Below are 72,089 nucleotides of genomic sequence, written 5' to 3' on the forward strand. Positions count from 1 at the left end.
ATACAGGACGCTTCACTTAAACACACGTGATTATCTTTGCCGGAACACACATGATTGTAACGAGACGATCACAGCAGTGCGCCAATCTCCCCTCGCGAGTCGACCCTTAAAAACAAACACTTCTCATCGCTTTCCCCACCACGAGAGAGGTCGCGTGATTCTACCTGGAAACTCACTCACGACAGGTAGGATAACTTCTTTTTCCATTGACATTTACATCGATTATAATGGTCGTGTTTTATTAAGCTTATGTGAACTCTAAGCTAACATTCTAACTTTGCGTTTTGGTGTTCTCCTTTGGCAGTGAAACGGAGTATACAGTAATTTCTATTCTATCAATGGTGGCTTAAGTATAATAACATGTTCTCACTTTTATTTATTTTCCCCCTTCTGTCATTATTAACAAGAAGTATGCTTATCAGTAGCTTCCTTAATCATATGCTAATTCGATAATGACATGTTCTTACTTTTATTTGCTTCTTCCATAACACTAGCAAGAATATCAAGGAATACGATTATCATTCGTCATGTATTAACTCGATACTAACTTGGTCTCCTTATTCCCCACTTTCACCTTACCTCTTGCTTCACCCTTTCAAACAATTCATCATATGTTAACACGTATTTTTTTCCATAATATTAGCAAGGAATACGATTATCATTCACTATATATTAATTCGATACTAACTTGGTCTCCTTTCCATATACTTTACCTCAAGCTTCACCCTTTCAAACACTGTAAGGAATGGATCTGTTGCTCATATCAAAACACTATATAAACAAACAGGTCAGAAATACGTATTCAGAGCGATTGTGTCAACCAAACGCTCACCGCACCGCTTCAAACACGTAGGAATGTATCTAATGCCTATATCAAAACCTTGTATCAACAAACAGATAATAAATCCAAGATCCAGCGCAACCGAGTGTCTAAAAACGTCTACAAATTAATTCTGAAAATGGCAAAATTAAACTGTTTAAGAGTAGCCTGATATCATTCCCTTTCCTCCACTGACCAAGCCGTAGACAGTGTTTAGAGGCGCTCGTCAAGACTCTATTCACGTTTTATGTTACGGCAACCTACTAAAAAACAAAGTAACGTAATCGAAGTCTATTTACCTTGCAGCGATAGAGGATCACGCCACTTCATTTTTCCTCTTTCTTGTTTTCTCTTTCTTATTTCTGATCCGTTATGGCGTTCTATATGTCCTCTCGTTTCACTTATTTCTCTTTTCTTTCTATTCTTTCTCCTTCTCGTAGTCCGGGATAACAACACACAACCGTTTTCTTCCTCCTTATTTCTTCCCCTGATCCGATATGGTGCTCTATAATTATGTCCTCCTGTCTCACTTGTTTTTCTCTATTTCTTCTTGTCCTCCATTTCCGGGGTAGCAACACACAAGTCCTCTCTCCTCACTTCCTCCCCATACTGACCCAAGCCTCGCCCGCCTAACAAGAGTCGCGGTTTCACTTGCGCTTCGTGAAACACACTCGAACGATACAGTCATGCACAGTGTTGCTCAGAACAGTAACCTCCCTCATTCGACTTCTTTTTGTCGTGGTTTGCTTAGTTATCTCCGTTCGGAAGCGTCAGTTTCCCCCTAATAGACTTAAGCCTCTAATTTGATATGCTAGGAACCTTAACACTTAACTACCTTACGAGAAAAAAAAAGAACAAGGTCATTAATCCTCACAAATCAGATTCCCCCATCGAGGCGCCGGGGCCGTCTCGTCTGCATCTCGCTTCACGTAGCAGATTAAACTTAACGAACCTCGGAGTCGATTCCAAAGCCTCTCTAATCCCGTCTTGTATTTGCTCGGCGTGTTTGGAGTGGATGATGAGTTCCCTCGCCCATACATAGTTAGAATCCAATCGGGTACATCACTTTAGGCGGGGAGAGAGACGGAGAGGCTTCGGAACCAAGAGTGAAGCGGCGAGTCTCCCCCGACACCCCGCGTCATGTTTGTCAGGATTAACGAGGGTTTATCTTTTAGTAATATCACAAGTAATGAGTTGTGGTGTTGGTGGTGGTGATCCGTAGTAGTAGTAGTAGTACGAGCGGTAGTGGTAGTGGTGGTAGTAATGATGACTTAGCGATTATCCGGATGACGAAGAGCAGTGAGGTGGTGATGAGTGAAGTGGTGCTGGTGATGGTGTTAGTGTTCATTCGAGGTGGTGTTTGGTATTACGCCAATATGTTGAGAGACAATTAATGATGTCTTGTGAGTGAGTGTCCTCTGGTCGCCGCGAACCCGACGCTCCTGTTCTGCCGTGCCCTGCCTAGCGCAGCCTTAACCTTAACACAGACAGCGGCGCCTCGGCGGCGGCGTGCCCTCGACGGGCCGTGCGGTGCGGTGACTACGATGCTCTGACGCTGCCTCTACGAACACCCTGCTTCGCCTTCCTTACTGTAGACTCTTCTTAAATATTAAACATACAAAAGTACTTTTAAAAACATAGACTTTCTTCGTCATTTAGTTCCCTCTGCATCACAATATATGTTATAGGATTGTAACATTATTAGGTACTCTGTTACTGTAAACTTACTACTACAGGAAATCAAGCGACACCTTGTCAAAATATGACAGCTATTGATAACGTGGGAGCAAAAGAAAGACAAAGATACATACTATTTCATGTAATCTAACTTTGCTGGTCCGTTTCTTCCCTCACCCCCGACCCCTGCGGTGCAGCGAGACCCTGGCCGGCGGAACGCCTGTCCTCCGTGGGTCCTGTCGCTCCCGCCACTAATATCACAAGGCGGCCCCCACCCCCCTGGCTCTCTACCTCGGTGCTGGGCATGGGGCGCGGCGGTCGTAGCTAACCACTACTGTGACGCGGAGGCGTGGGCATCACGGGGCTGCCACGCCGGCGGCCCGCGACCCCACGCCCGCTGGTGCCCACACGCATGAGTAGTTGCAGAGATCATGACTTAGAAGTTTGCCCGTCGGCCCTGCTGGCGAGGGGCGTGGCGTGGCCCTTACATCTTTCCGTCGTTTTGGAAGATGGACGAGCTGCTCCTGTTCCGCCGGGCGCCGGGCAGAATCTTGCCCTGGAAGATCTGAAGCAACATGTTCTTCGAGAATTTCCTGTCGGCGGGGGCGTGAATCATAATGGGCAGGCTGTTGCTCCGGCCCTTGGTCCTCCAACCCACGGCGGCGGCGGCCGCAGACGAGTTGTTAGCCGTCCTGCTGAGACTCTCCGCCTCCACGTGTGAGTGTGTGTGCGCGTCGTTTTCAATCATGAACGGCGTCTGGGAGGTGGTCCACACGTGGGCAGGAGGCTGCGTGCACAGGCTGACTCGTTCAAGACCGGCGCTAAAGGAACAGCTGCGAGAGAAGCGTGGCTTGGGCAGAGGGGCGGTGGGCAGCTCAATCAGCGCCCTCGTCCGCAGCTCCAATTGAAAGTCGTCCTGGCGGCGAGACTTTTGCGCCGCCTCCAGCTTTTCGTCGAACCTTGCCGTCCTCGAGACGCTCCTGAAGCTGTAGGTGGAGAGGCTCTTCCGGGGGTAGATTTCCGTTGATATGGGCGACGCCAGGCTCTTGCTCCCCGGGGAGCTGGCGGGGTCCCTGCGGCGGGTGCGGTCCAGGGTGGGGTTGCTGGTGCAGGACGTGTTGCGCTGCAGCAGCGGCCCCAGCGACGAGGACGACGGGTCGTAGTTGCCCCACGCCTGCACGGGAAACGGAAGCATGTTACGAAATTGTCATTTGCTGCCGGCAATGCTGCTGAACATTCTTATCAACAAAGAGGCGACCAATGAATGCTACGTGAGTTAATGCTCATCAAAGAGACAAGTGTGGCGGCCAGACAAGTCACGACAGCATATCAATGGTACATTACTCCTGGACTCTCCAATCTTAAGATATGAAAAGAATTCGCAAGCTTTCCTCCATAACAACAAAAAACAACAAGACCTATAATGCATAACTCCCCCCCCCCCCCCTCTCTCTCTCTCTCTCTCTCTCTCTCTCTCTCTCTCTCTCTCTCTAAGCCTCACACGGACCAACAAAGGGTGCAGCATGGACAACACTCGGCCAGCAGCAAGGTGTTGGGGACTGAGTGATCGCCGAGCCACCCCGAGCCTCACCTGCACGTCGGACAGCTCCCGCTCCTCGCGCATCTCGCTGAAGGTGCTCGCGGAGAAGCCTTGCGTCATGCCGTTCCTCACGCCCCCCATCAGGTGACGTCGGCGCCACATCAGCCTTTTGTTCAGCTCCGCCTGTGGAAGGGAGAAACAGAGTGTGGGTGTTGCTGTTGTTGTTGTTTACCGCACAGCCACCTACGCAGGCGGAGCCGCTGAGACGCGTCCTTGAAAAATAGAAGAAATAAGAGAGACACGACAATAACACAGAACAAGGTGGAACAAAATATGAAGGAGAGAGAGAGAGAGAGAGAGAGAGAGAGAGGAGTATTTGAACAGAAACAACTGTATTACACTCTTCTGAAGGAATTTAGAGATAAAATATATAAAAGAAGATAAACTTAAGTATTTATATCCTTGGGAACGAGTTAGAGTGAGCAAGAAAGTAGTATTAGAACAAAGATAGCTGTATCACACTGTTTTAATGGAATTTAGAAAGAGAAAATTAGTAAAATATATATAAGGCGTGGGAAGCTAATGTATTTTCATCCTTGTGATTTAGTTAGAAAGAAATGGTCAGAGTTTTACCTGACTTCCATTAGATTAACAGCTGGAAAAATTTACCTGGCATTCACTTAATCAACAACACCTGCCCGTTCCACTACGTATGATTCCCAGGTCGAATTAAGAACAATCCTCGCTAACTGTCATTCTTGCATTCAATTTCTGTATATTTCAGCAAAAACTAACAATAAAAAACATTAATTACTATCATTGTTTTTACATACATGAACACGTCACTTTCATAAGACACGTGGACAATTTCTTTTATATATATCATCAAAACTCTCGCAGTAAAACATAAATCATTACTATTTTATTCACACACACACACAAAAGAGAGAGAGAGAAAAAAAAAAAGTCATATTTTCATACACCTGGACACTTGTAATGACCTTGAATCGCGGGTGGGAGAGAGCGTAGATGAAGGGGTCGAGACACGCCGCAGTCTTACAGAAGAAGGCGGGGACCATGGAGACGAGGGGCGTGATGAGGGCCCGCTGCCTGAAGATGCCGAGCAGGGACACCACCGCGTAGGGCGTCCAGGCCACCACCCAGATGGCAATGATCCCCGACGCTACCTTAGTCAACTTGAGCTGCGGAAGGGAAGAAAAACAGTGGGTGGCGAGGGTTGCTTGAAGGGGAGGCTTACGGCAGGGGAGGAAAGGGACGTAAAGGTGAAGGTTAAGGAAGAAAACAAAAAGAACGAAGGAAAGAGGAAGGGGAAGGGAGGAAAGTGAAGACAAAAGTGGGAGAAAACGTAAGGGAAGGGGGAAGAAACAGAGAAGAAAGGGGAGGAGTGAGGTAAGGATGAAGGAAAAGGGAGTACCTGATAAATGGACAGAGGAAGGGAAGGAACGAGGAATGGAAAGAACATAAAAAGATAAGGAGCTTGCAAGAGGCCGTTAGGTTTAGACAAGGCAGCTCCAGTGAACCTAACCTCACTTAATATCACTATCCATGCATTTGTCTAATATTCCTTTGATATAAGTCTATCGTATTGGATCTCACTACATAACTGCCAAGCCTTTTTCAGAGTGTTGTTGTGTAATGTAATGTTTGTTGTGTTAACCGAAGAGTTTTTGTGCTAGTTAAGTTACAAAAAGGGGAGAAGGAGGAGGAGGAGGAGAAGGGGGAGTTGGAGGGGGAAAAGAAGGAGGAAGAGGACAATTGAGTTAAGGAGGAAGGAGGAGGAGGAGGAGGAGGAGGAGGAAGGAGGAGGAGGAGGAGGAGGAGGAGGAGGAGGAGGAGGAGGGTTAACGAGTCACAGAGGGGCGTAACCCAATTAGGAGAAGGTTAAAGAGTACATTGCCGTCTATTAGCGTGTCTGTCTTCCTTGGTGATTGACGGGCCTGTAGTAACTGACACACACACACACACACACACACACACACACACACACACACACACACACACACACACACTAAAAGAAAAAATTGTCAAAGGGAAACTACACTATTTTTCAAGCTCCTCGTCTTCCTCCTCTCCTCCTCCTCTTCCTTCCCCTTCTCCTCCTCCTTCTCTGCCTTGCCCTCCACGTCTTCCTTCTCCTACTCCACTTCCATTCATCCTATTCGTTCTCATTACCCCTTCCTCCTCCTCCTCCTCCTCCTCCTCCTTATCCACCACTTCTACACACTAAACTCACGAGGTACGATGCTAACACCTCTTCAGTCTTTAATTAACTTCGTAAAGGCATCATAGCAAATTAAAATGCTCCCCTCAGTCACCTTTCACGCCAGGAGGCCACGTGAGTCACACCTGCCGCAGCGACGTGGACCAGAATGACGTAGTACAAAGTGGGTTAAGTTCAGTAGTAAACTATGAAGTGAAAGGATGTTTAGTTATATATAGAGAGGGAAATAAATGCCACTCTGTTACTCCTGAATAAGATATGGGAATGAAGATCAGCCACATTACTTGATTCAGCGTTACGCAAAGATAAGTTAAAAAGATTCATACCGACAGATCGTGCGTCACTTGTATCCTAATGAACTACAGTTGGGTCCATTTGACTTCTTTGGTAGAGGTTCAATAATTGCTTGACTTCGTTTAACTTGTTCTATTTAGGTGTTCGTGAGTCAGCTTCTTTCTTAATATCTTCCAGAAATGTACCCTACAAATTGGATCATCACGTAGTTAATCATATTTTTGGAGATCTATTTAATCAGTAAAAAGGAAGCGACATTAAGCAGCATTAAAACGGGAAACTTAAAGGATTAAACTACGAGAAAGTCACGCAGAGGCCAAGCAAAATATAAAAATAAAAAAAAACGAAAATGCAGATTACCTAAGAGAGAGAGATATATACTAAACGCAGAGAGCAATTATCTAATGGGAGGAAATAAAAAAAAAAAACCAGCTTCTTTGTGGGTTTGTGGATAAAAAAAACGAGTACTACAGTCAAAAGTTAAATTTCTATGCTGCGAGTGTGTAATAATAATAATAATAATAATAATAATAATAATAATAATAATAATAATAATAATAATAATAATAATAATAATAATAATAATAATAATAATAATAATAATAATAATAATAATAATAATAATAATAATAATAATAATGATAATAATCTGTTTATTGAGTGATTGTAGCTCTTAAGCTGAAAATATACATATTAAAATACAATGTTAAAAAAGTACAAAGGAAGAGGGGTATAGGGGGTCAGTGGTTTATATTGTGGGAGAGTTTTTATGAAATAGAAGAGAGCGGGGGGGAGTAGGGGTGAGGTGGTGGAAAGCAGTGCTTTGGTGCGAGGCAGTGTCAGCTTTCGGGTGGCGGGTCAGGTGTAAAGCCCCAGGTTAACCCCAGGTGTGTGTGTGTGTGTGTGTGTGTGTGTGTGTGTGTGTGTGTGTGTGTGTGTGTGTGTGTGTGTGTGTGTGTGTGTGTGTGTGTGTGTGTGTGCTAACGTTCATTTCTGGTCTTATTTTTTTCTTTCTGCTTCAAGCCTTCACACTATTTCTTTTATTAATTATTGAGGAACATTGATCGTACCTGTTTTATCTTGGTTATCAATGCTCTCTCTCTCTCTCTCTCTCTCTCTACTACTACTACTACTACTACTACTACTACTACTACTACTACTACTACTACTACTACTACTACTACTACTACTACTACTACTACTACTACATAAATTATACCTCCACCCATGTTTATTTTCCCGACACATAATCATGGAGGGCTCCATTGCTTTGAGGTCATTAGCCCCAACTCTGTTCGCTAATGACTGTGGCATCCAACCATATCACTAATACTACCTAGTACCTAATACGTCCAGATCCCCCTTTCCTTCCCTACTCAATTCACTCCCGACCCACCCTAATGTCACTCTCCACCACTGTGGCTTCATAGTCCATATTGGAGATGTTGGTGGCTTTTGGGCCAGAGTGTCTGGTGCCCCTGAGACATAGGATGGCCGACCTGAGCAGGGAGAACGAGAGGCGACACCTCATCCAGGCGACAACGTGGCTCCTTGGCTGATGCTTCTTTTCTGAGATTAGTTCCGCGAGGCGTGTGTAGAAGCATTGGGCCCTGGGACCCATCCCGCCGGATGTGGTGAAGACGAGGGGGGTGAAGCTGCCCTGATCCACATGTTGGATTCTTTCACCGTATGCCCTTGTCTTCTCCTGCTCGTTCCTGTGGTGGGCGGCTTGCAGGGGCAGCTCACGGTGACAGGCAGCCATCGGGTCGAATATGCGGATGTCCATTAACGCCCGCTGTCCGCGCACCCAGAATCCGCGGGCACTTACATCAACCCGTGCCTCGTGTGAGGTATTGGCCGTCCTGTACCGAAGGTATTCGCCGTCCAGGGGAAGCTACTACTACTACAACTACCACTACTACAACCGCAAGGTGCCTAGGGTACAAGTTATCGTCCTTGTCTGAGTGAACGCCGCCTTACGTTCAATACCAGACTCTGTGGAGAGGAAAAGTAACTTGCATAAGATGATGTGAGTACCCGTTCACCTGGCACGAAGGAGGCAGGTACACACACACACACACACACACACACACACACACACACACACACACAGCCCTACACACCTTCACACTCAATGATTCTACCTCATTTCAACTTTTTTTGTTTTTTTGTCTAGTCTCTCCACTAATGATGAAGAGGAGGTGAGAGGATGGTACCCTCCACCTCCTCCCTCCACCTTCTCCTCCTCCTTCTCCCCTCCTCCTCCTCCTCATTGTTCTTCCCTTCCTCCTTCTCCCATTCTCCTCTTATCGTTGACGCGTGTGTTTCTTAGCCACACGTCCAGGGGGAAAATTATTACCTGTGTTTCTGCCTCATTTCGGTGAGTGGAAAACAAGTCATATTTTTCCAGGTGAGGAGTGAAGTGAAAGCATTTTTTTTTCCCCTTTTTGTTTTTACGGTAGAGGGGTTTACAATGCTTTAGTGGTTTCATTAGTAAAATAAAAAAATGTAGTAATAATAATAATAATAATAATAATAATAATAGTAATAATAATAATAATAATAATAATAATAATAATAATAATAATAATAATAATAATAATAATAATAATAATAATAATAATAATAATAATAATAATAATAATAATAATAATAATAAGAAGAAGAAGAAGAAGGAGAGTAATTTCAGATGAGTGGATAAAAAACAGTAGATTGATAAGTATTTAGAATATTTGTCTATGTATTAAAAGGTTTGTGTTTATGTGTGTGTGTGTGTGTGTGTGTGTGTGTGTGTGTGTGTGTGTGTATTATGCAAGACTACACACGCACACAACTTATACAAGGGAGTGTCGCTAAGTCTCCTTTATCACGCCACATGCATTCTCCTCCTCCTTCTCCTTCCTTTAATATTTTCTTTCTTTTTCTCTCTCTTCCACCACCTCCACTTTTTTTTTTCTTCCACTTTCTGACCCCAATATATCTTCCATCATATTCCTCCCCTTCCTGTTTATCAGACCACTTGCTTTCTTCTCCTCTTCCTCTTTCCTTCCTTCCTTTCTTTATGTTTTCTCTCTCCTCCTCCTCCTTTTTTTCTTCCTTTCACATTCTGACTCCAATATATCTTCCCTCATCTTTCTCCTCACTTGTATTCCCCTCCTTTTCATTCCTTCCTTTCTTTATTCTTTTTCCTTCTCTCCTCCTCCTCATCTTTCTCTTCCTTCCACGTTCTGACTCCAATATGTCTTCCTTCATCTTCCTCCTCCTCATATTTTCAGTTAAAATCTTACGTTCCTCTTCACCTCACTTCCATATCCTTCATCCTTTGATCTCCTTTTTACTATCTCTCTCTCGCCTCCTAGTCAGCATATGACGTTTGACTCCTTCTGTCCTATCTTTTTATCTTCTTCTCTCCTTTTTCTCTTTGCTATTTCTCTTTCTCTGCACTCTATCGCCTTTCTTTCCTTTTGTTCTTCGTCTTATTCCTTCATATTCAGTCTTTCATCTTCCCTCATTTCCCTTGTCCATTTCTTGCTTATTCTCTTCTCCCATCCATTGATTAACTCTGTACCTTTCTTTCTCCTCCTTTGTGTTCCCTTGTGTTCCCTTCCCTCATTTTCCCACTCCATGTCTAGTTCTCTCTTATTCCCCTGTATATTTCTTTTCTACTCCTTGCTACCGCCTCACCTCCCTCCTCTCCATCTCTAACTAACTCTGTACTTTTCTTTCATCATTATACCACGTCATCTCCCTTCTTTTTCCTTCCCACTCTTCATTGTCTAACTCTCTTATTCCCTTGTATATTTCTTTTCTCCTTGCTACCGTCTCAACTTTCTTCCCTCCCTCTCTTTTCTCATCCGTCGCTCCTTCACCTTATTTTATCGCATCAAAAACACACTCGGGGAACAGTAAACCCACCAGGAACGTCTCAAGGTCGGGACTGTCTCATCTCCCTACCGCAACGCCTTTTCTCTTGGCTCCTCTTACTCCTTCCGTTTGTTTACGCTGAACATTATTAGCCCCACCCTTGACAGCGCCCGGACTAGTATAAGGCGCATGCTGTGTCTGGGATTTAGCGGCGTATAAGACACTGTTATTGAGGAAGGGCAAGGAGGAGAGGATAGAGAGTTCAAAGAGAGTGATGCAGTTGAGGTGTTCAACAGATCCCTTCCTTGATAGTGTCCAAGTAGAGTTAAAAGGATTATGTTGTTACTGTGGCCTATAACTGAGTATAAGACGACACTGAAGAAGGGCAAGGAGGACGGGATAAAGAGTTCAAAGAAAGCGACGCAGTTGAGGTAACATCATCAGATCCCTTCCTCGATAGTGTTCAAGTATAGCTAAACGGATTATGTTTTTTCTGTGGCTTATAAAAGATCATTATTTAGCGAGTATAAAAAGATAAACTGTTCTAAGTAAGCGACGGGTTAACAAGACACAACTGGGCTCAGAAACAATGGATTAGTGTTTTGTTCAAGGGATTATGTTGTTTATGTGGCTAGTAAAACGTCAATACTTAAAGAATATATAGGATGAGAGAGAGACGAGCTATTCTAGGAAAGTTAAAGGTTAGACAAGACAAAGGTGAACTCAGAAACAAAAGATCCGTGTATTGTTTAAGGATTATAAAGTCTGCGTGGCTTATACAACACTAGAGAGATACAAAGTGATGAGGTGTTCTGGGAAAGCGACAGGTTACCCAAGACTCATGTGGGTTCAGAAACAAAGGAATAAGAAGGAAAGAAAGACAGGAACGATTCTCGGGTGGCTACAGGTAAGAGGAATACACAAGATAGAGCTCGGAAAAAAAGGTGTTCTTGTGTTGTGTGTGTTGGAAAGCTAATGTGTTGCAGGTTAATTCTTAGTAGTGCTCCAGTGTTTTTTTGCAGACTCTCTTATTTCTTCAAACTTATTTTCTTCTTCTCTTTTTGTTTTCTCTTTTCCTCTTTATGGCGGTATGTAAAAAGGGTCGAGTCTGGCATTTTACTCTTCCTCTCCTTCTATCCCTGAAGTTTTCCATTTTTTTGGTTATTTTGCATTTTCTTTTATTTCGTCTCCATTATTATGTTCTCTTTTTGTTTTCCTCTTTTCTTCTTTATGGCGGTACGTAAAAAGGGTCGTGTCTGGCAGTTTCCTCTTCCTTCCCTCTTTTATCCTTGACGTTTTCGTGTATTTTTTCTATTCTTGTCTTTTCTCGAGCGTCTCAACTTGGCGTTAAAACAATGGCCGGCGTGTTTCTATGGCGCTGATGTAAGGGCGTAGCAGTTTGTTCTACTTTCCTCCTTTCTCTGATGCGTTTTACTTTATTTGCTACCGCTAATTCGCCTCCTCTTTCTCCTCTTCCTCCTTCTCTTCCTTCTCCTACGACAACTCTCACTACTACTACTACTACTACTACTACTGCTACTGCTACTACTACTTCTACTACTACTACTGAAAGAGCAACTCAACCCTAACTAACTCATCAATCACTACGAACATTACAAACTCTTCCTTCTCTTCCTCCTCTTCTTTCTCTATCTCTTCCTCCTCCTTCTCCTCCTCTTACTTGTCCTACTACTACTACTGCTACCACTACTACCACTACTACTATAAAAAACACTCAACATCACACACTACAACAACAACCCAGCCCAACCTTAACCAACCTTAACCATGACTACAAACAACACCACACTCACTCACCTCGACTCCCTTCTTCCTCTTGAGCCTCTGGTGCTTGAAGGAGGTGGAGAAGGTGCCTGGACACGTGTGGCAGTACCGCTCCTGCTTGGACACGGTGGTCACTATCGACAGGTAGCTGAAGACGATGATGTTGAGGGGCACGACCCACGCCGCCACGAAGAAGGAGAAGATGTAGATGCGGTTGTTGGTGGACTCGGAGAGGTAGTCGAAGCTGGAGAGAGAAGGAAAGTGGTGAGGGAGGTTAGGCTAGGTTAGGTTAGGTTAGGTTAGGTGACGTTAGGTTAGTTAAGGTAAGGTATAGTGAGGTAAGGTTAGGTAAGGTGAGTAAGTAATGGAAGATAAAGGTAACTGAGTAATAGGAAAGGAAAGAAACAGATTTAGGGTGGAAGGGAGAGAGGAAATGAGAACGTAGGGATGGAAACGAAGGAAGAAAGAAAGGAAAGGAAGGAAGGAATGTAAGTAGAGCGAAAGGTAAAAAAATAATTATCTACAGAAAGAGGGAAAGGGAACGATGAGTAAAGGATGGAGACAAAAGGTAGATAGAAGAAGGAAGGAAGAAAGGGAATAAGAAAGTAGGGATGGAAAAAAAATAAAGGAAGTAAGAAACGAAGGGAGATGGGGAGGGGAAAAAGTGGCGCACTAATGAGAAACGGAAGGTGTTAATGACATAAAAAATACTAGAAAGGGACGGGAAAGAGAGCAAAAAATTATAGGAAGAAAAAAGACAGGAGGGAAGAAAATAACGAGGGTAGAAGGGAATGAAGGGACGGTAGATGAAAACAGATGATAGATGATGATGATAAGAGGAGGGGAAAGAAGGAAGCGAAGAAGAAATTAACAAACAGGAGGAAAGCGAAGAAATTAACATAAAGCGTGAATGAAGGGAGGAAGGGAAGGGAGGCAGACGGATATAGAAATGGGTCAGGTAAAATTGCTTGAGGCTGGCAAGTGGAAGTTAGGCACAGAGGAAGGGGAGAACACAATGAAGGAAAGTTAAATTGAGGAGGTTGATAAATGGTGTGGAAAGAGAGAATGAATGGGAAGGGAAGTTGATAATAGAGGAAACTTTAACGATGAAAATACAATAGATAGATAGATAGATAGATAGATAGATAGATAATTATTGTTATTAATGAGTGTGCAAGTAGTGAGGTGTGTTTAGTGTGTTTCTGACAGTGACTGAGTGTTGGGATGATGTCGTTATAAAGGAGAGAAGGAAAGGAAAAAATAAAGAAAGAAAAAAGGAAGAAAGAAAGAAAGTTAGCCCCCTATTATTGACAGTTCCCCATAGGATCTAGAGGGTTGCTGATGGCTCTTGAAATCAGCTAATATTTCTTTCATTGCTTCATTCACTTTACTCACTCTAGCATGTAGCCCTGATGATCAAGCTTAGCATTCTTTCAACTTGTATGGCCGTCACTCGTCCCAACAACAGCGGCGCGTAAACTAATACTAACGCTCAGTGATTTCGCTCTTAATCCCCTCTCAGGCCGTGACGTCATCCCACTAAGCCGTTTAAGATTCCCCTTCGCCGGACACGCGTCACTACAAGAGGAAGGGACGGGACGGCAAAGGGGGCGAGAAGGGAGAGGAGCGATGAAAGTGAAGGCTCCGAACGTGACAAGTGACAGTGACATGCGTGGGCGGAAAAAGAGGAGGAGGAGGAGGAGGATGATCACGATGCTGAGGAGGAAAAAGACGGGACAGAGGAGGAGGACGGAAAAGAGGAAGAGGAGGAGAAGCGAGGTAGGTTATCATAAGGTTGGTGGGAAGTACAGTCGTTCCTTAACATTCGCTGGAGTTGGATGAGAATGAAATGGAAAGACTAAAAGAACGAAGGAAAAGAAGGAGAGACCAAAGGAAGAAAAAGGAGAAAGGGAAAGGAAAGAAAGGGTAAAGGATGGAGACGAAGGAAACGGAATAGGGAATGAGAAGGAACAGAGAAGTAGGAAGGGTAGAATGGAAAAAGATAAATGGAAGGAAAGGAAAGAAAAGAAGAAAGGAAAAAGGAAGAAAAGGAAAGGAAAGGAAAAAAGGGAAAAGGAAGGGAAAAGGAAGTAGAAACGGAAAAGAAAGCCGCGGGAAATGGGAAAAAAATACTGCTTCCTTACATAAGAATAATCGATCCCACTGTCTTCCTTTAATTTTACGAGTAGATAGATAAGGAGGAAATAGTAGCAGGGAGGAACCTAACTGCTACCTGAATGGCTACTGGCAGACCCATTACCTGGCCCGAGGCTGTTAATTGCGTTCCAGGTGTGCTGTCCCCGTGTTGCTCCCGTGGTGGATATGGAGAGATAGCTAGATAACTAGATAGCACCGTTGCCAGATTATCGTACTCAGAGTATAGTATTTACCGGTTTCTGGAGCATAGCTATGGCCGAAAAATATCAGGAATCAACTATTTTAACGATGACTGTAGGTGAATCTCGTTGCTGGGGCCAAGGAGACAGTTTTTCGGTCGAAAGTCGGGAATTATAAGAGGCTGAGTACGACAATCTGGCAATGATGATAGATAGAGAGATAGACGGATGCAGAAAGACAGAGATAAGGAGAAAAATATTGATAAGACACAGATAGGAAAACAAGAATAGATAGAGAGATGGAGAGAGGCAGACATACATATAGACAGACGGACAGACAAACAAATAGGAAGAAAGAAAGATATATAAACAAATAAATATATGCAAAAAAAGATGCAAAGACAGAGATAAGTAAACAGAGTAAAGTTCCAAGCATATATAAATACAAAAAAAAAAGAGATAAACAACAGAAGAGCCTCAGACCTCAACAGAAGAACAAACAGACAAACAGATAAACAGAAAACATATTGAAAAAGAAACAAAGAAAAACAGAGATAGGAAAACAAAACAAACAAAGGAAAACCCCAAGCATACGTATACACACAAAAACAAAAGAAATAAACAACAGAAAACCTCACAAAAGACAGAGATAGAGAGAGAAAGAGACTCCTACAGCATAAAATTAAAACTCTCTCATTAGTCTCGTTATTACCCACTCTTAAAACCCGAATAACAAAAAGGGAACTACAAGGCTCTTAAAGTCGATACTCCATACTCTCCCTCATACTCCCCTGACCCTTATGGCACCCTGGAATGACACTATACTGCCGTGACCCAGGTAAGAGTGAGGTTAATTACGGCTGCCAGCTCCGGGAACTTCAACCAGAGCGTGTCATCCATTCCCCAGGTAAATCTCAGGTGAAGGAGCTATACCTGGGGCTGAGGATGCAGGTGTCCCCCGTTGTTACCTGATGCAGACGTGACTAAGAGGCTGATGGAAGGGTGAATGAGGTGTGAGGTGTGCAGTCCATCCTTCCCCTCCCCGTTCTGATGTTCCCCTTGTTACCTTATGAAGATGTGCCTAAGAGGGTGATGGAAGTGTTCTGGAGGAAAATTGTGTCAGGTATGAGGTAGGTCCATCCTTCCCTTCCCCGTTATGATGTTCCCCTTGTTACCTTATGAAGATGTGCCTAAGAGGGTGATGGAAGGGTGATATGGGGGTGTAGTGAGAGGTGTGAGGTAGGTGTATAGTCCCTTTCCCTCCCTTCACCTCCTCCTCTTGTTTCTAAATCTTTCCACTTTCTCACATCTTTCACATCAATTTCTTTTTCATCACTTTCGTATCCGTCTCCATCTCTGTTACATTTTCTTCCTCCTCCTCCTCATTTCACCTCCTCCCCTCCTCCTCTTGTTACTAAATCTTTCCACTTTCTTACCAGTTTCTTTTCACCACTTTCGTATCCGTCTCCTTCTCTGTTACATTTTCCTCTTTCTCCTTTTCCTTCTTCACCTCCTCCCCTCCTCCTCTTCCTACAAAATCCTTCCACTTTCTCACCAATTTCTTTTCACCACTTTCGTATCCGTCTCCTTCTCTGTTACTTTTTCTTCTTCCTATTTCCCCTTCTCTAAATGCTTCTAAATATTCACAGCTAAAAAAAGTTATCATAAAAGTTTAGATCCCTTATGAGAGAGTACAGTTTATCCAACACTTTCCTCACCTACAACCTTCTCTATCCCTTCTTCCTCTTCCTCCTCTTTCTCCTCATACTCTCAATGCTCTTGCTTTCAAATCTCCACGAGTTAAAAGTCACCATGAGATAAAACATTAGCCAACACTTTCCTAACGTAACAGTCCTGCGTGTTCCTCCTCCTCCTCCTCCTCCTTCTCCTCTAACTTCTTATACTGTTCTGTGAGACAATAAAAGTGAGTTCGAGTACCATATGAACGATTTTAGGCGTTGGTGCTGCAGAACGAAGCTGGTGAGGCCCATACGTTCAGATATTTCAGGACCCACAAATGATAAGGCTTACGTAGAGGTCGTGTGGGAATATTCTGAGATAGTTTTATGAGCCTTTTGATAAGTTTGACGAGGCTTCTGTACCATGAATGTGAAAAAACACGCATGAGATCCTGATTTATCCCCTCTAGAGTCTTGGGAGATACGTAGTAATTGCGAGAGCTGAAAGCGCTTGAGAATATAAGGTGGATTTCGAGAGCTTCGAGTCGGCACGTGGCAATAGGACAGAGTAGCAATCAGCGAGAGTCCAAGTACTACCAGGTAGGTACGATTGATCATCCTTCGTTGAGTCTTGCAGGAAATAGAAGAGAGGGAGTTTGTCTGCAATAGTTCGGGCACGTGTCCTCCTTCTTTCCTACTTCTTCTTGTTCTTGTTTTCATTGTCATCGTGGGTACAAAAGTCACATAGCTAATTTCTTTCTGTCTTTCTCATGCGGATTCTTCTTTGTATCTTTCATTACTGTTATTCGTATTCATATTCTTATTCTTATTATAGTCACACCAGGGTACATTATTTCTTTCCATCCTTAAAATCAAGATAGTTAAAGATAGAAGATGGATAAATAAATAGAAAGATAGACAGAGAGATAGAGAAAGAAAGAACGAAAAAAAGAATGAATGAAATAAAAAAGAAAGAGAGAAAAATGAGAGAGAGAGAAACACAAACAAGAGCACCAGACATTCATCTCGCCAGTAATCAGGTTCTGGAAAGAGAAACAAAACCCAGACAAAGAAATAAGACAAGGAAGCAATCGATGCGGCGCACAAAGACCTTTTTCAGAGCCAAGTACGTAGAGGTCTCTCTCTCTCTCTCTCTCTCTCTCTCTCTCTCTCTCTCTCTCTCTCTCTCTCTCTCTCTCTCTCTCTCTCTCTCTCTCTCTCTCTCTCTCTCTCTCTCTCTCTCTCTCTCTCTCTCTCTCTCTAAATTAAAGGATTAATGTAGCTTTATTAGTGAGAAAAAATAGACGTGAAAATATTAATGAGAGTAATATCGACATTGTGTCCCGACATAATTAGGTTTTGCATGCGAGCGAGTGTATGAGTTCATGCGTGTGTGTGTGTGTGTGTGTGTGTGTGTATGTGTGTGTGTGTGTGGGGGGGGGGGGGGGTGCATCCTACTCTCTCTCTCTCTCTCTCTCTCTCTCTCTCTCTCTCTCTCTCTCTCTCTCTCTCTCTCTCTCTCTCTCTCTCTCTCTCTCTCTCTCTCTCTCTCTCTCTCTCTCTCTCTCCTTATCTATCTATCTACCTTCCTCCCCTTTCCCTTGCCTCCAATTTTTGTCAGAGTCTCAGTTCAACACACACGATATCTAAGCATGTCTTCCTCCCTCGTTACCGCCTCTTTCTCACTCCCTCTCTGTCTCTCCTCTCCTGTCTCCTTATCTATCCATCTACCTACTTCCCCTTTCCCCTTGCCTCCCATCCTTTTCAGTCTCAGTTCAACACACACGGCATCTGAGCGCGTCTTCCTCCCTCGCTACCACCTCCTTCTCACTCCCTCTCTTTCCCCTTCCCTCTCTACTTCTTCATCCATCTACCTTCCCCCCTTTCCCCCTGCCTCCAATCCTTTTCAGATTCTCAGTTCAACACACACGATATCTATGCTCGTCTTCCTCCCTCGCTACCGCCTGTCCTCCTGTCGTTAATTAGTGGCAGGTAAACAGAGGGGAAACAGTCCTTGAGAGACAGGTGGGCACTCAGGCTTAGTCCTCGGAATCCTTCAGTGGGCCATACCCTTACACACGCCCCATACAAGCCTGAATAATAGAGCTGCATTTTCTTATGGTACTCTATCTCTCTCTCTCTCTCTCTCTCTCTCTCTCTCTCTCTCTCTCTCTCTCTCTCTCTCTCTCTCTCTCTCTCTCTCTCTCTCTCTCTCTCTCTCTCTCTCTCTCTCTCTCTCTCTCTCTCTCTCTCTCTCTCTCCTTGCCCTCCCCCCCAACTTATCTTCTAAGCTACTTTCCCCATCTATCTATCTCGTCTAATTCCTCTGTTCAAAAAAAAAAAAAAAAAAATCATTATCCAGTGTCAATTATAATTAATCGTATGTTTTTTGTAGACTTTTTTCTATGTTGTGTTACTCCTGCCGTTGGGCGAAATAATACGAGTGGAATTATCATTATTATCTAAGATTATTTATCATTCCTGAGATTATTCATTACTATTTAACCGTTAATATCTTCATTCTTTTCCTCTGTTTCACTATAGCGATACAACGAGTGGAATCATCATTAATATCTAAGGTTATTTATCATTCCTAAGATTATTCATTATTATTTAACCATTGCTATCTCCATTCTTTTCATCTGTTTCCATATAGCGATACAACGAACATGGGTTCAATTTTTACTATTTTTTTTCACAGAGCCAAACTATTTTTTTCACAGAGCCAAACTATTTTTCACAGAGCCAAACTATTTTTTTCACAGAGCCAAACTATTTTTTTTCACAGAGCCAAACTATTTTTTTCACAGAGCCAAACTATTTTTCAGAGCTAAACTATTTTTTTTCACAGAGCCAAACTATTTTTTTTCACAGAGCCAAACTATTTTTTTCACAGAGCCAAACTATTTTTTTCACAGAGCCAAACTATTTTTTTCACAGAGCCAAACTATTTTTTTCACAGAGCCAAACTATTTTTTTTCACAGAGCCAAACTATTTTTCACAGAGCCAAACTATTTTTCAGAGCTAAACTATTTTTCACAGAGCCAAACTATTTTTTTCACAGAGCCAAACTATTTTTCAGAGCTAAACTATTTTTTTTCACAGAGCCAAACTATTTTTTTCACAGAGCCAAACTATTTTTTTCACAGAGCCAAACTATTTTTTTCACAGAGCCAAACTATTTTTCAGAGCTAAACTATTTTTTTTCACAGAGCCAAACTATTTTTTGCACAGAGCCAAACTATTTTTTTCACAGAGCCAAACTATTTTTCAGAGCTAAACTATTTTTTTCACAGAGCCAAACTTTTTTTTTCACAGAGCCAAACTATTTTTTTCACAGAGCCAAACTATTTTTTTCACAGAGCCAAACTATTTTTTTCACAGAGCCAAACTATTTTTTTCACAGAGCCAAACTATTTTTTTCACAGAGCCAAACCAAGCGCCCAACCAGACAGTCAAACAGCCGTGCCGAACAACCAGAGTTACATAAGCGAAGATGAAAGGACGGAAAAGAAAACGTAATCCTCTTCAAATGGGATCAGGCCACAAGTACCACCGTTTTCATAGCATTTTCCTTCCCTACTCGGTATCTTAAAGGAAGCCGAAAGACGGAGGACCTAGAGAAAGAGAGAAGACCTGAGGAGATTTAAGCTCTGTGATTAAGAGGAGGAGGAAGAAGAGGAAGAGGATGCGGATTAGGATGAGGAGAAGGAAAAGAGGGTTGAATGGAAGGATGAGGAGGAAGAGGAGGAATATATGGGGTAAGGGAAAGGATGAAGAGGAGGAAGAGAAGGAAATGGGTTGGGGGGAAGGAATAGGAAGAGGATGATGATGATGATGATGAGGAGGAGGAGGAGGAGGAGGAGGAGGAGGAGGAGGAGGAGGAGAAGGAGGAGGAGGAGGAGGAAGAAAGAATGAATTAAAGGGAAGAGGAGAAAGAGGAGAAACAGATAGGTTGAGGGTAAGGAGGAGGAACAAACGGGTTGGGGGAAGGAGGGAGATGAGAGTGAGGAGGAGGAAGAGGAGGAGGAGGAGAGGAGGAGGAGGAGGAGGAGGAGGAGGAGGAGGAGGAGGAGGAGGAACAAAAAGGTTAAAAGGTAAGGCAGATCAGGATAATGGCACTCTTCACTTACCTACAGGTGGTGAGAAGACCCTCCGGGGAATAGTTTAGTCCTGCGAAGCCCACGAGAGGCATGACGGAGAAGGTGAAGGCGTAGAGCCAGGTGGCGGAGATAATAGCCAACACCTGTGGAAGGGAAGAGAATCGATGCTGTAAGGCCAGGTAAGGTAGATAGGGGGACCACAGGCAAGGGTATGGAATTAACTTGTATTAGACGTGAAGAAAGTAGAAATAGGCAGGTAAGGTTAAGATCAAGCCATGTTGAAGTGGAAGAATCGATGCTGTAATAAGGCCAGGTAAGGTAGAGCGGGGGGCCACAGGCAAGGGTATAGAATTAACTTGTATTAGACGTGAAGAAAGTAGAAACAGGCAGGTAAGGTTACGATGGAGACCTGTGGAAGGGAAGAGAATCGATGCTGTGAGGCCAGGTAAAGAAAACATGTATAAGTAAACAAGAGAACCACAGGCAAAGGTATGGAATTAACTTATATTAGACGTGAGGAAAGTAAAATTAGCCAGGTGGAAGGGTGGGAATCGATGTTATAGTAAGGCAAGGTAAGGCAGGTATAGGTAGATAAAAAAAAAAACACAGTCAAAGATATGGAATTAACTTATATTAGCTTCCCTTTCTTCCCTCTCACCCTCACTCCACCTCTTCACCTTTTTCTACGTACCTGGCGGTTTGAGAGTTTCTTGAAGGGGTCGAGCGGGTAGGAGATGACGAGGTACCGATCGAAGGATATGGCAGCGAGGGTCATGATCGAGGTGGTTCCCGTGAGGCCGCCCATGAACCCGTAGAGATCACAACCTGGCGGGGACACGGACAGGGCTGGGTTAGTGGTCTTGTGAAGGGAAAGGAAGGAGAGTATAATGTTTTGAGGGAGGATATGAGACTTTGTATAGAGATTGCCCTTGGTATAGAGATTCCCTTGGTAAAGAGGTGAGGTTACGTAGGTGATATATTCATTAGCAGGAAGCAAAGGGAGCAAAGGAAGATAAAATAGACATATAGAAGGATAAATAGATAGACAAATAGGTAGAGATATAGATATAGATAGATAGATAGATAGATAGACGGCATATATATGTGGTTAGGTATTATTTACAGATCAAGAAACATAGGGGAATAAGGAAGATTATATATAAATAGACACATGGATAGGGATAATTTCTAAAAGTCAGGTTGGTAGGTAAGCAAGTGGGCAGACAGACTGACACATAGCCAAGTAGACTCACAGAGTAGCAGACAGACAGACAGACAGACAGACATAAAGACAAGCATAAAGACAGAACGAGGTAAGTCACACAGAAAACAGATTAAAACAAACGATAAAGAGGAAAGGAATGAGATGGAAAATGGAACAATGGAACCAAGGGAGGGAGAGAAGACTAATAAAGAAGATGGACGAAGGAAGGAGAAGTGAAGAAAGAGAAGACATGGACTGGAATATATGAAGTAATGAAGGTTCAGTCTATTAGTGGATGAGAACAGAGTAAAATAAGGTGTTCTGGAGACGTAGATTTTCGCTAAGGATTGAATATAATTGGTGTTTCCTTTCCACGAAGTTTCATTAGAGATAAATCAATAGACGCTTCTGTGTCATCCAAACAGCACCGAAAATATGACCTTCGTCGCTGGCGAAGGTAAAAACAACACGATAAGAAGGTTTGAAAATGATGTACGATAAAAAAGGAAGAATAAATTAGATGGAAAAATAAAATAACTCGGGGTAAGAAAAATACAAGTAATAAAAAGTCGAGTTAAGAAAAAGGACCAAAAATATAATAAAAACGAATTAGCAAAATCAATTAAAATCCCAAGAGAGGAAAATAAAAATAAATAGTATGATTAAAGACATACAGATGGATAATTAAAATGTGGATAATTTCTCTCTCTCTCTCTCTCTCTCTCTCTCTCTCTCTCTCTCTCTCTCTCTCTCTCTCTCTCTCTCTCTCTCTCTCTCTCTCTCTCTCTCTCTCTCTCTCTCTCTCTCTCTCTCTCTCTGACAAAGCCAAAAACTTTTCCTTTCTCCTTCCCTCGTTCCATTTCCCTCTCTACGGTCTTTCCCAACCTATCCAAGCATGTGCCTCTGAATAGAACCTGACGTCGATATGTAACCATGCGGGAAATCGGCGCCAGAAACACAATACGTAGAGCACACGAACACTCTGCCGGCATTATTTTTCTTCCCTTTCATGTCCTGCAGTTGCCATTGTCCGTGTTTGTACTTCCCAGGACGAGGTGAGAGGAGGTTAGGTGAGACATGAAGAGCTATGCATCTGAGCGCTGGTTTTTTGAGATTTTACGATGGTAGCGATTTTTGGATTTTACTTCGAGAGGTAAAGAATATGCATGGGAGTACGTCAAGGAATATATTGTGTGTGGTCTTGTTTTATCTTTGTTTCTGTTTATTTATCTACCTGTCTATTAAAATGAATGTGTTTTCCGGCTCTTTTTTCTATTTATTTACACATTAGACTATCTATAATCTATTTCTGTGGTATTATTATTATATTTACTATTATTTATCTTTCCTCGTCTTCTTTTTCTTCTTTTCTTTCTTCATTAGCATCCTCCTCCTCCTCCTCCTCCTCCTAATCCCCTTCGTTCTCTTCCTCACTCTCGTCTTTCCTTTCTTCATCTTTATTATTTATTATTATTATCCTTCTTTACTCGTCTTCTTTCCCATATCTTTTTTTCATCCGTATCTTTATCATCTTCATATTCCTACCTCTCTTCCTTCTCCTCTTCCTTATCTTCCTTTCTTTCATCACTATCATTACCATTAATAGTTTCTCTTCTTTTCTCCCTTTTTTCATCATCTTCATCCTCCTCCCTCTTTTCTTCTCCTCCTACCCCCCGTTCATCTTCCCCTCCTCTCATTCTTCCTCCCCTTAATCTTCATCCTTCTCCTCCTCCTACTTCCCCTTTATCCTCCCCTCCTCTTCCTCTTCCTCCTCTTCATCATCATTATCATATATCAGAGGAATGCAAGGGTAAAAAATCTACCAAACTTTTCTCATCATCTTTGTTGTTCGTCTTTCCCAGCTCACCCTTGCACTGGTACACTCTTTTTTACTCCGTTGCGTTGTCAGCGATATTTTTTGGGGGTAGTTACTTTCCCGTTATTTTCACTCCTACATATATTTTTTTTGTGTGTATGTGAAACGGGATATATTTTTTTACCTTAGTTTTTATTCCCTATCCTTCATCACTCCTTTCTAATTTACTTTCCCTTCCTTTTTTTCCATTCCTATTCCTTCTTTCCTTATTTCCTTTCTTGTCTATTCCTTTCCTCTTACTGTTCACTATGACCTGCTAGTATATGGAATAGGTTCACATCTCAGTTTTTCCGTAATTTAAGCTAAGTTATCGCATCCAGGTGGACCTATAATGTTTACTTGATGTTTGCAGAATAAATTAAAATCTTTCCTTCTTAATCTTCTTTTCAATTGCTTTTTTGCTTTTTTTTTTGCCCTTGAGCTTCTTCCACCACTGTGAAAAGATATCTGTGTTTTTTTCACATTTCTTTGGTTGGCTTTTTTATACCTTCTCCTTTAAGTTACGGTAGAACTAATATTAACAAACTCATTTTTCGTCTCTTGATTTAGCTTTTGGTGCGTGCAATGTTTCTGTGACATTTTCCTTTCTCTGTCCCCGCGCTCCTAACAATGACTGTGAGTGTAAAAATGATTAATCACTGCTTTTCATCTCTTTAGCATTATTAGTTTTCCTCGTATGCATCCTGAATTACAACGTTAAAATAATTTTTTACATTTTCGTAACTACCTCATTTGCTAATATGAGTCTCTTTGTGTCTGTCTGTCTCTCTCCCTCACACACCCCCAGACACACCCACCCACCCCACCCCACACACAGATCCCCTCCCTCCATACACACACACACAACAGACTCCCAACAGTACGTCTCCCTGTTATAATCCTTCGTTCTAAAGACCTAATATGATTCTCTATTTTTATCAGTAACTCTTCTCCTCTCTCTCGTCCGCTACCCCTAACACACACAACACATGCCTCCCCCCCCACACACACACAAATATAGCCCACACACATTATACTCCCAACAACGTGTCTTCCTCTTCTCACCCTTCGTTATAAAGACCAACGCTGCCTTCCTCACCTCACCTAATCCTCCGGCGGGCATAAATCATCCCTTGTCGTCGCCTCGAGCACGGAGGAAAGCGACTCTCCCTTGCTTCACTTCATCCTTTGGTGGTAGGCAACAAAGACTGACTTGCGGGAAAATGGGGAGAGAGACAACACGCTCTACGTTGAATATTCATACCTAGTTGTGTCTTCCTACCCACCAATGCAACGGAGATGAGCACCGAGGCCACGCGCAGCTATAACATAGAAAGTAGTAGTGGGAATAGTAAAAAGAAGAAAAGGAGTTGCTAAAAAGGAGGTTGAGGATAAGGAGAATGAGGAGGAGTAGGTACAGTTCTGGAAGCCTGTCAGTCAGTGTTAGTTCCGTTTCGATTTCTACTGAGATTTCTTATACTATTGCTACTCTTACTATTATTCTACTATTTTCTACTGTTTCTACTTTTCCCAAACTATTTCTCTAAGATGCCGTACCCTTACCTTTCAAATCTTGTCAATCAACCTTTCCCTTAATTAATATACCATATTATTGACTTCCCTTGCAATTTAACCACGTATCAAACAATGCAAAATAACAATACCGGCTGGCAGTCCTTGGAAATCGTATTGTTGTGTTCGGTAGACTAGACAACAAGGTGTGAATGAAGGGGGGAGGTGGGGAAGAGGGTGGCTGTGTGGTGTGGTGGTGGTGTGTGTGTGTGTGTGTGTGTGTGTGTGTGTGTGTGTGTGTGTGTGTGGAGTGGGGTGATGAGTGGGTAAGGGGTGAGGTTGTTGGGTGCGTCAAGAGCCCTTCATCATCACAAATCCGCCCTGATAAAACGTGTCCATCAAACGAATTACCGAGGTGACGGAGCGTTTGGTGTCGTCTGTCATTGGTCGGCGTCGCCTTAAGTAGAGGTAACCTGACACGACGCTGTGAATAGACGCGCGAGTGGCACCGTATGTGTGTGTGAGATTAAATATTGTTGATCTGTCGTTTGTAACCACGGAGAGAGAGAGATAGAGAGATAGATAGATAGAATGATAGAAAGAGAGATAAAGAGATAGAAAGACAGACAGATAGGTAGATAGATAGATAGACAGATAGATAAATAAAAGGAAAGAAAGAAAGAAAAACAAGAGAGGAAAAGAAAGAGAAAAGCTAGACTGATATGATAAAAAATAGACATATAAATAGATAGACGGATAGATAGATAGATAGATATAGATATAGATAGATTAACAGATTTCTTCCTGTTATTACTATCATCATTACCATTATCATTACTAACATATTTATCATAACTATTATTATTATCATTATTACTCATTATTATCTGTCTTCGTCTTCTTTATTCCTTACACATACTTTAACATCAAGCTCAGTATTCATATGTATAAATATATAAAACAGGAAACTGCTAAGGGAAAACAAAGAAAATTTTAAGTTCCCAGAAGACTCGAAGACTTGCCGTGATTCGAAGATCGTCAATTCCCACACAACGGCGACGCAGAAGAAGGGAAGGGAAAGTTAGTGCTCGCGGAGACTTTGGGTTTGCACATAAGAAAGAGAAAAAAATGTTAGGAAATGTAAGGAAATGGAAAAAAAAAATCCTTCGTTTGATGTTCACGGAGACGGTAATAGTGAATACGAAATCTCTCTCTCTCTCTCTCTCTCTCTCTCTCTCTCTCTCTCTCTCTCTCTCTCTCTCTCTCTCTCTCTCTCTCTCTCTCTCTCTCTCTCTCTCTCTCTCTCTCTCTCTCTCTCTCTCTCTCTCTCTATCTCTCTCTCTCTATCGCTCTCTCTCTCTCTCTCTCTCTCTCTCTCTCTCTCTCTCTCTCTCTCTCTCTCTCTCTCTCTCTCTCTCTCTCTCTCTCTCTCTCTCTCTCTCTCTCTCTCTCTCTCTCTCTCTCTCTCTCTTTCTCTCTCTCACCCTTTCCTTCCCTCCTTCCTTCGTTCTTTCATTCATTCATTCATTCTTTTTCTCTCTTTTCATTTTTCTTTCTCTCTTTCTCTTCATCTTTCTTTTTTCCTTTCATCCTTTCTCTCTTTCTCTTTCTCTATCCCTATCTATCTATCAATCTCTTTCTCTTCATCTTTCTTTTTTCCTTTCATCCTTTCTCTCTTTCTCTTTCTCTATCTCTATCTATCTATCAATCTCTTTCTCTTCATCTTTCTTTTTTTCTTTCATCCTTTCTCTCTTTCTCTCTATTTATATCTACCTATCTATCTATCTATCTATCTATCTATCTGTCTGTCTATCTGTCCCCCCCTGCCTTTTTCTCTCTCTCCCTCTCTCTGACAACCCCTCTTCCCCCCCCCCCCCTTCCCCACACATAAATTATTCATTAACGGCCAATGGAAGCAGTGTGTAATGATTTTCAAGGGAGGCGTTTGTCCTGAAATGGGGAATACATCAACAGCAAAAGCCGCTTACGTTCGAAGGCAAAGAATTAAATAGTTTAGTGATCAAAGCAGAACCGAGTGACTTTGGACCGGAGACGAAAAAGAGGTAACATTATTTTAGTGAAAGCATACTGGTGCATTGCGACAGGTGAACAAGCGGAGTTATTACGATAAATAAGAATGCAATACCGAAGCTAGCGTAACGTTCTTCTTAACTTAGCGTCGTCCTGTGAATACCATGCCCCTAAATTTACCTCTTCTGTCATTGCTGTCATTATTAGTTGTTTAATTAATGGGCAAATGTGAACTAGATAAAAGGAAAATCCGTAAAAAGAAAGAACTGTAGTTTATATAGTGAATTTTCTAGATAATATTTGAAAATCTATACGTAAAACAAAATACAGCAATCCAAATTAAACTATCTATTTGCGTCCTCCATTATATTTCAGTCTTCTCTAAAGCACTCTTAGACTCAACTATTTATCCGCTTTCTCTATTGCATTTCAGTCTTTTCTATAGCACTCCAGACTTAACCATCTCTTCGCGTTCTCCATTAAATTCAAGTCTTTTCTACAGCAATCCATTATCAACTATTTATCCGCTTTCTCTATTACATTTCAGCCTTTTCTATAGCACTCCAGACTTAACCATCTCTTCGCGTTCTCCATTACCTTTTAGACTTTTCCAAGGAGATTCTGAGGCGGAGGCTTGGCTGGTCCTCGACACTTTACCTCTTGAGTCAGGCGAGCCAGGCATTCCGGTAACATCTTCATGACTTCCGGACCTCTCTTGCCTCCCCTCCCTGGCCCTTCCCTCCCTTACCTCTCTGATCCCTCCTCCGTTTCCTTCATACCTTTTGGAGCGGGCTTGCGCGGTTCTCTTCCTTCTCCTGATCATGTCGACATTTATAATTTCCCCTTTTATCGTCTTTTTTTTATTTCTGTTTCTATTTTTACTGATATTTCTCATACTATAATTACTTCTGCTCTTCTTCTACAACCTTCTATCATTTCACCTTTTTCTAAACTCTTTCTCTACGACATTTCTCTTCCTTCGTCTTTTTCTAGGTCTATTTCGATTTCTGCTGCTATTTCTTATACTATTACTACTTTTACTATTTTTCTACTATCTTCTACTGTTTCTACATTTCCCAAACTATTTTTCTACCACATTTTTCGTCGTTAATCCTAAGACATTAGAATTTTACGTTGATTTACTAAACTACTTCTCAACTTTCATTCGTAAGAGTTTTTTTTGTCTTCAATCCGTTGCTACACACAACTATTTATCTACCTACAACATTAAATCATTCCTTTACTTTAATTCACAAGCAAAAATATTCCTCTCCAATCCAAAGACTTGATTATACTAAACACACTAAACATTAATTATTTCTCTTCGTACATTCACAAGCGACATTTATCGTTCCAAATCCCAAGAGTTTTGAATTTCCGCGGAAACATTAAACTATATTTCTCTATTCTCCACTACATTCATAAGCGGCTTTCGGTGGTGTTGTATTCTTCATTTCACAGCAAAGTCTTACTTTGAAAATGTATATACACCTGTCATCTTCAACTGTAAATAAATAACGTGTGTGTGTGTGTGTGTGTGTGTGTGTGTGTGTTCGCATGAGTGTTCTTTAAGGTTCGTGGTTCAGAAGAAGGTTCTAACTACCACCAAGGAAATCAAACTACCTCTGTAAATGCCCGAAACTCCTGCGAAAACCGTGTCAAATATGTGTGCTTGGGCGCCGAAACGTTGAAGTATATGCCCACTGATTAGCCACGAAGCAAAAGTCTCGGCGGTGGTTCGCTGAGACGCCACTTCGGGTTTGGTCTTATCTCGCGAAGTATTGATCGAGTTTGAGGCTTTTGTGCTCGGCTTTTTTAATTGGGCGAAAAATGTCTCCCTTTCATTGTCTATTTTATAAACCTTTTATTTCATTTTTCTTCCATCTCTTTTCCCCTTTCTTCTTTTTCGTCTTCCTCTTCCATGTCTTTCTCTTGTTATTATTACCAATGTCTTATGTTTACGTTTTCTTATGTTCAGCAATATCACAATATCAGCAACAATAACAACAAAAACAACAACAACAACAATCATATCCTTACCTTTATATACGAACAATAACAATAAATAAATAAATAAGAAAAAAAGCTGAACCACGAAAATGAATATAAATAAAAAGAAGAAAATACACTAATAGTAATAAGAAAAAAAAACATCTACATCACTTACCCCCCCCCCCCCCCTACACACACACACACACAAACACACGTCTGCTCACCCACTCGGCCCATCGCAGGACCTTCCAGCAGCGAGTTGTGCACCACCATAGCCATCATCGCCACCAGCAGGAAGTCACTCGCCGCCAAGTTGAGAATGAAGAGGTTGGAGGGAGTCCGAAGCGCCCGCGAGCTGAGGGGAAAAAAGTGGGCGGGGCTTAGTGATGGCTGGAGGCTGAACGGGGAATGTGTGTTGGGTGTGTGAGATAGTGGTGGTGGTGGAGTGGGTGGTAGAGAGAATTGTTTGATGGTGTGTGTTTGTGTGTCGGTGTGTGTGTGTGTGTGTGTGAAAGAGAGATGTGTAGGGTGTGTGTGGGTGTGATGTGCATGGTAGAGAGGTGACGATTTGAGTGTGTGTGTGTTTGTTTCCTATGTCATTGAGGATAGACAAGTTGCACACTCACTCACTAAGTCCCTCTGGTTATAGTTCCCCCTTGAAACCACGTAAAAATGAGTAAGAAAAAATAATAACACACATTGCAAATCCACATCATGACGCTCAGAAGACTCATCAGTAAGTGCGGCTTAATCTACATCGATACAAAATTTACCTTTTTTTTAATATATTTTTTCGAGGGGAGGAATATTTCAGAGCACCAAGTGGCGATGTAATTACAGGATTTATACTTTTTATGTACAGGTAGAAAACCAATCATAGTCGGTGGTGTTGTCTCAGGGCCATTCTTACAGTCGTCTCCGAATGTTCGGAAGACGGTATCTAACACGTTCGAGTGGCTTTTACAGTAGTAGTAGTAGTAGTAGTAGTACTACTACTACTACTACTACTACTACTACTACTACTACTACTACTACTACTACTATACTACTACTACTGTAGAAGCCACCCGAACGTGTTAGGGACCGTCTTCCGAACATTCGGAAACGACTGTAAGAATGGCCCTCAGTCTCTCGTGCTGCCAATTGTCCACCCACGCAGGATTGACGGATTAAAGTGCCTGAGTATTATTATGCAAAGTTATGCATTTTAGACGAGGAAAGTTTTACGACTGGCGTTAAAACTGCAGCATCAGCTTATTCATGGTTTCTTTCCGCCTCGCATGTATTATATATTCAAGAGAGGCGTGGGTGTGCTGGCGGCGGAAGAAATACGTGTTAAAGTGTTGCCTCCACGTATAGCAAAGAAGGGAAAAATAAATAGCCAGCTTCTCTTTCTTCTTTAGATGGATAGATACATAGATACATAGATCGATATGTGGACATATACATACATACACACCACCATTTTCCTCTCTCGTTTCTCTCTAGATAGATAAATAAAAAGATAGGTAGACAGATAGCTTGATATACACACGCCATCTCTCTCTTTTCTCTCTACATAAATAGATAGATAGATAGATAAATACATATAAACAGACAGATAGACAGACAGGGGAACAGACAGAGATGGAGAGACAGACGAACAGAAAGCACGACAGACAGAGGTACAAACAGGGTGACAGACAGCCGGAGAGAGAAAGACAGACATATAGACAGACCGCCTCCCCCTTCCCTCTCAACCCCCACACACGACTGTCAGGTCCGCACCCTCGTCCGTCTCCTTCAAGCTGATGAGTCTTCACTAATGAATAACATTCCCTGGCAGACCAATATCGGCGCGCGGAGCCTCATATCCGACCCTCCAAATATAAGAAAATAATCCCCCGATAATGCACCGAGGAAGAGGAAGGAAGGAAGATTGAGGTTTGTACATAACAGTAAACCTTCATAACGAAACCTGACGTGGAGTTTCCGAAGACCTTAAAATCAGAGTAGATTTAGGTCAATCAACTATACCTGGATTTCCTTACGAGTCTAATTATCCGATACGAGAAATATAAGAAAAGTAAATGTTATTATTATGGAATGTGAACAACCTGCAGTATGCAGATGACACCGAGTTAATAGCAGACTCTGAGGAGAAATTACAAAGATTGGTTGACAAGCTTGTGGAATCGTGTGAAAGAAAAGGATTGAGGATAAACATCAATAAGACAGAGGTCATGGGAATAACTAAAAGACAAGAGAGACTGGTTGTTAATATCAAATTCAAGGGAGAGGTATCCATCAAGTGAGAGAATTTAAATATCTAGGAAACATTATATCTGAAAAAGTTGACTGTGAGAAGGATATAAAAACAAGAATTACCATTGCCAAAACAACTTTTGCTAAAATGAAGAAAATTCTGACAAATGTATCTATGAATATGAAACTAAGATTGAGAATGTTAAAATGCTATGTATGGTCAACATTGCCTTATGGATGTGAAGCATGGACACGTAAGAAAAATATGTCAAAAAGACTGGAGGCAGTAGAGATGTGGTTCCTGCGAAGAATGATGAGAATCCCGTGGACGGCGAGAGTTACAAATGAGGAAGTTTTGAGAAGGGCCGGTACAGAGAGATGTCTATTGGGGAATGTGAGGAGGAGGCAGCTGGGATTCGTGGGACACATCCTGAGGGGAGACAACTTTGAGAAGCACTGTCTATTGGGAAGAATAGAGGGGAGACGAGCGAGAGGGAGACAACGACTCAAATTTATGGACACGATTCTGCAACACCTTGGTGGTGGACGAGGGACCGTTGACCTGATCAGACTGGCTGACGACAGGGGGAGATGGAGATCCATGGTCGCCGACGTCACTTGACTGGCACTCCGGATGGATGGATTATACACCTGAAAGTGATTAGAACGAGACACCTTCATCCACACACGCACAAGACCTTAAAATTAGAGCAGGTAAAGGTCACGCATATACCTGAATTTCCTTACGAGTCTAATTACCCGATGCGAGAAATTGAAAAAAAGGTAAATGTTCTTATTCACCTGATATTGCTTAGAACACCTGTACCCACACCCACAGGTAGAATCAATTACTACTTTCGTCTACAGGTAAAATACGAGGAAGCTTCTGACCGTATAGGAATTTCCAGGTGTATCTCCTCTCCCTTATTTTATTAAGACGAAAGACCTTCTCCCACACCCACACACACAGGTAAATAGAGAGTAAGTTATTATCATCTCTACGAGGAAGCTTCTGACCGTATAGGAATTTCCAGGTGTATTTCCAGCCCACCTGAGCCAGTAAATCAATATGGCAAGAATGTTTGCAATCTTCTTTCATTAGTTCTCTTATGAGGAGGAAAAAAAGTAGGAGAAGGAGAAGGAGATGGAGGAGATGGAACGTCCCTCTCCTCCTCCTCCTCCAACTCCTCCTCTTCTTCTTCCTCCTCCTCCTCTTCCTCTTCCTCCCTAACTTTTTCCTGTAAACGAGCATTCACTGGCTTCTTTGTTCTCATCTTTACTTAATATTTTCGTATAAAGTTGGAAAGAACGTCGCATCCCAAGACTTTCAACGCCGATGAGGTTTATAAAGATGATGAAGGTAAGATGACAATGATGATTAATGAAAACGATGATAATAATGATAATATTGAGATTTGAGGAGTATAACAAAAAGAAAAAAAAGCTGAACACGACATCAGGAAAGGGGAAGGGAAGGAAACAGAGAGGCAAGAGAGAAGTAGCAAAGGAGGAAAAAAACACGGAGGCAGACAAACAAAGGAATAAAATAAAATAAAATAGGAGAGTAAAAGAAGGAGAAAAAAATAGGAAAAAAGGGAAGGAAAAATATAAGGGAACGAAACAGAAGGAAAAAGTGGAGGCAAGAGAGATAAAAAACAAAGGAATAGGAAACGAAACGAAGAATTAACAAAAGGAAAGGAAGAGGAGAAGGAAGAGGAAAAGGAATACAAGGAATAGAAAGGAAGGAGAAACAGTGTCGTGTGAGTCAGCGAGAATGTAATTTATTGACATTATTAGTGTGGTTAACTAATGCTACCGCCACCACCACCACCACTACCACCTCCACCACCACCACCACCACCTCCACCACTACCACCACCACCTCAACCACTACCACCACCACTACCACCAATAAACAGTCACCAAACTCACACCATCATCACCACCAGAGAAGATTAATGGTGTGTTATTTTCTAGTTGTTTGTGAGTATAATGTGTGTTTCTCTCTCTCTCTCTCTCTCTCTCTCTCTCTCTCTCTCTCTCTCTCTCTCTCTCTCTCTCTCTCTCTCTCTCTCTCTCTCTCTCTCTCTCTCTCTCTCTCTCTCTCTCTCTCTCTCTCTCTCTTTAAAAATTCTTCCTCCTCTATCATTTTTTCCTCCACTCCCTCTTCGTTCTTCCCGAGGCCACGCGCAACTGTATCGTATGTCTCCCAACTTTAGTAACGAACGCTGACTGCTTCTTCAGATGGTATACTAACGCCGTGGATGGATGGAAGAAGGTAAAGTCATGTGGTTAATACAATACCAAGGCGGATAAGGTAACTCAATTCAGGTATCGCTATTATATGGATGGAATTTTATTTTCGGCCCCAGCAACTGCGAAATAAAGGCGAGAGGAAGCCTGTCTGCGAAGCACCACCAGACATTGTTCGCCTGTCTGGGCCGCGCCTCGAGTGCAACGCTTGTTTTTTGTTTTGCCCGACTCAACGCCGCCTCAGGACTTCCACCACCATCACCACTGCCCACACCAAAACCACCACCACCACCACCACCACTGCCCACACCAAAACCACCACCACCACCACCACCACCATCACCACTGCCCACACCAAAACCACCATCACCACCACCAAAACCACCACCACCAACACCACTGCCCACACCACTACCACCACGTCAAACCACCGTCACCACCATTACCCTCAACACCGCGGCCAACACCACACCGACCACCATCATGACCACGTTTCACGCTACTATTACTACTACTACTATCATTACTATTACTACTACTACCTCCACTACCACCACCACTGCAATCAACACCTTCACAACCACCACCTCGTTCCCTGTGTCCCCTCCTCCCCTCTCCCGCCCCTCTCCCTATAAATAAGACAACTTCCACCCCGCACAAACTTTCTTGGGGTTGACTAAACTTTCAAATCTTTCTCATCACTGCTCTCTACCTTACATGGCTTATCGCGGAAGGTAGGAAGACGATGGAAATGTGAATAAAGGAACGTAGGAAGTCAGAAGAAAGGGTTGGAAGAGGGAATGAAATTTGGGGAGGCGATGAAAATGTGAATATAGAAAGAAGGAATGATGGAGAGGAAGGGAGGTAAGAAAAACGACAAGAAATACTGGAGCAGAGAGAATAGATGGAAAGACGTAGCAGACGAAAGAGAAGGAAAAAATACAAGAATAAGGACGAAACCAGAAAACGAATCCAATATACAGGAATCAAATATACAAGAATCAAATATACATGAATCAAATATACATGAATCAAATATACATGAATCAAATATACAAGAATCAAATATACATGAATCAAATATACATGAATCAAATATACATGAATCAAATATACAAGAATCAAATATACATGAATCCTATAAACATGAATCCAATATACATGAATCCAATATACATGAATCCAATATACATGAATCCAATATACAGGAATCAAATATACATGAATCCAATATACAGGAATCAAATATACAGGAATCAAATATACCGGAACAGAAATAATATAAGGAAAGACGTAGCCGACGAAAGCGAAGGAAATATAAACTATGAACAAGGACGAAATAGCGACAAAGAATCAAATAAAAGGACACAAAGAAATACACGAAAAATAAGATAAAGCAATAGAGAGAAATAAATAAGAAAGAAAAGCAGAGAAAAAGGAACAAAGACATGAATGAAAGATAAATACAAGGACATATTCACAAACAAGAAGAATAAAAACGAGAGAGAAGGTAAAGCAATACAGGAGAAGAATAAAGAAAGGAAAGGAAGAAGAGGAAAAGAAGAAGAAGGAAGGAGAAGAATAAAACAAACGAACAAACAAAAACAAAAAGCAGCAGATGGAGAAGGAGACAAAGCAATCAATAAAGAAGAAAAACAGAGAAGGAAGAAAAAAGTAGAAGAAGAAGGAAAAGAATAAAACAAACGAACAAACAAAAACAAAAAGAAGGAGATGGAGAAAGAGACAAAGCGATCAATAAAGGAGAAAAAATAAAGAATAAAGAAAAACCAAGGCCATTCCAGTTAACTTAAAAAAGAAAAGAAAGAAAAAGAAAAAAAAAACACCGCCATACCATCTCAAAAGCTTCGATGAAAACATTGAGAACAACGCCGAAGAAGACCACAAACACACTCTCTCTCTCTCTCTCTCTCGCCCGGAGTCACTTGAAGGAGCTCCTGTTTTGACGATAAATTTATCCTTCTCCTCTTCCTCCTCCTCCTCGTATTGTTCCGGTTATTGTCTTGTGTTAGCCTACTACTACTACTACTACTACTACTACTACCACTACTACTATCACTACCTGCCAATTTCACTAATGCTAACACTTAAGGCCGCAAATCATAAGTGGAGGTAGTGTCAGTTTTCTCTCTCTCTCTCTCTCTCTCTCTCTCTCTCTCTCTCTCTCTCTCTCTCTCTCTCTATCTCTTACGTATCCTTCTATGCGGAACTCCTAGTCGGTTCGTTTTATAATTTCAGGGTCACCTTCCGCCGCTTACACAAGGCGTGAACGTGAGGGGAGTGGAGGGAAGGGAGGAGGAGGGGGAGGAGGCGGAAGGGAAGGAGAGGCTGAGTGGAGGGGAGGGAGAGGTATGGGAGGAAGAGGAGGAAAGGGAAGGGATGGGAGGGAGCGGCTAGGAGGAATGGGTGGAAGGGAGTGAATGGCATGGGAGGAGGAGGAGGAATGGGACGGGAGAGGAGGGAGAGGGTGAGAAGGAAGGATGAGGTTTTGAGTGATGAGAAAGGCAATAGGGAGACAGGAAAGTGAGGGGAAGGGAATGGGGCTTAGGTACGATAGTCTGTGATATTGTAATTTTCTATTGGTTTTGCGTTCTAGAAGTCTTGTATAACTATTCCCTATAATATCATGGCGTTGATTTTTTTTACTGTGTTTGGTTTTAATATTCATCATCCTGTTGTATTATTTGGGTTTTTGCTGTTGTGTGTTGTGATATTAAGTTTAGCTGTGTGTTGTGTGGGTGTGGGTGTGTGTTGCCCTCTCTCTAAGGCCTCTCGCTATCTAAGCCCATTAAGCAGTAGAGTACATACAACCCGTGCAATACAACGATCGTAAACAGTACATACGAGAGCGTCAGAAGTTATGTAACTTTTTCGCATCTAAAGAAAGTCTCAGTCGGGGACTTTTAAACACTAGACTACATATAACCTAAGTCACAAAAATTCGTTAATGGAAGATACGAAAGCGTCGGAAATGATGTAACTGTCACCTCCAGGAAGTCTACGGAAGTCTCAGGTGTATATGTGTTGTTCTTCTAACTAAATACTTTCGTTATCTAAGGCAGTTAAGCAGTAGACTACATACAACCAGATCGTTAATTAATACAAGATACGAAAGCGTCGGAAATTATGTAACTGTCACCTCCAGGAAGTCTATGGAAGTCTCAGGCGTATATGTGTTGCCCTTCTAACTAAATACTTTCGTTATCTAAGGCAGTTAAGCAGTAGACTACATACAACCAGATCGTTAATTAATACAAGATACGAAAGCGTCGGATATGATGTAACTATCTCTCACCGCCAAGAAATCTCAATCGGTGTCAGGTGTATGTGTGTTGCCCTTCTAACTAAATACTTTCGTTATCTAAGGCAGTTAAGCAGTAGACTACATACAACTAGATCGTTAATAGCAGATAGGAAAGCTTCGGAAATTATGTAACTGTCTCTCACCTCCAGGAAGTCTCAGTCTGGGTCAAGAGGGCCGTCGACGGTTTAATTAAAATACCTGGGATAGCAACGCACTGATAACAACAACCAGCGACCCGAGAAACGCCGTAAAAAACTGTGAAGTCGAGTAGAGAATCTTGAGTCTGACCTTGGTGTGATCCTCCTCCTCCTCTTCCACCTCCTCCTCCTCCTCCTCCTCCTCCTCTAGTACTTTCCTTTATCTTCTACCTTCTCTCTTTCCTTCTTCCTTCTCCTCCTCCTCCTCCGTCTTCTCCTCCCCCTCCATCTTCTTCTCATCCTCCTCCTCTAGTACTTTTCCTTATCTCCCCTCTTCTCTTTCTCCTTCCCTCCTCCTCCTCCTCCTCCTCCTCCTCTTCCTCCTCTAGTACTCTCCCTATCTTCCTCCTTCTCTCCTTCCTCCCTCCTCCTCCGCCACGGTTCGCTGCCCTTCCCTTCCCTTCTCTCACGGCATCCTTACAACGCTAATTGAGTTTCACGTTTAATGAACCAAACACAACAACTTTAGCAGACTTCATAATGGCGCAGAAAGAGTCTACGGATGTTACTGACACGCGCGCCATTGAAAGCTGTTATTGGTGGAGCGAACCTGCGGGTGCTGCTTGTGGCGAGGGTAACGCAAGCAAATGATTGGAATGTTATGTTTATACGAAAAAATAATTGAGCGCCTAAATTACTCTACTTTGTGTATAGATTAAGTTCGTACTTCCTAATTACCGGGGCTTGTTATCAGTATTTCTACTCGTGTATGTATAGTATGTATATGTATAAGTATTTTCTTTTAAACTCTTTTTCTGTAAGGGCAGTGATTAGCGGTTTTTTTTTTTTCAATAATTTTTTTTTGGCCTTCGAGCCGCTTTCTTTAATGTAAAAAAAAAAAAAAAAAAAAAACTAAAAACACAGGTAATTTTTTTAATCTTCTATGTCATTAAAAGAGAATGAAAAAAGCTACACATAAACGAAGATTTTTTTTTCACAAACTAGTCTGCATTTTGTACGTAAGGTTTGAAGGAACGAACTCTAAAAATATAAGTTCTTTTTTTTTAATCTCTTAATATCCGAGAAAGATAGAAAATGATGCATATAAACACATTTTTTACACAAACTCTCTCGCTTAAATCTCCACTCTTTCCCTAGAATCATATTTACCTCCACAACTTAAAGACCGAACTCGAAAAATACGAGAATCTTTATAATCTCTCTAACCATCATCCCTTAAAATGCGAAGAGGATACTCATAAACATTTAATTATCTCACAAACTCTCTCGCTTTTAATCAATCTTTCCCTATATACATACTCTGCGTTACACCCTTGAGTTTACTCCCACCGCTGCGCGTAAGCTATGTAGGCCAGACTCCCTATACTTAGTACAGTGCTCTTCCTCCCCTTACACTTATTTATCTTTCCTCCTCGCCTTCACCACTCGCTCTTCCCTTCCCTTAAGCATTACCCTTCCCTCCTTGCCTCTCTCATTCCCTCCTAGCTCTCCCTTCCCCTCCTTATCCTCCCACGCTTAGATTTAGATTCGACAAAGTCATAAAACAAGAATTGGTTTACTAACAAAGTGGCGGATGAGAGGGACAGGCTGGCAGTCATGTCGTGAGTGCCAATACGATAGATACATTGAAAAAAGATTATATATATTCATGGATAGAGGTTAGGTTGGGTTAGACTTACAGGAGCTGTCTTGTATAGGCTTATCGACCTCTTGATGACTCCTTATGCTCTATTTTCTTATTCTCTCGCTCTCCCTGCATTCGTTTCTCACCCTCTCTCCCCGTCCCTCCTTGTCATCCCGCCCTCTCTACACTTCCCTCCTTGCTCTCCTGCCCCCTCTTCCCTTTCCTCCTCGCCTCTCCCCTTCCAACCTCTCTCCCTCTCCTCCCAAAGGCTTACTACTAACCGCTCGGGGCATAAGTCAGACCACATAACAAACATCGTTATCAAGATATGACAGCTTTATCTCCTCTCTCCTCTTCATAACGGGAGAGAGAGAGAGAGAGAGAGAGAGAGAGAGAGAGAGAGAGAGAGAGAGAGAGAGAGAGAGAGATTACACAACAAGGAATATGTAAGAGGTGGGAAACAGCGGATCAATTGGATGTAAAAACAGCAGTAATCTCTCTCTCTCTCTCTCTCTCTCTCTCTCTCTCTCTCTCTCTCTCTCTCTCTCTCTCTCTCTCTCTCTCTCTCTCTCTCTCTCTCTCTCTCTCTCTCTCTCTCTCTCTCTCTCTCTCTCTCTCTCTCTCTCTCTCTCTCTTTTACGTAATATATTCACACCATTGTTTTCTCCCTTTCTTCCTCATCCGTTCCCTGCCACTCATACCACTTCTTGCTCTCCTCCTCCTCCCCCTCCCCCTCCTCCTCCTCCTTCTCCTCTTCCTCCTCCTCCTCCTTCTCCTCCTCCTCCTCTGGTCAGGAAATAGAGCGCCTTTGTAGCCAGATGGTAAAGTGAATGATTCTATTTATTGATGAAGAGATTTGAGACGCTGAGGAGGAGGAGGAGGAGGAGGAGGAGGAGGAGGAGGAGGAGGAGGAGGTGGTGGTGGTGGAAGATTAAGCGGGGCAAAAGAAGAAGAGGAAGAGCAAGAAAAACAAGAATAAGAACAAGAGAGAGAGAGAGAGAGAGAGAGAGAGAGAGAGAGAGAGAGAGAGAGAGAGAGAGAGAGAGAGAGAGAGAGAGAGAGAGAGAGAACGAAACGAGAGAGAGAGAAACTGAAAGGACGGTTTATGAGCAAAGGAAGTGAGACGATAAGAAGATAAAGATCAGAGCGAAGAAAAAATAGAAAATGAAAATGGAGGAAGAAAAAAAAGATGGCTAATAGAGCAGAGCGGCAGTGATTGAATGGATAGGAAGAATAAAAAATAAAAATAAAAATACAAGCGCTGCATAACCTAAAAGAAATCCACTGCACGCCGACTCCCTTTCAATCCTTTTCCCCGGTAGTAAAATTTTTCGAATCCATGTTCTGTTGAGGGTATTTCTGTGATCCCATTTCAGACTGTTGGCGGGCGAGGCGGGTCGGGACAGGACAGAACGACGAGCTGTTGACATTTTTCACCCATGACTTGCCTCCGTAATGGTTGCTTTTGAATTAATGTATGAAGGGTCCAGGCGGCGGCGAGCGCTTAGGTGTATGAAAGTGGTGAGCTTTGCAGATTAATACGTGTGATGAATGGTGAGCGAGAGCAGCTTTTGGTGATATATAAAGTAAATAAGAAAGAAAAAGTTTGCTCTACCGTGCTGTAAAAAAAATACGGATGCCGATGATGCTAAAATAAACACGTTAACTGTTCGAAAAGTAGAATTACATACAAATATTACGAAAATCACCTGTAAATTTCAAGTTTCGTCAAAGCTATATAAAGGAAGATCAAATTTACTTCACTAATGCTAAAAAAAACTGACGTTGCAATTAAGATTAAACAAGTTAACCGATGAAATAAATAAAGCTACACACAAGCACAAAAAAAACCTTTCCATGGATTTATGAAGCGCAAAAAAGGGTAAAAGTCGGAATTAATACTGGGACACTCAAATTGGCATCACGGGCCGGGGCAACGAGCTATTTACAGGACGAACACAGGTACAGTTTTTTTTTACAGCAGAGGAGACAGTGCAAGGGCGTAAAAAAAGAAAAAAAGAAAACAATAACAGGTACAGAAACACGTATAAAAGTTGGAGTTATCGCTGGGACACTCAAATTAGCAATAGGCAGAGCCATCGGGGTATTTACAGGACGAACACAGGTACAGGAACAGAAACAGATACAGAAGCGCGTATAGAAGTTGGAATTTTCGCTGGGACACTCAAATTGGTAACACGGTCAGAGTCGACGAGGTATTTACAGGGCGAACACACGCACAGGAACAGAAACAGGTACAGAAAGCGTATAAAAGTTGGAGTCTTCTCTAGGGAAACTCAAGTCTATAACACGATCACAGTCAACGAGGTATTTACAGAACCAACACCTGTCCACGGCCTAGTGAAGTTCGCAAACGAGGCAAGCCGCTCTCCTTCACTGAGTATAGACCATGGTAACAAGGCTTCCGATAATTGGTTTCCTATTACACTCATGACGCGGTTGTCGCCTCCCATGAACTCCAGGTCACGGGAGCGTTGGGTTAGCGGCTGCCTGATGCGGTAGATAAGAAAAGCCCCGCCAACTATCGATTACCAAGGCGAGGGGCAGATTAAGGCCCTCTGAGGCAGCCCCCAGCCGCCCGCCTCGGCCATAACGCTACCTGACACCGACCGACGCCCGCCGACCGTGGCTCATGAAGTTGTGGCTGATGATGATTATGATGATGGTAGAGTTTGCTTTTACTGCTGTTGCCACGGTGCTACTATTACTACTACTACTACTGCTATTACTACTACAGCAAGAGGGACAGTTAGTAGTAGTGTAGCCTTCACGTCGAAGTACTACTACTACTACTACTACTACTACTACTACTACTACTACTGCTACTACTACTACTACTACTACTACTACTACTACTACTACTACTACTACTACTGCTACTACTACTACTACTACTACTACTACTACTACTACTACTACTACTACTACTACTACTACCACTACTGCTACTACTACTGCTACCATTACTACTACTACTACTACTACAACTACAGCGTAACAGAATAGCCACCACACCAAACCGGGAACGCAGACCCAACGCGGCGTAAGATCAAATAAGGAAAGACAATTAAGCCTTCCAAATGGCCGGACACACACACACACACACACACACACACACACACACACACACACACACATTTCTATACTGAGTTCCCCTTCTCTCTCTCTCTCTCTCTCTCTCTCTCTCTCTCTCTCTCTCTCTCTCTCTCTCTCTCTCTCTCTCTCTCTCTCTCTCTCTCTCTCTCTCTCTCTCTCTCTCTCTCTCTCTCTCTATCTCTCTCTCTCCCCCCCCCCCATGTATATTCTTAGCTACTTTCCCGTTCACATATTTCAAGGAATTTTCGTCATTTTTCTTCCCAGATTCTGCAAACTCCTCTTTGATGTCTTTTCCTCTAGTGTTTACTCTGGCTAAACACTGAAGCAATATGGTGTTTCTGAAGCTGAAGGGCGCCTTTGGGAACGATAGCAAACTTAAAACTACAAATACTCTCACAAAAAGATCCTCTGAAAAAGTATGGTCAGACGGTAACTTCATGAAAACTCACAGAAAATATCTAAACTGAAAATACTCGATAGAACACGTAACAAACAGGAATAAAACAGACCACAGTGAGGATATGAACGGTAATGATAATAACTGGGAGCAATGAAGGGTAAGAGTAAATATCGCTCCATTGAAAATAATAATTATCTAAAAAAAAGGAAATTAGTTTTCATCCCTTCTATAAATACAGTTGAGGGGGAGGGTCTTCTAGGATTCTTCAAGCGGGAAGTGGATCAGACACTCAAGGATATCCGCTGGGGATGTGCGGAGGAGAAAAACAGAAAAAACAGAAGACTAAGAATCGATTTGAGCACTTCACATCACGCTTATAATTGACAACACACGGATAACCACGGTAACAAGAGTGGCAACCCAGATATTGTAGAAGTAGGGGTAGACAACGGACCAGCTGGGGACATGAAGCCATAGTCGAGAAGAATAAGGATGAGAAATATATTTGACCTTTTCACATCACGCTTAGAACTGATAACAAACAGACATCCCAAGTTACAGAGCGAAAACCCTGAAACTTAAAAAGTCAGGGCAGACGAAGGACCAGGTGGAGAGATGAAACAAGTCCTAATACACTAAATTGGTCCAGACTCCCCGACCCTTTTATTCAGACTCCCCCCGCGCTAACACTGACTCGAGCCTCCTTTCACCTAACCTTCTGCTCCGGAAGTGGGTCAGCTTGGCATACGCTGACTATAGATCTTATGCCGGTGCAGGATGGGGTACATTAACATCAGATAGAGATGGAAAACAATAGGAAAGGCCTTAGTTATGCATTGGACTATACATCAGCTCCCTCAGTTTAATGTAGGGTGACTATAGATTTTTCCGGAGCAGGATGGGGTACACTAACATCAGACAGAGGCGAGGAATAATGGAAATGGCTTTTATCTTGCATTGGACTAGAAATGGCTGTAGATAATGATGAAAGTGCTGGTTAATGACTCACTTGAAAACCAATAGCAGTCATATCATCCCTTTTCACTAATAAGAACAGGAGGGAAGGAAGGAGAAGGAAGGAAAAGACGGAATCTGCAGCGGAGCCCGACCAAACAAGAATAGACTCCAGCATGCAATAAGATCCCTGGCGTGGCACAACGGAGCGGTGTCTCTGGGCTGAATACAGTGTCTGGCATCATATAACTGCGAGCGTGGGCCAGACATAGGCGAGTAAATACGAGGAGAATATGAGGTAAAAGAAGAGGTCGTGTGAATGGCGGGCAACCAAAAAGACAATGGGAGAAGGCAAGGTCGTAATATCCTGTGTTTGTGTTTGTGTGTTGGAGCGGTGGGGGTCGGTGTGCGTGTGAGTGTGTTTAAACTCGATCCGTGCTACAAACATTCAGGGAAACTTATATTAACAGACTCTCTCTCTCTCTCTCTCTCTCTCTCTCTCTCTCTCTCTCTCTCTCTCTCTCTCTCTCTCTCTCTCTCTCTCTCTCTCTCTCTCTCTCTCTCTCTCTCTCTCTCTCTCTCTCTCTCTCTCTCTCTCTCTCTCTCTGTGACTCTCTCACTCTCTCTCTCTCTCTCTCTCTCTCTCTCTCTCTCTCTCTCTCTCTCTCTCTCTCTCTCTCTCTCTCTCTCTCAGGAATGTAATAAGTTTCCTATAATAATTTTTCATATACTCCTGATCAAAAATATTGTGAGCTTGTTATATTATGTAGCCGTTAATAAGAAAATACCGATGTTTTGTATGTTGTTAGATTAGAAAAAGGGAGTAAAGTAGAATATATATCAACTATTAAAGAGAAATAAAGGAAAAAAGGTTAACTAAGGAAAAAAATCAAGCACCCCCCCCACACCCACACCCACACACCCACACACAGACACAGACCCCCCCCCCACACACACACACAAACAAGTCAGCTCTTTCATCAACTTCAAATATTCATCCCACTCAAATTGGTCTGTGCATACTTAACTCGCCCTAATAAAACTTTCACGTCATATAAATTTTTAATCTATTATTTGTCACGGCGAGTCTTCTGTTCAATCAATGGCGATTTCTACCTCGATACACGAACTGCCATAACGTGAAATCCATTTGAAGCGTCCAGTGGTTGAAAAATACTAATAGATGCCCAGTATATGTCCAATTTGCTGGCATTCATTGTGTGGTGTGTGGTGTGTGATGTGTGTGTGTGTGTGTAGGGGGAGGGTGTGTGTGTGTGTGTGTGTGTGTGTGTGTGTGTGTGTGTGTGTGTGTGTGTACAGTGTGTAGCTTTAAGAGTCATCACGATTAAATTAACAATACATGGACCATGAATACATAAATAAAATCACTTAAGCCTGGATGGGGGACGAAATTACACCAGATCTCCCACGCATTTCCCAATACTGAGCGGGGAAGAGGACGGAACACAGGCACAGAAGCACGCGAGAACACTGCTGTAGGGAAGCTTAAGTTGAGTGGCGGTCGTTGGGCGGTACGCAGGCAGAGAGGATATACGTAACACCTCTACTTATGACAATGACGAAGGACGCGAAAGCAGGAAAGGGGACGGGCTAACAAGCACAACAAACACGCGATAACATTACAGAACGAAGGCTTAAATTGAGTGGCGGATGGAGAGCGGCGCACAAACAAGGCAGAAACACCTATACTAACACTTCCCTCTGTGACAATACCAAAGGACGCCAGAGCAGGGAAGGGGACGGAAACACAAGCACGACAAACACGCGAGAGCGCTACAGAAGGACTTGTGTGGAATAGCCTAAAGAGGGCGGCACACAGGTCGGGCAAAAACACCTATACTAACACTTCCCTCTGTGACAACACCAAAGGACGCCAGAGCAGGGAGGGGCAAGCAGGCACAACAACACGCGAGAAGATTGGACCAGGGCTTGCGTGGAGTAGCCTAAAGAGGGGGGCACACAGGTAGGGAAAAAACACCTATACTAACACTTCCCTCTGTCACAATACCAGAGGACGCCGTAGGAGGGAAGGGGACGGGAAAGCAAGCCCAACAAACACGCGAGAAGATTGGAGCAGGGCTTGTGTGGAGTAGCCTAAAGAGGGCGGCTCACAGGTCGGGGAGAAACACCTATACTAACACTTTCCTCTGTGACAATAATAGATAAACGCCAGGGCAGAAAAGGGACGGGAAAGCAATCACATGGCAAACACTCGAAATTGATGAACACAATATTGTACCAGGGCTTGTGTGGAGTGGCAGACGGATGGCGGCACACAGACACGTCAGAAACACAATACTAACACTTCCCTCCGTGACACTGAAATAGGACGGGAACTGACTGCAGGAGGGAAGACTTAAGATAATAGGGCGCGTCACAGTATCCGGGGCGTGTATGATCAGTAGCTAATGACTCCCATCTAAACACGATTGATTACAGGGCTCTTGTCTCCCTAAGTGTTCTGTTTATACAAAGGCTAATTAGAAAAAGATTTGGGGTTGATACTGATAATCTGACTTAATTAGGAGACAAAGAGATGATGGGTTAATTTTCCTTTCAATATTTCCATTAAGATGTGGATTAAGCTTAACTTATCACTCACTTGTATCCTGTATTTAGTATACACGATGCGAATGCTTCATATGTTATACAAGAGCTCGTCAGTTTACTAGGTATGAATATTGTTTTAAGTGACTGACTAAGTATATGTATTTAACCTTCATATTGCCTTCCGAATTCATGTTGAAACGAAGGCTAGTCGACCTACCATCCACTCCTATTGTAAATCTACTATATACAGCTCAAATGCCTCATAATACAAGAATTCGTCAGTTTACTAATCATTAACTTTTCTTAAATCGTAAAGGTAAAGTTCGGGGAATACACTATAGCTGCGCGTGGCCTCGGTGCTAATCTCTGTTAATTTGACCCTCGAATAAAAACTCATTACCCCGGGACACAGGGCAGGTTGTTAAAACACTAAGTAAATGTATTAAACTTTCACGTCTCTCCTAGGGTGCGTGCAGGGAGGGAAGGGTGCGGCCAAGGTCCCCATCTGCACCACCTCTTAATATAGACATGAAAGCGAGTTGGTCTTCATGCTGATCACCTGATATAATTAAGATGACACGAGGAGGCGATGGCTTGACTCTCCTCTTAATATTTCCATAAAGAAGCGGCTCTAAGGTGTCCAGCGAGGCGGAAGGGAGGGCGGGGCAAGCCGGGGATTGGAAGGGGAGGGATGGAAAGGAAGGAAAAGAAGAATCAAAATAAAGGAAGGCAGAAAGAAGGATATAAAGAAGTCATAAACCAATAAAGAAAGGAAGGAAAAAAGAGAGGAAGGAAGTTAGAATATTAAGGTGAGGAGGGGCAGTAGGAGGAGGAGGAACAGAGGGAAGGAGGGAAGGTAGGTGGGTAGGTAGATAGATAGATAGGTAGGGTAGGTAAGGAGGGATGGAGGGAGGAGGAGGAACAGAGGGAAGGAGAAAAGGTAAGTGGGTAGGTAGATAGATAGATAGGTAAGGAGGGGTGGAGGGAGGAGGGGGTAGAAGGGGAAGGAGTTTGATTAAGGGAGGAGGCACTTAATGAGACGTGAAGGGGCCGCGCGATGAGACACTGGAGACACCCTGGTTGGTATTATAAGACATTCTCGCTTCTCACATCACCTATTTCTAAAGGTCAAAGAGGGGATCAGTCGGGTTCTAATGAGTGTTTCTTCAGGTTCATGGTACAGAAGAAGGCTCACACTACCACCAGGGTCATAAAACTACTCCTGGAAATCCCCACAACTCCTACGAAAGCCTTGTCAAATATGTGTTCTTGGGTGGCGATACGTCTTGTAATTCGACCCTAAAGTTCTTTGTTCCCTGCATGGATAAGCTCAGGTGATAATGGGAAGACAGCAGTAACAAATGTACGGAAGTGGGGGTACTTTTTTCGGGGGGGTGTCGGAAGTGGGGGTTGGGGGGGGTTAGCGGAGGGGTGACGGAAGAGGGGGTAGCTGGACCCCCCCCTACCCTACCCCCCCTCCACAAACACACACACACACATCTTTCGCCTCCCCCCCCCCCCTCTCTCTCGGGCTAGCGTACGGAAGCGGGGGGGGGTGACGGGAGTGGGGGTGCCCAGCGGGGAGGGGGGGTGACGGAAGAGAGGATACTTGAAGGGTTAAGATAAGATCGCGGCGTCTTATCTTTCTCTCCCTCCCTCTTCCCATAGGCGCGCACACACACACACACACACACACACACACACACACACACACACACACACACACACACACACACACACACACACACACACACACACACACACACACACACACACACACACACACACACACACACACAAACACACACATATGTCTGTCTTTACACTGACACACACACACACACACACACACACACACACACACACACACACACACACACACACACACACACACACACACACACACACACACACACACACACACACACACAAAATCACTGAAGAATTATTATGATACCGAAAATAAAATAAAAAATCGCCATTGAACGTAAGCCTCGATAAGTTATGTAAGTTTTTGCAAGGTGTATTTTATCATTATCTTCTTATTTCTCATTTCTTAACTTGTTTCTTCTTATTTCTTTCCTCAACTTATATATATATTTTCTTTACTCCGGTTATTTGGTGCCATCTGACCCTAAACACTGCAGCACCAAGTCTTCTTTTTCTGATTTTGCATTAATTAATCTCTTATATCTCATTTCTTAACTTTCTTCTTATTTCTTTTCTCAACTTACATTTCTTTATATTTTCTGCCTGCTCTTCGGTGCCATATGACCTTAGACGTTCCCGCATCGAGTTTACCTTTTTCCCTAGATCAAGATAGCGCTCAAAACGAAGGCAACCCAGAAATACCTCAGTGAGTCAGCGAAGGGAAGGGAGAGAGAGCGATGTGAGAGGGAAAGTGGTACGGAAGAGACGGGGGAAAGGCATAAAGTGAAAAAGGATCATGCGCATGTGTGTGTGTGTGTGTGTGTGTGTGTGTGTGTGTGTGTGTGTGTGTGTGTGTGTGTGTGTGTGTGTGTGTGTGTGTGTGTGTGTGTGTGTGTGTGTGTGTGTGTGTGTGTGTGTGTGTGTGTGTGTGTGTGTGTGTGTGTGTGTGTGTGTGTGTGTGTGTGTGTGTGTGTGTGTGTGTGTTCCATTCCCCTCTGATTCTTGAGAAATCTGCGGTGAGCTCTGGAAATAAAAGACAGGACCAAGGGGGTCTTCTTATTTCTCGGTTGTCTGTCTCTTTCAAACATGGTAAGGTTGTATTCAGTGTAATTTTCTGTCTTCGCTGTGTTGAGTTTCACTGTATTGTTTTTTGCTATATGACATTACTTGATTATTTTCCTATTCGTTTTTTCTTTTTATTATTATTATTTCTCGGATGTCTATGTCTCTGTCAAGCATGGTAAGGTTGTATTCATTGTAATTTTCCGTTTTTTATTACAGTGCGTTTCGTTGTATTTATTTATGTATATGTTATTTTTAATTTCTTTTTCCACTTGTTTGTTTTTCTTATTTTCTGTTCGTCTACTTTTTCAAGCTTATTAGGACGTGTTTATTTTTTCTCTTTCCTTTCATATCTTGACTTCAACAGTCTTTATCCCACTGTAATGCAAGAGAAGTTACCATGTGGAGATATGAGAAAACTAGATGAGACAGAAATGCAATGGTTTTTGAGCGGGGTGGGTGGGTGGGGGGGGGGGCTAGGTCAATCAAGCAACCGATGGCTATTTTGGATATCTCATTCTGTGCGATACTGAGGCTGTCTCACGTGAAGTCATTGAGAAAACGGATGACCTCCCAATGACCATCAGAAGACACAATATCATCAATAGAGATATATCGTCAGCCGCACACGAATGGTATGAAGAAAACCGTCCAGCACCGTGTAAGAACATAAAATTGATTGGAACACATGTTGCTCAGGAGAAAATGCTGTTTGCTCTGTCCCTCCTTAAACTGCTTATTCAACTAGGCCGGGTTGTTAAAAAGTGCATGCTATTTATATGTTTAAGCAAAAGCACTTTCTTGCGGACTTCATTCAGGATAACATAGAAGCCCGCAAAAGTGCTACTTGCCGCATTATGTGGAATGAGAGTGAGCTGCAATTTGTGATTTTTTACATTTGAAGGTTGCATCTATTACAATAAGCTCCAATGTTATTGTTTCCTGATTTTTCATGGTCATGATGTTTTACTCCTTTACCTTTTAAAACCCGTATTTACAGAGAAGACAGTGAGTTTGTTCATTGTGACGTGTCGTATCTTCATCGGTCATATTGATTTTATTGTAGCCTTTAGAAAATTTTAACTTCTTCCAGGAGTGTGGGTTCAGCTAATGTAAGTTCGTTCTATATTCAAAACAGTGTGAGTTCAGCTAATGTAAGTTCGTTCCTTATACAAAACAGTGTGAGTTCAGCTAATGTAAGTTCGTTCTTTATACAAAACAGTGTGAGTTCAGCAAATGTAAGTTCGTTCTGTAATCAAAACAGTGTGAGTTCAGCAAATGTAAGTTCGTTCTTTATACAAAACAGTGTGAGTTCAGCTAATGTAAGTTCGTTCTTTATACAAAACAGTGTGAGTTCAGCAAATGTAAGTTCGTTCTGTAATCAAAACAGTGTGGGTTCAGCTAGTGTAAGTTCGTTCTATATTCAAAACTGTGTGAGTTCAGCTAATGTAAGTTCGTTCTATATACAAAACAGTGTGGGTTCAGCTAATGTAAGTTCGTTCTATATACAAAACAGTGTGGGTTCAGTTAATGTAAGCTCGTTCTATATTGAAAACAGTGTGAGTTCAGCTAATGTAAGTTCATTCTATATACAAAACAGTGTGAGTTCAGCTAATGTAAGTTCATTCTATATACAAAACAGTGTGAGTTCAGCTATTGTAAGTTCGTTCTATATTCAAAGCAGTGTGAGTTCTTTCAGTATGACTTCCTTCTATATATAAAACGTGCTCTTGTTGACATCAGGTCCCAGTAAAAGGTGGCACATGTGAGGGTACGCGGCGCGGGCTGTAGTATATTACCTGGCGATCCGGAGGCAATGATTGGAGGTATTGTTGGGAGGTGAACGCCTGGGGGGATATAGACGGCCTGTTGATAAGGGTGCTGGTGGTGGTGATGGTGTTGGTGGTAGTGGTAGTACTTTTATATGGAACTGTAGCCTTAGTCGTAGTAGACGTATAAGAAGTATCAGTATCAGTAGTAGTAGTAGTAGTAGTAGTAGTCGTAGTCGTAGTCGCAGTCGTACTAGTAGTAGTAGTAGTAGTAGCAATTGCAGTAGTAGTAGCAGCAGCAGTAATAGAAGTAGCAGGAATGGTAGTAGTAACTAGAAGGAGGAGGAATTGCAGTAATAGTAGTAGTAGTAGTAGTAGTAGTAGTAGTAATAGTTGTAGCAGGGGCCGTAACAATAATATACATTTAGGCGATAACATAATATATATATAATGATAATTCGTGACCCCAAAATAAAAATAAAAATAAAGGTTAAATTATAATATTACCTCTAGCGTTACATGAGTGTCTTTTAAACTTTCATCTTTAATACCTCTCGCTGGTGACGTAGATAGCAAGCTTTAAGAGACATACACAAAACAAAAAAAAATAAACACGTCGTAATAAGCTTGAAAAAGTAGACGAACAGAAAATAAGAAAAACAAACAAGTGGAAAAAGAAATTAAAAATGACATATACAGAAATAAATACAACGAAACGCACTGTAATATAAAACGGAAAATTACAATGAATGCAACCTTACCATGCCTGACAGAGACATAGACATCCGAGAAATAATAATAATAATAAAAATAAAAATAAAAAACACGAATAGGAAAATAATCAAGTAATGTCATATAGCAAAAAACAATACAGTGAAACTCAACACAGCGAGGAGGGAAAATTATACTGAATACAACCTTACCATGTTTGAAAGAGACAGACAACCGAGAAATAAGAAGACCCCCTTGGTCCTGTCTTTTATTTCCAGAGCGCACCGCAGATATCTCAAGAATCACACACACACACACACACACACACACACACACACACACACACACACACACACACACACACACACACACACACACACACACACACACACACACACACACACACACACACACACACACACACACACACACACACACACACACACACACACACACACACACACACACACACACACACACACACACACACACACACACACACACACACACACACACACACACACACACACACACACACACACACACACATGCGCATGATCCTTTTTTCTTTGCCTTTTTCCCGTCTCTTCCGTACCATTTTCCATCTCACATCGCTCTCTCCCTTCCCTTCGCTGACTCACTGAGGTATTTCTGGGTTGCCTTCGTTTTGAGCGCTATCTTGATCTAGGGAAAAAGGTAAACTCGATGCGGGAACGTCTAAGGTCATATGGCACCGAAGAGCAGGCAGAAAATATAAAGAAATGTAAGTTGAGAAAAGAAATAAGAAGAAAGTTAAGAAATGAGATATAAGAGACTAATTAATGCAAAATCAGAAAAAAAGACTTGGTGCTGCAGTGTTTAGGGTCAGATGGCACCAAATAACCGGAGTAAAGAAAATATATATATAAGTTGAGGAAAGAAATAAGAAGAAACAAGTTAAGAAATGAGAAATAAGAAGCTAATGATACAATACACCTTGCAAAAACTTACATAACTTATCGAGGCTTACGTTCAATGGCGATTTTTCATTTTATTTTCAGTATCATAATAATTCTTCAGTGATTTTTTTTTTTTTTTTTTTTTTTTTTTTTTGTGTGTGTGTGTGTGTGTATGCGTGTGCGTGTGCGTGTGTGTATGCGTGTGCGTGTGCGTGTGCGTGTGTGTGTGTATGCGTGTGCGTGTGTGCGCATGCATGTGTGTTCCTCAGGTCAGTCCTTAATGACCTGAGGTTTATTGTAATGACTTGAATCATTAAGACTTCAATAGGCGTGGCCTCAGATACATGGAGATGTCATCGATCCATTTTTTCCGCGATTTTATCTCGTATGGCCAGATGTGTGTGTGTGTGTGTGTGTGTGTGTGTGTGTGTGTGTGTGTGTGTGTGTGTGTGTGTGTGTGTGTGTGTGTGTGTGTGTGTGTGTGTGTGTGTGTGTGTGTGTGTGTGTGTGTCTGTGTGTGTGTGTGTGTGTGTGTGTGTGTGGTTGTGCGTGTGTGTGTGTATGCGTGTGCGTGTGCGCGCATGCATGTGTGTTCCTCAGGTCAGTCCTTAATGACCTGAGGTTTATTGTAATGACTTGAATCATTAAGACTTCAATAGGCGTGGCCTCAGATACATGGAGATGTCATCGATCCATTTTTTTCCGCGATTTTATCTCGTATGGCCAGATGTGTGTGTGTGTGTGTGTGTGTGTGTGTGTGTGTGTGTGTGTGTGTGTGTGTGTGTGTGTGTGTGTGTGTGTGTGTGTGTGTGTGTGTGTGTGTGTGTGTGTGTGTATGCGTGTGCGTGTGCGTGTGTGTGTGTGCGTGTGCGTGTGTGTGTGTGTGCGTCTATGGGAAGAGGTAGGGAAAAAAAGATAAGACGCCGGGAACAGGTGCGCCGCGATCTTATCTTAACCCTTCAAGTATCCTCTCTTCCGTCACCCCCTCTCCTCGCTGGGCACCCCCACTCCCGTCACCCCCCCCCCGCTTCCGTACGCTAGCCCGAGAGAGAGGGGGGGGAGGGGAAAGGCGAAAGATGTGTGTGTGGGGGGGGGTCACCCCCCCCGCTGACCCCCCCAACTCCCCACTTCCGACACCCCCCCGAAAAAAATACCCCCACTTCCGTACATTTGTTACTACTGAAGACAATGTTAATAACGTAATGTAGATATAAAGTAAATAATGTAAAAAATAATGTAAAGTTTGTGAGGAACGAAAAAAAATAGTCTCTTTTTGATGTGTTTTGAGTGTCTGTCTCTGTCTGCGTGTGCTTGTCTGCTTGTCTGTCTGCCTATCTGTCTGTCAGAACGTCTATTAGTGATTTAGTTAGTTTGTTATTTCTTATCTGTCTGTTTCTTTGTATGTTTTTTTCCGTCTGTCTGTTTGTCTGTCTCTCTTTTTCTATCTATCTATCAATTTATCCTCATCCTCCCATCTGTCACCCAGTAGCATACACTTCTTGAGGTGTTGCTGGATCAAGGTTAATAATCCAGGTGTTTGCTTGGATAATTTAGAGTAACTGAGTAACTTGGGGCATTAAGAGAGTGTGTCGCTTGTTATTTGTTCTTCTCTCTCTCTCTCTCTCTCTCTCTCTCTCTCTCTCTCTCTCTCTCTCTCTCTCTCTCTCTCTCTCTCTCTCTCTCTCTCTCTCTCTCTCTCTCTCTCTCTCTCGCTCTCTCTCTCTCGTAAGTTTGTGTGTTACAGAGAGAGAGAGAGCTTGGCGCAAGTCCGTGTCGAATTAGCGAAACTTTTCATCTGTAACATGTTTGAAATTGATGTATAAGTATGATAATGAGCTAACAGAAGGAGGCAAAGTTCCATAATCTCTCTCTCTCTCTCTCTCTCTCTCTCTCTCTCTCTCTCTCTCTCTCTCTCTCTCTCTCTCTCTCTCTCTCTCTCTCTCTCTCTCTCTCTCTCTCTCTCTCTCTCTCTCTCTCTCTCTCTCTCTCTCTCTGTATGTCTATGAATGTATGTAAGTATGTGTGAATGTATGTGTGAATGTATGTATGTCAATATCTACCAATTTCATTACCTCTCTACCACCCCAATACAAGCTCAAAGGGCCAACGAGACGGAGATGTGCACCGCCGCCATGCGTAGCTATACCCTATGCTCCCAACCTTACCTTCTACCGTCCCCGTCCTTCCTAACACCTCCACTAAAGCTGAGTCAACATTCTCCTCCCTCGTTTCCTCGGCGCTACGATTTGTGCACCTCGTAAACCTTTCCAGTGACGGAGATGAGCACCGCCGCAACGAGCAGCTATACCCTTTGCTCCCAACCTTACCATCTACCGTCTCCCCGTCCTTCCTAACACCTCCACTAAAGCTGAGTCAACATTCTCCTCCCTCGTTTTCTTGGCGCTACGATCTCGACCCCTCGTAAACCTTTCCTGGCCCGAGCGCGGATAGATCTCAACGCCCTCACACCCTTAATAAAGACCCCAAGCTCGCCCCTCTCCTAGGTGTGGTGATTCAGCTCCCTCGCCTCGCCTGCACGTGTAGAAGTCGCAGTTTTCACGCGCTCAGGTACACGGTAAGCACGACAGTAAAACGGCCCACTTGCGTAATTTGAAAATGAAGTGCAAGCTCTTACTCTCACTCACACTCTCTCTCTCTCTCTCTCTCTCTCTCTCTCTCTCTCTCTCTCTCTCTCTCTCTCTCTCTCTCTCTCTCTCTCTCTCTCTCTCTCTCTCTCTCTCTCTCTCTCTCTCTCTCTCTCTCTCTCTCTCTCTCTCTCTCTCTCTCTCTCTCTCTCTCTCTCTCTCTCTCTCTCTCTCTCTCTCTCTCTCTCTCTCTCTCTCGTGCCGGGAACTTTTAGGTTAACTATATAAAGTGATAAATTGCGATTTCTGTATAATTACCAAAATGGATTTAAAGATACGTATAAATAATGGAAGTATAAGAAAAATTAACGTGTATTCAATTTCCGTACAGATAAGAAAGAGAGGAAAGCTGAAGAGACATACAGACATACAGACAGCCAGATAATCAGAGAGACAGACAGACAAACAGAAAGACAAAAAGAGAACCCGTAAGGCAATCAATCAGTGGCCTATGGAAGTAGCAACACACAAAAAAGAGGAGAAAAGAAATGGAAATCTGAGATAGGAAAAGCCACAAAATGCTTCGCTACCACTTACCTGATGAAGAGGAAGATGACGAGGCCGTTCCCGACGAGTCCGAGGGTCATGATGACGAGGTACAGGGCGGTGATGATGACGTGGCACAAATGCGAAGGGGGTGAGTAGGTCAGCCAGTGCGGGTTCACCACACACTGTAGCGCCTGGTCGGTGATGACACGTGACCAGACGGGCGGCATCGGCTCCATATAGGAACAACGGAAGGGAAGAACCTCACCTTCTCCTCCTGAACCTCCTCCTATTTCCTGTCCACTCAATACCCCTTCACTTTCTCCAACGGGGCTCATTTTCACTCCCTTATCCAGCGGGAGAGAGCCATTTTCAAACACCTCGTTCATGACTGTCAGGTTGTCGGACTTTTCCCCGTCCTGCGGCGCCTCGTTGCTCCGCGTGCCGCAGCTCACCATGGCCTGCGAGAGTGGACCCCGAGTTGCCGCCGCCGCCGCCGCCTCCGTTGGGTCACTTCGACGGCGGGACTGCGCGAACTCACGAAGAAGAAGGCCGGGTGAAGGCGTCTGGTAGTAAGAGGAGGAGGAGGCGAAGGAGGAAGAGGAAGAAGATGATGACGAGGAGGAGGAAGATAAGGGCAAGGAATGGGAGGATAATGAGGAAGAGGACGAAGACGAAGATGAATACACAGGAGTGGAGATGGAGGAGGTGGAGGAGGAGGAGGAAGAGGAGATGGAAGATGATAAGGATGAGGATAGTAATGACGAAGGTAATGGTGAGGTGGAGGAGGGAAAAGAGGATAGAGATGACGAAGACAATGATAATGATGGTGATGATGAGGAAGAGGAAGTGGAAGAGGAGGAGGAAGTCACATCTACCATCACAGTCTTCTCTTCACCATCCGCCAAAGTCTCAGTGGAGCAGTTTAGCGCCTCCACAAGCTCCACCTCCACATCTCTTGCATCCTCCACTTCCACGGTCCTCTTGAAGAAGGTCCTTATGGATGGTGGCGGCGGCGGGTGCTGGAGGGGTCGTGTGGGGCCGAACTCCATGGTCTCGGGTCTCATTCTGGCGCTGACGGGGATGGTCTCCACAGCCATACGGAGGGGCAGGAGGCACATCGTGAGGCGCACCAGCAGGCCTCTCCGGGCCATCACGAGGGTCAAGGCAGGTCAGACCACGGTGCCGCGCGGGTGTTCGCTGCTGCTGCCCATCGCTCCTGAAGGGGGAGAGACATCGAGGGTTCTTAGAGGATGGGGGGAGGCATGTGTGTGTTTGTGTGTGTGTGTTTGTTGTGTGTATGTGTGTGTGTAATTACGCATATAGACAGATAGATACACAAATAAAATAGGTATACTGATAGATAGTTGTATAGATAGAGATATACAGAGATAGGTAAAGATAAATACATACTGATAGACATAGATATAGATATAGACAGAGAGAACAGATATGGATAGACACGAGATGGATAAATATGTAGATAGATAGATCGATGGACAGATGATATAGATAGTCTGGCAAGCCGGAACAGTGCGTGGGGGACCATAATCTGAATTTCATTAAGACGGAAAGAGTTGCAATATAGAGAAGAGGCCGCCATCAGGTCCAGACGCCGAGTCCATCATTTACTCTTATGACTGCGGAGTGTGGATGGCGGCGGCGGCGACGAGGATGCATATGAATGATAGTCGGAACAGTGGCGTGGTTGTGTGTGGTACAGGTAGTGATGTAAGGGACACATAGGTAGGTGGCACGTGTAATAGTGTGTGTGTGTGTGTGTGTGTGTGTGTGTGTGTGCCAATGTATTTTCAGTTTCCGTCATAATGCTTAGGTAAAGTCTAGGCGTTTGGGAATTAATAAGCTGGCGTTGAGATCCGCTGAAAGGGCTCCGGCAACCTCGCCCCAGGAGACAACGGAGATAAGAAGTTTAGTAGTAGTAGAAAAAGTTGTGGTGATAATAGTAATAATAATAGTAGTAGTAGTAGTAGTAGTAGTAGTAGTGGTAGTAGTTGTTGTTGTAGTAGTAGTAGTTGTAGTAGTAGTGGCCGTGAGTCAAGTGTCCATTCCGTTCCCGCTGAGTTTTGTGTCGCCAGCTCTGATATCTCTTTCCGGAACCGCTGATGCTAATAATCCCTATCCCCCGCCGCTTTTTCTGCGCCGCGACTCCTGATTAACCTCCACCGTCCAATCGGAAAAGGTTATCAGCATCTACAGGAAAAATTGAACCGGAAAATATTGCACCGAAGATCAGATATAGGGAAAAATATTGATTAGGAAAATGTGTAGCCTACTTTTGGAGATACGATGAACTTCTACAATTGGGGCTTCAGTTAAGTAGCTTCCCCGTGATGCCGTCTCTTATAGGAAAGGACGAGAATCCGACCTCTTAAAGATGAAAAGGAAAAACTAATACTGTCAGGGGTTGTTTCCCTCTAAGTCGAACGAGGAGAAATGAAGAGACCTAATCTCCTTCCCTTTAATCCCCTCTTCTTCTCTTCTTTTCATTTCCCTTCCCTTCCTTTCTCTTCCTTTCCCTTCCCTTCCCTTCCCTTCCCTTCCCTTTCTATCTGTTCCCTTCCCTTCGTTTCCCTCTCCTTCCCCTCCCTTCCTTTCCCTTCCCTTCCCTTCTTTTCCATACCCTTCCTTTCCCGTCTTTTCCCTTCCCTTCCCTTCCCTTCCCTTCCCTTCCTATCCTTTCCCTTCCCTTCGTTTCCCTCTCCTTCCCCTCCCGTCTTTTCCCTTCCCTTCCCTTCCCTTCCCTTCCCTTCCCTTCCCTTCTCTTCCCTTCCTATCCTTTCTCTTCCATTCGTTTCCCTCACCTTCCCCTCCCTTCCTTTCCCTTCCCTTCCCTTCTTTTCCATACCCTTCCTTTCCTTCTTTTCCTTCCTTCCTTCCTTCCTTCATTCCTTCATTCCTTCCTTCCTTTCCTTCCTTCTCTTCCCTTCCTATCCTTTCCCTTCCTTCTTTTCCTCTCCTTCCCTCCCTTCCTTTCCTTCCTTCCTTCTTTCCATACCTTCCTTTCCGTCTTTTCCCTTCCTTCCTTCCTTCCTTCCCTTCCCTTCCCTTCCCTTCCCTTCTCTTCCCTTCCTATCCTTTCCCTTCCATTCGTTTCCCTCACCTTCCCCTCCCTTCCTTTCCCTTCCTTTCCCGTCTTTTCCCTTCCCTTCCCTTCCCTTCCCTTCATTTCCCTTCCCTTCTTTTCCCTTCCATTCGTTTCCCTCACCTTCCCTCCTTCCTTTCCTTCCCTTCCTTTTTTCCCCTTCCTTTCCCGTCTTTCCTTCCTTCCTTCCTTCCTTCCTTCCTATCCTTTCCCTTCCCTTCGTTTCCTTCTCCTTCCCTCCTTCCTTTCCTTCCTTCCTTCTTTTCCATACCCTTCCTTTCCCGTCTTTCCTTCCTTCCTTCCGTCCTTCCTTCCTTCCTTCTCTTCCCTTCCTATCCTTTCTCTTCCATTCGTTTCCCTCACCTTCCCCTCCCTTCCTTTCCCTTCCCTTCCCATCTTTTCCATACCCATCCTTTACCTTCCTTTCCCTTCCCTTCCCTTCCTTTCCCTTCCCCTCTCTTCCCTTCCTATCCTTTCCCTTCCCTTCGTTTCCCTCTCCTTCCCCTCCCTTCCTTTCCCTTCCCTTCCCTTCTTTTCCATACCCTTCCTTTCCTTCCTTCCTTCCTTCCTTTCCCTTCCTTCCTTCCTTTCCCTTCCTATCCTTTCCCTTCCATTCGGTTCACTTCCCTTCCCTTCCCTTTCCTTCCCTTCCCTTCCCTTCCCTTCCTTTCCCTTCCCTTCCCTTCTCTTCCCTTCCTATCCTTTCCCTTCCATTCGTTTCCCTCACCTTCCCCTCCCTTCCTTTCCCTTCCCTTCCCTTCTTTTCCATACCCTTCCTTTCCCGTCTTTTCCCTTCCCTTCCCTTCCCTTCCCTTCCCTTCCCTTCCCTTCCTATCCTTTCCCTTCCCTTCCCTTCCCTTCTTTTCCCTTCCATTCGTTTCCCTCACCTTCCCCTCCCTTCCTTTCCCTTCCCTTCCCTTCTTTTCCATACCCTTCCTTTCCCTTCTTTTCCCTTCCCTTCCCTTCCCTTCCCTTCCTTTCCCTTCCCTTCCCTTCCCTTCTCTTCCCTTCCTATCCTTTCCTTCCACATCCACTTCCCTTCCTTTCTTTCCCTTCCTTTCCTTTCTTCCTCTCCCTTCCTTTCCTTCAGAAAGAGCATACTAATGGGCGTAATAACTGAAAATATGCAATAAAGGACACATGTACAGCGTAGAGACGGGTAAGTAGGTAGATGGGTAGGTAGGTATATGAACTACCGACAGCGTAGAGTTGGAGTGAGAGACTGAAGACGAGGTTAGTAGGTTAGTTGTTTACTTAGATGCGTCGTTAGGTATGTGTATGGGCTGGCTAGTTAGTTTGACCGACAGGCAGACGAAGAGCTGCTTCCTTTGCTGTAAAAAGAAAGAACGACACTTAGAAACAACAAACGAAAAATTGGTAAAGTTTTAGTGTGCTCGAAAGATCATCTATTCACCCATCCCTTCCCTGTCTTCCTTCAGAGCTAAGTCACCCCGTTCCCTTGACTCCTCTTCGCCTAACCCACCCCGTGCTTGAAAGATCATCTATTCATCCATCCTTTCCCTGTCTTCCTTCCGAGCTACGAGTAAGCCACACCGCTCCTCTGACTCCAGCTCTTCGCCTAAGCCACCTCAAAGGGCAGTCCGTCAGCAGCCTCTCTCACCGTTCCTGCCTCCTCTGCCTTCCCTTTCATTCAAGCTCCCATGCTCGCTCCCATTCCCCGCCCCACCGCCAAGACACAACCAAAGAGCACAGACGTGTTTGATGTACATGGATCTCTCTGTACCACCGCCACCACTACTGCTGCCTCTACCACTACTACTACCGCCTCTACAGCTACAGCCTCTACCCACACCACTAACGCCGCGAGGGACATGGATAGTGGTGCTGGTAAATTTATGCTTGATATTCTCACTTCGAAGGTCTTTTTGCATACCGTGTTTTTATATGAATATACAGACACGACGGCGATCTTTTTTGGCTAACATTTTTTTTTCACTTTAGCTGCCTCCATTACTATACAATAATGACAGAGCAAAAGTTTGAGCCAAAAAGGATGAAAGAAAAATAAGAAATACTCACTGCATGCTACCCCTGCAAAGAAAAAGAGAGCATTTGGCAAAGAGCTGTAGAAAATAACTCCAAAAAAAGGTGGTGCATTACACTTAAGACTTTGAAGGAACTTACGATACAGGGAGATGAATTTACCTAAACCCATAACGTATTCTGTTTCCACATCACTAACAATAACAACAATAACGTCCACGGTCATCTACAAATACCAGAACCCCAAGGGAAAACAAAAGCTATAAGAAAACAATAAAAAACAACGAAGCAATAACGGTATACCCAAACTCACTCAAGGACCTATATGAAAACCCGAATGTTCCAGCCCACGAGCCGCCAGCCAGAAAGTCTCCCCTCCGGCGGGTTTATCCAAGGGCTCCTCGTGCGCCTCCTCTCCGCTGACCTCAACCCTTCACATGAGGGGAGTCAGCCAACAACAGGGGCCAAGAGTACTCAGTGTAACGATCGAGTGGAGGCCCCTTTGTATTGTAGGGCAGAGTTCTTGCGGGAGTAGCGGGAACTTCACATCAAACGGAGTCTAGAGAGGGATGAAGAGAGAGATAGAGAGAGGAGGAAAAAAAAGTTATTGAGACAGAGATGGAGAGAGAGGAAGAGAGACGAGGTAGAGAGATTCACATATAGATATACAGAAAGACAAAGACAGACAGAGGAGGAAAAAAAAAAGCTAGATTAACCGATAGAGATAGAGAAAGAGGGAGAGATACATACGGACAGAGACAAAAAGAAATGAAAAACACATACAAACACATACTTACAGGCAGACAGACAAACAAACAGGCAGATAGAGGGGCAGTAAACCAGACACATACACATACAGGCAGACAGACTGAGGAACAAATTTAAAAACCTTTCACAACCATTTTCAATTCGCTTCATTTTAGACTCCTCCTCCACGCATCCCATTTGCCAATCACTCGCTTCACCAAATCCATCCCTTCCTGCTTGTCTTCCCCTAAAAATACACTCACGCACCCACCACGGAGTCCCTGGGTCGCTGGAGGTCAACTTTACAACACTCATCTATGCCATTAATTAACCCGGTAGCAGCGTAAGGAAAAAAATTGTGGCTTTACCGTATACCAGCGACGGGTCAAATTTTTGCCATGATATAAACCCCAAAAAATAGATGATGCATAAACTTATCACAAATGCGTTGATATATATTATGAAATGGTTTGCGTGAGTGATGATTTTTTCTATTTTTTCTCGCTTGGAGGAGCCTTTAAGAAACATGATCCCCGCAGCTACCGGGCCTTAGGTTCATTCAGAGGAGGAGGAGGAGGAGTAGGAGCCTCGCTGAGTGTGTACATAGTCTGGTCTTGCTACCTTCTCCTCCTCCTCGTCTCAGTACCGTCAGTTTGTATTGCACCAAGAACAGTTGAATGGCTGGAATGTCACTCGGACGCATGCATAAACAGGGAGGGTATTATCATGTACTCCACGTTAAGCTTCGGGTAGCTGTATAATGTTCCCTGCTTTGAGTGCCGGGCTACGGGAGGGTTTGACGTGCTGGAATTATATTTTTCTATCTTTTTTTTTTTTTTACAGCACAGACAACAACTCAAGGGCAACAAAAAGATGTAAAAAAATACCCCGCTAACTGTTGCTCTCATATAGCGATTAGTATAGAGTGGCCAAAAGAGAGGTCAATTTCGGATGGAGATCGATATTTTTTCCTTGGATTAACATATTACTTTTTCCTTGGCTGTATACACTAACTTTTTTTCCTGTATATTTCCATTTCAGTTTTTCCTCTCATCCTTTTTCAAGCTTTTTCATTTTCTATCTTTTTTTCTAAACGAGGATATCGATATTTTCCCACACAAACATTTTTTTTTTTTATCCTCAGCTGAACATACTAACTTTTTCCTCTTCTATTTTTAAATCATAGTTTTTTCTCTCATCAAAATCCAAAAGAAAACATCAGAAATAAAAAAAAATATATATAAAAAAAGCGACGGTAGATTAACCTTCTCAAGACGTGGTTTCTTTTTCTTATATATACATTTTTTCCTTTCTTCCAAGGTAGAGCTGACCGACCTTTGGAAGGGGAAAAAATAATGGTTCGGGTGGAGGTGTGACGCAACGGAGAGGGGAGGAAGGAAGGGAGAAAGGGAAGAAGTGAAGGAAGGAGAGGGAGAGAGAGGGAAAGAAAGAGTGAGAGAGATAGATAACGACAGGAGGAAATGAAGGAAGGAAATAAGGAAGGAAGGAAGGAAGGAAGGGAGAAAGGAAGGAAGAAAGGAAGAAAGGAAAGAAGAGAGGAGGGAAGGAAAAGAACGTGAGGATAGGGAGAGAGAGTGGAGGAAAGAGTACGAGAGATAGATAAATAAATACAGGATAGAAGAGAAGACGGAGTGAAGGAAGGAAGAAAAGGGAGAAGGAAGAAAAGGGAGAGGGAGAGAAAGTGAAGGACAGTGTATGACAGATAGATAGATAAAGACAGGAAGGAAGGAGAGAAGGAGAGAAGAGAGGAAATGAACGTTAAGAGAGAGAGAGAGAGAGAGAGAGAAAAAAATAGGAACAAGACCAAGACCAGATAAATGGACCAACAAGGAAGGTGAAAAATGAAAGCGAGAAAAAAAAATATTAGTAATGGGGAATATTTAAGAAAGAATATTTTAATTATAATGCAGCTTTTTGTCATTTTTTTTATATATATTTTAATATTAATGTCTTTAGCTATTTATCTATCGATCTATCTTTCTATCTATCTAATCAGTGTCATTCTCTATCTGTCTATCTACCTATCTATCTATTTACCTATCTATCTCTCTCTATCTATCTCTATCTCTCTCTCTATCTATCTACCTATCTTTCTGTCTATCTGTCTACTTGCTTCTCACTCTCAGTTTACCCAAGTATTCTATTAACTGAGGAGCAGAAGCCGAATATTTAAAAACATAACGTCACCAGAGGTCTCGTAAATGTCTCCTAAGTAATTAAAAGGTTAAAGCCTCAACTCCTCTCCAGGTTTAAGCAGCTCAGGTGTGTTTTCATTACCTCATTCCCAAATATTTTTCGTCGCGTCTCTTTTTATGTGTATATATTTAATTGCTACGCCGGTAACTTTCATCCTCAGTCATTTGTTTACGAACGCCACAACTTTCCCGGTAAAGATCAAGAGTATTCCACGTAATTTAAGATTCCACTTACGTTGATTATAATTACCACACACACACACACACACACACACACACACACACAAATATACAATATATATATATATATATATATATATATATATATATATATATATATATATATATATATATATATATATATATATATATATATATATATATATATATATATATATATATATATATATATATATATATATATATATATATATATATATATATATATATATATATATATATATATATATATATATATATATATATATATATATATATATATATATATATATATATATATATATATATATATATATATATATATATATAGATATATATATATTCATTCTGCTATTCTACATTCTTGATTTATGAACGATGCAAGTTTACTGACTGAATATTGAGTATTCCACACATTCTCGCATTTCACGTACAGTCGACGATAGAGTGTCACGGTTTTCAGAATGTTTAGCCTGGTGGCGGTATCTGGCAACTATACCACGGTGACGCATTCACTGGTGCTGTTAGTGACTCGTTTCAGTGTGTATCGTGTGTGTGTGACCGTGAAATTATAATATTGTATAATATTATATTATATTATAATATAATGTAGTTAGAAATATACAAGATTACATGAATTCAATTTATAAATGCGATAATGAATGTCTTCTACATGATGATGATGATGACGACGAGGTAAAACATCACGAACAGTCCGAAACACTTTCTTATTAAACTTTGAAAATACCGCGTGCAATGCTGTCCTTCACAGGGGCAGGCAGTAGTTCATGCTCCTTACCATCAAACAGCAAATAGGCTTGAGGGTCTGTTTAACTCGCAGCCTTAATTCCCGTTACTATAAAGCCTCAAAGACAGTTCAGGAGATCATTAAAAATCTAAAATCATTTCTCAGTGAAGATTACGTAATATCAAAGTATAAATACGTGTGTGTGTGTGTGTGTGTGTGTGTGTGTGTGTGTGTGTGTGTTGATCTCGGGGCGTCGCTGACTAGCTGACCCCTTCGTTTTTCGCTGATGGACATATGTCTCCCGTCCCCACCCAGCCCCTCTCTCTCTCTCTCTCTCTCTCTCTCTCTCTCTCTCCTATTTTTTTAGGTATTAAAATTTATACGTTTCCACAGCCACTGACGTGACAGCTCAACTGCAGTGCCTGCGGACATAAGGGCTTTAATAGAATACCGCTGCTCCAGCCGTCAAGGCCCGCGGTCGACGACGCCATCATGTGAACGTTTATAGCCTATTATTACGTATTAAAAAATTTATAAAGAACAAGATCTCGGCTGTCAGGAATTTTTTGTTTTTAGTTAAAAGGCATAACAATCTCCCCTAATAAGTGCAGCATATTTTTAAATGTATCATAGTTTGATAAACAACTTAGAGTTGCTCTTGACTAAATTTGAACGAAACTAAAAGCTCGTGTCAAAATGTAGCGACAGAGCCTAAAGAAAAAATATTTATTAAGCGTTAGCGACGGCCACTTTTGATAAATATCTATATTAAAATTATGTAGAGTGCACCTATGACCACCAATCACCACAAAAGTACGATTTCGATAGGATATAATAATTTTCATGTCGCGTGGAGGGGTTGCCAGATGTCGCTTTCTGAACGAAACTTACTGGACAGTGTGTCACTACTCTCTATAGCCGACTGTACGTCTATTGCAGCGGTTCCAAAGTGTGGTGCGCGCACCCCTGGGGGTGCGTGAGGTGATCACTAGGGGTGCGTAAGGAAAAAAAATATGTAATGCTGGAGTTTATGTCTCATTAAAATTTCAAACACATCATTAACTGCCATTACTTTAAAACTAACGTATGCTGTACGCTTCAGCGGAGTTGCCTGTTCTTTGTTTGAAACTTACCCAGAATCTGAGCACATTCATACACCCCCACAAGTACATTTTCGTTGAGTTTTGATAGCCATCGCTCCGAGCCTCATACTTTGCGAGCACAAAATTCGTAAAAAATGGACGAAATTTCAGGAAATCGACGGGACCTTAGTACTGCTCGAATCTTAGCGGGGGTGCGTGGACTCGGTCACACCCTGGGAGGCGATGCGTGGCCTGAAAAGTTTGGGAACCGTTGCTCTGTTGTATGTCGGAACTCATACATTTCATTACTACTACTGACTGCTCTGTTTTTTTCTGTCTCGTATTCCATAACTCTTCTGTCGTGGTTTGCGGATGTCACACCTTCCCTCTTTTAAAATTAATGATCGATATTTGTCAGACGCCTCCACCCCTCACATCAACTCCTTCCAAAGGCCGAAAAGGAGATAAGTCGAGTTCTAATGACTGCTTTTTAGGTTCATGGCACAGAACAAGGATCAAACTACCACTAGGGTCATAAAACTACCCCTGGAAGTCCCACAGCTCTTAGGAAAGCTTCGCCAAATATGTGTGTTGGGCGCTGATATGTTTAAGAGTATGTCCCTAAGATTATTCCACATATTCTAACATTTCCCGTACGTCCATTGCTCCATGTCACGTCAACTTCTCACATTTCATTATTTCGACTTCCATTATTCTCCTGCGATGGTGGAACAATGATATTCACGCATGTTCATTACGAAATCACTTTCTTTTACGTCGCCTTCTAATTGTTCATTACTACAACCTACATTATAATTCACTCGCGGTAGAACAATAATATTCACGCATGTTACATAAGTCTGTTTTACGTTGCCTTCCTATATTTCATCACTCCCACCTATATTATAATTCACTTGTGGTAGAACAGTAATTTCACTCACGTTCATTACTCCCTCTTATGTCTTTCACCGCTACGACTTACATTATATAAAATTCTTTTGCGGTTTAGCAACAATATAATTCCCGTCACGACATCACTTCACAACGCCCCGCCCCGCTTTCAATGTTTCAGGGCTCAGGTTAAGTAGTTAAAGCCATGCTCCTGCCGTGCATTGTTCAGTGTGTCCCGGGAGCCCAGAGGAGGAAGGTCACGGCGGGCTATGGGACGCGTACTGAGAGGGAACGTTGGGGAGAGAGAGGGAGAGAGAGACTGTGATTGGAAAGCTTAAGTGATTTCGTTTCCTGTTTCTCACTCTCTCTCTTAAATTTCTTTTTCTTTTGCTCTCTCTCTCTCTTTCTTTCTTTCCTTCTTTCTTCTTTTCTTTCTTTCTATAAAAAGCGAGTCTATCCTAACACACATCACTTAGACAACCACCAAAAAATATTCGTCAATAGCCACAATATTTCGTTCAGCGTGAGGTACGGTATACGAGGCTTAACGTTTACTCTGTTGTTGAAGCTTACGTTCCAAAATAAAAAATAAAAATAAAAACTCGTTAATGAGAGACGTAGGTACTTAATCAGTCTTAATAACCTAAGCACTGAATATGGAAAGGTAAATTTAGTAATAGGAGAATCTTAAGGTTATGTTTTTTTCCCTCGCTTATGCCCTTAAAAATGAAGAGAAGAGGGGAGGATAAATTGAATTAGAAGAGGCAGGATGTGTACGAGGAGGAGGAGGAGGAGGAGGAAGAAGAGGAGGAGGAGGTAACAAGGTGTAGGCGTTTATGAAAAAGATATGAAAAAAATTATATCAAGGACCGTATTATGTAAATTATCTCCGTCGTTTATTAAGGGATTTCGGAGATGGAGGAGGAAGCGAAGGAAGAAGAGGAGAAGGGGGAGGAATAGGAGGAGGAAGAGGAAGAGGAGGAAGAGGAGGAGAAGGAGGTAGAAGAGGAATTAATAATGACGAAGTGTTGGTTGATCGTCTTATGATACAGCCTCAGTAGTAGTAGTAGTAGTAGTAGTAGTAGTAGTGGTGGTGGTTGTAGTAGTAGTAGTAGTAGTAGTAGTAGTAGTAGTAGTAGTAGCAGTAGTAGCAGTAGTAGTAGTAATAGTAGTAACATTAGTAGTAGTAGTTGTGGTGGTGGTTGTATTATTATTATTATTATTATTATTATTATTATTATTATTAGTAGTAGTAGTAGTAGTAGTAGTAGTAGCAGTAGTAGTATGGTGGTAGTGGTGGTTGTGGTGGTGGTTGAACGTAGTATCAATGGTGGTGGTGGTGGTGATAGGTCTAGTGGAGGAGGTGAAGAGGGTGACTCAAGTGGTGATGGTGGGCGGTGATCGGTGTGGTTATGAGGCGAGCGAGAAGTTGCGTGACAGCTATGGCGGTGGTGATGGTGGTGGTGAAGACGGTGGAGAATGCTGTAAGTGTGTGTATTACTGACCATTGTGTGTCTGGTAGTGGACCTTGTGTGTGTGTGTGTGTGTGTGTGTGTGTGTGTGTGTGTGTTTGTGTATCTATAGTATACAAACACGCGCAAACACCCACATACCCCCCCCTCCCCCACGCACACACAACTCTCCTTCAACAAGACAATATTTTCCTCAGCCTCCTCCGTCCCTGACTCTCCTAACCTCCCTTCCTTCCTTCTTCCTTCCTCCAAGACTAACCTGTTATTGAAAGTCTCGCGGGAGCCAACAGAACTTCCCTTGCAGTCTCGCCCTGAAGATGTGTGTGTCCCCGTCAAGCCTACGTCCTATATATACACGAAAATGCGCAGAGGAGGCGGTCATATTGAGACGAATGCGCGTTTCGACCCTGTTGCTTAACCCTTCTTTGCATGATCGAGCGTCAGCCACAAATATGAAATGGCTGTCAAGTTAATCGGAATGCGGGAGGAATGTGAAGCACGTCGCCGGGTTATTCGTTTGGGTGAGGAGAAAGAGAATTCAATGGAGGAAAAGAGCGGATGCGAGACTTCCTGAATGTGAAATCCATAATACAAGACAAGGCTCCAAGAATTAACTTAGTGCGTCTTGCTGTGGTCGGGAGGCCAAAGTTTGTCTCAACTCCGCCGAAGGTTGTTTCTGGAGTCTGAAGGTCATATTCTTAAACACAATTGACATGGCTTTTCTAGGAGTTCTGTACATTTCCAGAGGTAGTTTTATGACCCTGGTGTTAGTTTGACTCTTCTTTTGTAACTGCAACCTTAAAGAAACTCATTAAATAGCCAGATTGATCTCCTTTGCGGCCTTTGGAATTAATTGATGTGAGAAGTGGCGGCGTCTGAGAATATCAACCTGAAATATCACATGTTGGTCCTCTTTCAAGACACGCTGCAAAGGTTACAACACTGAATATATGCAAGCAATCGTTGTATTATACACCGCCTTAACATTCTTCTTAAAACATTTTATTCTGGGCAGCAGGTTCAGTGGAATAATGTTTAAATGAAATGGTTGAGGTTATAATTTCAATAGGCACATTTTCCCTGACATATGAATGCAACAAACACAAGGAACGGAAGTGAGGGAGACGGGAGCTTTGTCTGGAACCGGGGACAGGAAGGGAAGGGAAACGAGGTGAAGCCGAGCAGGTGAGGGAGAGAGAGGAAGAGGGAGAAAGGGAATGGAAGCGAAGGCGGCGGGAGACGGGAGGAAGGAAAGGAGAGGGTACAGCAGGAAGGAGTGAGGTAGGGTGTAGCGATGTGGTGTGTCAGGATATAAAAAGAAAAAGCCAGAGAAAGAAAGATAGAACGGAATAAAAAATGAACCGGGAGAGTTCAAAAAGAGATACGAAAGCAAAAATGGGACTGTGTATAGCATGGAATAGAAAAAAACCCCAGTAAATTAGATAGAAAATAAACTAAGCAGAGTAATATAGAAGAAACAGAGCATTGAGTAAAGAGAGAAATATTGAGTATGATAAAGAAAAAAAGGGCAAAGCGTAAATAAAGAAGAATAAAGTCAAATAAAGTAGCCAATAAAGTAAGTAAGGTAAAAAAGAGACAAGAAAAAAAGATGTAACTGTAGGAAACATTGTATAGCATGATATGGAGGAGGAAAAAGCCAACACTAACACACGAGAAGCAAGGAAAAAAGTGTCAGACTTAATACGAGAAGAAATGGTGACTGTTAGGGAGGAGTCGAGAGAAGAAGGAGGAGGAGGAGGAGGAGGGAAGGGAAGTGAGATCGAGGCAGGGGACGGACAGGCAGGGGACAGGGGTTGGCTGGTCCGGCAGTGGTAGCGTAAGGGGTGGAAATGGAAGGGATAGACGAGAGCTTAAAGGCTAAACATCCGAGCCTCGTGGTCAAACTCCTAAAGAACATGACAACCACACTCCCATTTTTTGGCTAGCCCAGGATGGATGTCTGGTACGTGTGTGTGTCTGGGTGTGGGTGGGTGGGTGGGGCGGGGGGGTATTTTTGTGTATGTGTGTATTTTTAGTAGTTCTCTCTCTTTATCTACATGTGTGTCTATGCCTTATAAATAACTGAATCAAAACAGTATATCGAAATTTTAAATCGTTCATGTCTTCTTATCGAAATCGCTGTTTTTTATTAGTTTTCTCTTTCACCCCGTTTTTATGTTTTATCGTAAGGCGTTCTGCACTTCCTAGGCGCTCAATACACTAACTAATTCAGCGGCTACGCGTCTACTTTTAGCTTCAGACAGTTAGTGTTCGTGTTTCAGGGTTACGTGGCGTGATATGTGACGGGTGACGGGTGGCGCAGCAGAAGGCCAGGGAAGGGCATACGCGTTACTGAAAGGACGTAGCGAGCAGATGAGTAGAAAAAGTGAGGCTGGTGATGTGAAATGGAAAAGGGGGAATTGCTGTGAAATATGGTAAATAAGGAAGCTGTGTGAAATGTTAGAGAAAAGAGGAGTTAGTGATGCTAAATACGTTAAAAAAAGAAAGATGTTGATGAGACATAAAGGAGTTAGTGATGTGATATATAGTAAAAAGGAGGCTGGTAATGTGAAATGTTAGAGAATAGAGAAGTTGGTGATATTAAATACGTTAAAAAAAAGAAAGATGTTGATGAGAAATAAGAAAGTTAGTGATGTAATATACAGTAAAAAGGATGCCAGTGACGTGAAATGCTGGAAAAAAAGGAAGGTGGTGACGTAATATACAGTAAAAAGGATGCGAGTGATGTGAAATGTCGGAAAAAAAGGAAGGTGGTGACGTAATATACAGTAAAAAGGATGTGAGTGACGTGAAATGTTGGAAAAAAAGGAAGGTGGTGACGTAATATACAGTAAAAAGGATGCCAGTGATGTGAAATGTTGGAAAAAAAGGAAGGTGGTGACGTAATATACAGTAAAAAGGATGCCAGTGATGTGAAATGTTGGAAAAAAAGGAAGGTGGTGACGTAATATACAGTAAAAAGGATGCGAGTGATGTGAAATGCTGGAAAAAAAGGAAGGTGGTGACGTAATATACAGTAAAAAGGATGCCAGTGATGTGAAATGTCGGAAAAAAAGGAAGGTGGTGACGTAATATACAGTAAAAAGGATGCCAGTGATGTGAAATGTCGGAAAAAAAGGAAGGTGGTGACGTAATATACAGTAAAAAGGATGCCAGTGATGTGAAATGTCGGAAAAAAAGGAAGGTGGTGACGTAATATACAGTAAAAAGGATGCCAGTGACGTGAAATGTTGGAAAAAAAGGAAGGTGGTGACGTAATATACAGTAAAAAGGATGCCAGTGATGTGAAATGTTGGAAAAAAAGGAAGGTGGTGACGTAATATACAGTAAAAAGGATGCCAGTGATGTGAAATGTTGGAAAAAAAGGAAGGTGGTGACGTAATATACAGTAAAAAGGATGCCAGTGACGTGAAATGTTGGAAAAAAAGGAAGGTGGTGACGTAATATACAGTAAAAAGGATGCCAGTGATGTGAAATGCTGGAAAAAAAGGAAGGTGGTGATGCCGACTAAGGTTATAAGAAAGGTTAGGTGAGGATGCCAAATATAAATGACCTATGACAGCAACAAGGGCCGTTCTCTCCTCCTCCTTCGTGTCTTCTCGCTTTTATCTATGAGTTTTGAGCTTTATTTCATTCCTCTTTTCCGTTAGTCTTGTTTTTCTAGTCTTTTCTCTTTCTTTTTATTTCTTCTTCTTTTCCCTTCTCTTCTTTTTCATATTCATTTCATGGACTGCGTAAAATCCATCCTTACATTCTGCAGCGCAATACTAACATAACCTCTACCGAAGCCTTATCAAATGTGGGTGTGTAAAGCCCGAAATACTTGATGAAATGGGTCTTAGTATCTCCTCTACCAAAGCCCTTATCAAATGTGTGTGTGTGTGTGTGTGTGTGTGTGTGTGTGTGTGTGTGTGTGTGTGTGTGTGTGTGTGTGTGTGTGAGCCCCGAGATGGATGAAAGAATGGACCTCAGTATCTCTTCTACCAAAACCCATATCAAACGTGGGTGTGTTGGTCCCGAGATGCTTGATAAAATGGGCCTCTGCATTTCCTCAGGAGTTCTCCGTCGCAAACCAATTTCATCTCCTCCAAGGTGCGCCGAAATGTCTGGTCTGGGGAAGCAGGGCGTAAAGGGATTATCCGCCTCGTTTGTCGTGTCCTGGAGGCGTCATGATCTTCCTGGAAATATCGTTTTTTATTCTCTTCCCAGCTTTCAATAACGCTTTATTTATCTTGGCGTTTTAGCAATTTCTTACGTCCTCATCACACGCCGTTTCCGGAAAGTCGTTCTCCTCGATGTTCTCTTATTTGATGATATTTTTGATGATGATTCGATCCATTTACTCCCTTCAGAACTCGGGAGCTGCAAATTAACACAGTTGACATCTCCGTGAAAACTGTTTTGATATCTTTTCCTTTCCTTCAGCTCCGTTTTCTTATTAGCTCAGAAGAGGAGTAAATTATGTTTTCGGTGCTTTCTTTCTGTCTGTCTGTTTTTTTCTTTAGCTGGATTACCCAAGAAAATACTGGTGCAATTTTTTAGGGAAAGGTGTATTAAGAGCCATGAAAGGACCGTAGTTATCAAATCTTCCTCTTCCTTCCTCCTCCTTCTCTTAATCTACTCGGTCTTCTTCTTCCTCCTCAATCTCCTCCTACGCATGCACTGGGTTTATCTTCCTCTCTCCCTCTTCTTTCCTTTTCTTCCTCCTCCTCTTCTTCGTCCCTTCTCTTCCTCCTGTCCGTCTTCA

General features: G+C 42.8%; 1 protein-coding gene across 1 annotated transcript; it reads right to left on the minus strand.

Annotated features, from left to right (window-relative positions):
• Positions 1–1,179: 1,179 nt before the first annotated feature.
• LOC127000299 (uncharacterized) lies at positions 1,180–56,080 on the minus strand. The gene is made up of 8 exons (XM_050863837.1): positions 54,891–56,080; positions 29,160–29,290; positions 21,033–21,166; positions 20,372–20,484; positions 12,256–12,466; positions 5,039–5,239; positions 4,089–4,220; positions 1,180–3,671 (listed from the first exon to the last, which is right to left on the minus strand). Exons 1-8 carry the CDS (start codon positions 55,991–55,993, stop codon positions 2,982–2,984), a joined length of 2,715 nt encoding a protein of 904 aa, XP_050719794.1. The 5' UTR covers positions 55,994–56,080; the 3' UTR covers positions 1,180–2,981.
• Between the last annotated feature and the right edge of the window lie 16,009 nt (positions 56,081–72,089).

Source organism: Eriocheir sinensis, chromosome 18 (genome assembly GCF_024679095.1).
Source record: "Eriocheir sinensis breed Jianghai 21 chromosome 18, ASM2467909v1, whole genome shotgun sequence".
Taxonomy (NCBI): domain Eukaryota; kingdom Metazoa; phylum Arthropoda; class Malacostraca; order Decapoda; family Varunidae; genus Eriocheir; species Eriocheir sinensis.

Bases quoted from the DNA above. Each gene is read 5' to 3' on its own strand.
- LOC127000299 (XM_050863837.1), bottom strand. From the start codon at position 55,993: ATGGCCCGGAGAGGCCTGCTGGTGCGCCTCACGATGTGCCTCCTGCCC. The intron at 20,485-21,032 runs GTACGTAGAAAA...TCCCTTCCACAG, and splicing joins AGAAACTCTCAAACCGCCAG to GTGTTGGCTATTATCTCCGC. The intron at 5,240-12,255 runs GTGAGTGAGTGT...TCCCTTCCGCAG, and splicing joins AGAGGAAGAAGGGAGTCGAG to CTCAAGTTGACTAAGGTAGC.